The sequence below is a fragment of the Ovis canadensis genome, chromosome 3 (assembly GCF_042477335.2).
Source record: "Ovis canadensis isolate MfBH-ARS-UI-01 breed Bighorn chromosome 3, ARS-UI_OviCan_v2, whole genome shotgun sequence".
NCBI classification, from domain to species: domain Eukaryota; kingdom Metazoa; phylum Chordata; class Mammalia; order Artiodactyla; family Bovidae; genus Ovis; species Ovis canadensis.
This window is the reverse complement of record NC_091247.1, coordinates 210,530,998-210,603,086: the sequence shown is the minus strand read 5'-3', so window position 1 is coordinate 210,603,086 and position 72,089 is coordinate 210,530,998. Positions and strand designations below refer to the sequence as shown.

The 72,089-nt window shown below is 37.4% G+C and overlaps 3 protein-coding genes across 5 annotated transcripts in view; all 3 read left to right on the top strand.

Moving 5' to 3' along the window:
* Positions 1 to 11,056: 11,056 nt before the first annotated feature.
* On the top strand, positions 11,057 to 31,678 carry LOC138437797 (NKG2-A/NKG2-B type II integral membrane protein-like). 3 transcript variants are annotated; one of them, XR_011256154.1, is made up of 7 exons: positions 11,057 to 11,290; positions 11,674 to 11,772; positions 12,263 to 12,316; positions 12,867 to 13,018; positions 15,101 to 15,201; positions 22,301 to 23,107; positions 30,940 to 31,678. XR_011256154.1 is itself a non-coding variant. In XM_069585677.1 (6 exons), the coding sequence occupies exons 1-6, from the start codon at positions 11,104 to 11,106 to the stop codon at positions 19,042 to 19,044; spliced, it is 765 nt and encodes a 254-aa protein (XP_069441778.1). In that variant the 5' UTR covers positions 11,057 to 11,103; the 3' UTR covers positions 19,045 to 20,088. The 3 variants fall into 3 exon arrangements, 2 of the variants coding, with proteins under 2 accessions (XP_069441778.1, XP_069441779.1); XM_069585677.1 differs by lacking the exons at positions 22,301 to 23,107; positions 30,940 to 31,678 and adding an exon at positions 18,873 to 20,088; XM_069585678.1 differs by lacking the exons at positions 22,301 to 23,107; positions 30,940 to 31,678 and adding an exon at positions 15,524 to 17,547.
* Positions 31,679 to 36,724: 5,046 nt separating this feature from the next.
* On the top strand, positions 36,725 to 45,430 carry LOC138437804 (NKG2-A/NKG2-B type II integral membrane protein-like). Its single transcript, XM_069585699.1, has 7 exons — positions 36,725 to 36,814; positions 38,658 to 38,768; positions 39,318 to 39,416; positions 39,909 to 39,962; positions 40,486 to 40,637; positions 42,984 to 43,084; positions 43,408 to 45,430. Exons 2-7 carry the CDS (start codon positions 38,699 to 38,701, stop codon positions 43,523 to 43,525), a joined length of 594 nt encoding a protein of 197 aa, XP_069441800.1. The 5' UTR covers positions 36,725 to 36,814; positions 38,658 to 38,698; the 3' UTR covers positions 43,526 to 45,430.
* Positions 45,431 to 70,450: 25,020 nt separating this feature from the next.
* Positions 70,451 to 72,089, top strand: part of LOC138437800 (NKG2-A/NKG2-B type II integral membrane protein-like) — a 7,194-nt gene continuing 5,555 nt past the window's right edge. Inside the window, exons 1-3 of the mRNA XM_069585685.1 lie at positions 70,451 to 70,694; positions 71,086 to 71,184; positions 71,659 to 71,712. Coding sequence (XP_069441786.1) covers positions 70,508 to 70,694; positions 71,086 to 71,184; positions 71,659 to 71,712 — 340 coding nt within the window. The 5' untranslated portion in view covers positions 70,451 to 70,507. The remainder of the gene's footprint in view (positions 70,695 to 71,085; positions 71,185 to 71,658; positions 71,713 to 72,089) is intronic.

Below are 72,089 nucleotides of genomic sequence, written 5' to 3'. Positions count from 1 at the left end.
ACCTTTCTCCCTCTCCATCCAGCCCCTGTAGGTTGTCACAGAGAACCAGACTGTATGTTTCTGATTATGACTGACTTAAATTTATAGAGCAATTAAGGGAGAAAAGAAATCATCATAATGTTTAGACTTCCAGTTTAGGACTATAGTTTATTTATCAATTTGTCTTTTTCAACCTGTCTCACTAGTATTTTATAATTCAGCATACAAATGATGCAAATATTTGGTACATTTATACTATCAACTTAAAGATTTTGACCCCATGGATTGTAGCCTGCCAGTTTCCTCCATCCATGAGATTTTCCAGGCAAGAATACTGGAATGGGTTGCCATTTCCTTCTCCAGGAGATCTTCCCAAACTGTAGGCAGATGCTTTACTGTCTGAGCCACCAGGGAAGTCCATTATAAATGATACTTTTTGTTTTTCTCAATTTCTAATAATTTATATAGAAATATAACTGATTTTAATATTCTGTTCTATCTGAAACCATGTTTCAGTTCAATTCAGTTACTCAGTTGTGTCCGACTCTTTGCGACCCCATGGACTGCAGCATACCAGGCTTTCCTGTCCATCACCAACTCACAAATTGCTCAAATTCATGTCCATCAAGTCAGTGATGCTATCCAACCATCTTATCTTCTGTCGTCCCCTTCTCCATCTGGCTTCAATCTTTCCCAGTATCAGGGTCTTTTCCAATTAGTCAGTTCTTTGCCTTAAGTGGCCAAAGTATTGGACTTTCAGCTTCAGCCTTAGTCCTTCCAATGAATATTCAGGATTGATTTCCTTTAGGATCAACTGATTGGATATCCTTGCAGTCCAGGGACTCTACTTACTGATTAGTTTTAGGAGGATTTTGGAGATACTTTGGAATTTGTGCAGACAATTATGTCATTTCGCAAATAAACAGTTTTGTTCCTCTTTCCCATCTATACGACATTTTACGACAGAGAAGTAGAGTCAACAGATGTAGTAAATAAATTTATGGTTACCACCTAGACAGCAAATAAAAAGCAGAGACATTACATTGCCGACAAAGGTCCCTATAGTTAAAGCTATGGCTTTTCCAGTAGTCATGTATGGATGTGAGAGTTGGACTATAAAGAAGGCTGAGCAATGAAGAATTTATGCATTTGAACAGTGGTGCTGGGTAAGATTCCTGAGATTCCCTTGGACTACAAGGAGATCAAAACGGTCAGTCCTAAAGAAAATCAAGTCTTAATATTCATTGGAAGGACTGATGCTGAAGCTGAAGCTCTAATATTTTGGCCATCTGATGCGAAGAACTGACTCATTTGAAAAGACCCTGATGCTGGGAAAGATTGAAGGCAGGAGAAGGGGATGACAGAGGATGAGATGGTTGGATGGCATCACCGACTGAATGGACATGAGTTTGCCAAGCTCTGGGAGATGGTGATGGACAGGGAAGCCTGGTGTGCTTCAGTCCATGGGGTTGCAAATAGTCCGACATGACTGAAAACCAACAGGTTATGGGCAGGGCAGGGATACACTGGGAGATTAGCATTGACATCTACACATTACTGTATATAAAAGAGAACTGCTGTGTAGCACAGGGAATTCAACTCAATACTCTGTAATGACCTATATAGAAAAAGAATCTGAAAACAGAGTAGATACAGGTATGTGTATAACTGAATCACTCTGCTGTACACCTGAAACTATCACACATTATAAATCAGCTAGAATCCAATAAAAAAATTTTAAAGAAAAAAATATGTGTGTCTTCCTTATTCATTTGTGTGTTTCTTAAATATGTGCTTTTGCTCCTAAAACAAAACAAAACATGTCCTCCCACATATATGTTCAAGAAGTAAGGGGCTGTTTGCCTCTCAATGCCTTTTCATCACATAGTACACTTCAGAGTGCACAGTCAATATTCAGTGAAGACTGCGGAGTCAGTGATACTGCTCTATTTTTCACATGTTAAACTATGAATGTATGTGAATTACTGACCTATGAAAATATTTTAAATAAATAAATACAGAATTGATGTCAGTGAATGACATAGTCTCAACACAGAAATATTTTATAAATTTTAGGTGAGTTTGTAGATGACTAATACAAAATAAATTACCAAGAAAATTTAAAGTACTAATAAATAAAGAAATAAAAACACATCTTCTTCCTTAAAAATATTTTTATGACCTGTAAATATTGTCAGAACTTTGTTCCTCATCAGTTCAGTTCAATTCAGTTCAGTCGCTCAGTCGTGTCCAACTCTTTGAGACCCCATGAACTGCAGCATGCCAGGCCTCCCTGTCCATCACCAACTCCCAGAGTTCACCCAAACTCATGTCCATCGAGTCAGTGATGCCATCCAGCCATCTCATCCTCTGTCATCCCCTTCTCCTCCTGCCCCCAATCCCTCCCAGTTAGTCATTTCCAATGAGTCAACTCTTCACATGAGGTGGCCAAAGTATTGGAGTTTCAGCTTAAGCATCAGTCCTTCCAAAGAACAGCCAGGACTGATCTCCTTTAGAATGGATTGGTTGGATCTCCTTGCAGTCCAAGGGACTCTCAAGAGTCTTCTCCAACACCACAGTTCAAAAGCCTCAATTGTTTGGCACTCAGCTTTCTTCACAGTCCAGCTCTCACATCCATACATGACTACTGGAAAAATCATAGCCTGGACCTGACGGACCTTTGTTGGCAAAGTAATGTCTCTGCTTTTGAATATGCTATATAGGTTGGTCATAACTTTTCTTCCAAGGAGTAAGCGTCTTTTAATTTAATGGCTGCAATCACCATATGCAGTGATTTTGGAGTCCAAAAAAAAAAAAAATGTCTGACACTGTTTCCATTGTTTCCCCATCTATTTGCCATGAAGTAATGGGACCAGATGCCATGATCTTAGTTTTCTGAATGTTGAGCTTTAATCTAACTTTTTCACTCTCTTCTTTCCCTTTCATCAAGAGGCTTTTTAGGAAAAGAAATGCAAAAAAGCAAAATGGCTGTCTGGGGAGGCCTTACAAGTAGCTGTGAAAAGAAGAGAAGCAAAAAGCAAAGGAGAAAAGGAAAGATATAAGCATCTGAATGCAGAGTTCCAAAGAATAGCAAGGAGAGATAAGAAAGCCTTCCTTAGTGATCAATGCAAAGAAATAGAGGAAAACAGCAGAACGGGAAAGACTAGAGATCTCTTCAAGAAAATAAGAGATACCAAGGGAACATTGCATGCAAAGATGGGCTCGATAAAGGACAGAAATGGTCTGGACATAACAGAAGTAGAAGATATTAAGAAGAGGTGGCAAGAATACACAGAAGAACTGTACAAAAAAGATCTTCACGACCAAGATAATCACGATGGTGTGATCACTTACCTAGAGCCAGACATCCTGGAATGTGAAGGCAATTGGGCCTTAGAAAGCATCGCTATGAACAAAGCTAGTGGAGGTGATGGAATTCCAGTTGAGCTATTTCAAATCTTGAAAGACGATGCTGTGAAAATGCTGCACTCAATATGCCAGCAAATTTGGAAAACTCAGCAGTGGCCACAGGACTGGAAAAGGTCAGTATTCATTCCAATCCCAAAGAAAGGCAATGCCAAAGAATGCTCAAACTACCACACAATTGTACTCATCTCACATGCTAGTAAAGTAATGCTCAAAATTATCCAAGCCAAGCTTCAGCAGTACGTGAACCGTGAACTTCCATATGTTCAAGCTGGTTTTAGAAAAGGCAGAGGATCCAGAGATCAAATTGCCAACATCTACTGGATCATCAAAAAAGCAAGAGAGTTCCAGAAAAACATCTATTTCTGCTTTATTAACTATGCTAAAGCCTCTAACTGTATGGATCACAAGAAACTGTGGAAAATTCTGAAAGAGATAGGAACACCAGACCACCTGATTTGTCTATTGAGAAACCTGTATGCAGGTCAGGAAGCAACAGTTAGAACTGGACATGGAACAACAGACTGGTTCCAAACAGGAAAAGGAGTACATCAAGGCTGTATATTGTCACCCTACTTATTTAACTTATATGCAGAGTACATCATGAGAAACGCTGGGCTGGGAGAAGCATTAGCTGGAATCAATCACGATTGCCAGGAGAAATATCAATAACCTCAGATATGCAGATGACACCACCCTTATGGCAGAAAGTGAATAGGTTAGGATTGATTCTTGGGTTTTTAAAATGTCTTAATATTTTGCCATTTAGTTACTTTGTAAGTTGAGAAATCTGGATTTGAAAAATGATAAAACGGTGACTATACTACCATTTAATTTTCAACAAATATTCTCTGTCATACAATGCCAAATTGTAGAGTAAATCTTATAATAGGTAAACTGTATTTCATTTAGCTTTATTCACCATCAGATACTTGTACTATATTCACTGAAAGGCAAATTTATAAATACAAAAATGGATTTCTTTTGATAGAAAAATAATCATAGTACCAAGCCATTTAACTTTCAGATTACGTAGAATTTGAAGATGAGGGAATTTGAACATTGGAAAATTTATTGCTAGTAAGGCGGGTAACACCAATAGCTGTGGAGAAAACCCCACAAAATTTAACATCAAAAAATGAATTAAATATGTCCCGAAACTGGAGACAAAAAGCTTATATTCTGCATAATAAATATTTTTGACCCACTTTCATTTGATTCATTCTTGTCTTCACCTGTAGAATAACATGAACATTGCTACTGCTGCTGCTAAGTCGTTTTAGTCGTGTCTGACTCTGTGCGACCCCATAGACGGCAGCCCACCAGGCTTCCCCATCCCTGGGAGTCTCCAGGCAAGAACACTGGAGTGGTAACGTGAACATTAGATATTAATTAACATGTACCCCAAAGCAAATTATTTCCTGCAACAATCCAGAACCTCCTAAATTCTACATCACTCATCCAAAACAAGTTCCCCTGTATCCCTCTTTGTTCAACAGTGCGACAGAAGAAGCATGGATTACATCCCCACACTGACTGGTAACACCTGTGTCTGTGCCTTGAGATTTCACCAATTAAAGGACAAGCTTGGTCAGAAACACAGCTGGGACGAGCTCGCTTGACTGGCCTTTCACCTCTGCTTTTAGAGTAGGAGGTCCATGTTGTTATGTATGACTGGTTTCAGAGACGTAATATCAGAAAAAGATGGCCAATGATCAAATAGCATTCAATATTCCCACACAGAAAGTTTCCACTGGTTTCAGTATTTCATTTACTTCACACCCTTCAGAGAAGAATCATAGAGAGCTAAAATGCCAAATTTTATGAAGATTTCATAGATCAAACCATTTGTGAACTTTAGCAGCTAACATAAACTTGAAAAACAGAGGGATGTTGTGGGGAGGGAGATGGGAGGGGGGTTCATGTTTGGGATCGCATGTACACCCGTGGTGGATTCATGTCAATGTATGGCAAAACCAATACAGTATTGTAAAGTAAAATAAAGTAAAAATAAAAATTAAAAAAAATAAAATAAAAGCCATCTTTCAGACTTTCATGCAGGTGGGAAATAACTAAATTCAAAAACCCTAAAAATAAATTACCTGACATCATTTTTAGATAAAAATTAAAAATATCAAACTGTGAGTAAATATCAGCCTATATTTTTAAGAAACATCCTAAGGATATCCAACCTGATTGATACAGTACAATAAATATATCCAATATGGGTTGACTGATTTGAATAACAGCAGATTTCCATTTCTTTCTTGTGTTCTCTTTAAATTATCTGAAGAAACAGATATTAGCATTCAATAGAATATGACAGCTGTAATTGAAAATCTTAAAATGTTTAACGGTTTGAAAGTTGCCCTTTAAATGCATCAAAATCAAAATGATCTATTCCGTTAGCCATAGCAACAATTATAGAAGCATTGTTTAAAAATCATTACATGTTTAAATATAATGAGAATGTCTGAGCCCTATTTTACCCCAGAAGTAAGTGTTAGTTAGGCAGAAACAACAACAATAAAAAAGGATTGCATTTTGGCTCTTGTTTTTTGTTTATTTGTTTGTTTGTTTTTTCCTCTCATGAACTACATAGATCTGTGCACCTAAAGGGCCAACAGTGCTCCAGTGCTTTATAATTTTTCTTCAAAATGCATAGCAATAACAATTGAACAGGGAGGCCTGGCGTGCTGCGACTCACGGGGTCGCAAAGAGTCTGAGCAACACGACTGAGCAACTGCACTGAACTGAACTGAACAATTGAAACCCTTCCCTGGTGGCTCAGATGGTAAAGCGTCTGTCTACAATGTGAGAGACCTGGGTTCGATCCCTGGGTTGGGGGGATTCTCTGGAGAAAGAAATGGCAACCCACTCCAGTACTCTTGCCTTGAAAATCACATGGACGGAGGAGCTTGGTGCAGGCTACTATCCGTGGGGTCGCAAAGAGTCGGGCATGACTGAGTGACTTCACTTTCACTTTTCACTTTTTCTATGTCAGCTATACCATTTGTAGTCTTTTCAAAAGCACTTTTAAATGGCTTAGGATTCCTTTTTCTCTGAATCCCTATGCAAAACTGTCTTTCTCCTTTTAACTAAAGGTAGTGCATTTTGGGCGGCTTTCCTGATAGCTCAGCTGGTGAGCAGGTAAAGAATCCACCAGCAATGCAGAAAATCCCAGTTGGGTTCCTGGGTCAGAAAGATAACATGAAGAAGGGATCATCTACCTACTGCAGCATTCTTAGGCTGGTGGTTCAGATGGTAAAGAATCTGCCTGCAATACGGGAGACCTGGGTTTGATCCCCTGGAGGAGGTCATGGCAACTCACTCCAGTATTCCTGCATGGAGAATCCTCATGTACAGAGGAGCCTGGCAGGCTACAGTCTTTATACTTTAACCTCTTAGCCACCAGGGAAGCTTTGAGGTTGCAAAGAGTCGGAACACAATTGAGGAACTAAGCGTAGCACAATTTTTAGATCTTCTAGTGTGTGGCTCAGACAGTAAAGTGTCTGTCTACAATGCGGGAGACCTGGGTTTGAGCCCTGGGTTGGGAAGATCCCCTGGAGAAGGAAATGGCAATCCATTCCAGTACTATTGCCTGGAAAATCCCGTGGACAGAGGATCCTGGCAGGCTGCAGTCTGTGGGGTCGCAAAGAGTCAGACACGACTGGGCGGCTTCACTTCACTTCAGTGTGTCAGTTCAGATGCTCACTCGTGTCTGACTCCTTGTGATCTCATGGACTGCACGCCAGGCCTCCCTGTCCATCACAGACTCCCAGAGTTCACTCAAACTCATGTCCATTGAGTCAGTGATGCCATCCAACCATCTCATCCTCTGTCGTCCCCTTCTCCTCCCGCCTTCAATTTTTCTCAGCATCAGGGTCTTTTCAAATGAGTCAGTTCTTCGCATCAGGTGGCCAACATATTGGAGCTTCAGCTTCAGCATCAGTCCTACCAAAGAATATTCAGGACTGGTTTCCTTAAGGATGGACTAATTGGATCTCCTTGCTGTCCAAGGGACTCTCAAGAGTCTTCTCCAACAGCACAGTTCAAAAGCATCAATTCTTTGGCTCTCAGCTTTCTTTACAGTCCAAATCTCACATCCGTACAGGACTCCTGGAAAAACCATACCTTTGACTAGATGGTCCTTTGTTGGCAAAGTAATGTCTCTGCTTTTTAATATACTGTCTAGGTTGGTCATAACTTTCCTTCCAAGGAGCAACTGACTTTTAATTTCATGGCTGCAGTCACCATCTGCAGTGATTTTGGAGCCCCCCCCAAAAAAATCTGTCACTGTTTCCTTTGTTTCTCCACCTATTTCCCATGAAGTGATGGGACCAGATATCATGAGCTTCGTTTTCTGAATGTTGAGCTTTAAGCCAACTTTTTCACTCTCCTCTTTCACTTTCATCAAGAGACTCTTTAGTTCTTCGATTTCTGCCATAAGTGTGGTATCATCTACATATCTGAGGTTATTGATATTTCTCCCAGCAATCTTGATTCCAGCCTGTGCGGATATTTCTCCCAGCAATCTTGATTCCAGCTTGTGCTTCATCCAGCCCAGCATTTCTCATGATGTATTCTGTATATAAGTTAAATAAGTAGGGTGACAATATACAGCCTGACATACTCCTTTTCTGATTTGGAACCAGTGTGTTTTTCCATGTCCAGTTCTAAATGCAGCTTCTTGACCTGCATATAGATTTCTCAGGAGGCAGGTCAGGTTGTCTGGTATTCCCATCTCTTTCTGAATATTCCACAGTTTGTTGTGATCCACACAGCCAAAGGCTTTGGCATAGTCAATAAAGCAGAAGTAAATGCTTTTGTGGAGGTTTGTTGCTTTTTTGATGATCCAATGGATGTTAGAAACTTGATCTCTGCTTCCTCTGCCTTTCCTAAATCCAGCTTGAACATCCGGAAGTTCTCGGTTCACGTACCGTTGAAGCCTGGCTTGGAGAATTTTGAGCATTACTTTGCTAGCAAGTGAGATGAGTGCAATTGTGCAGTAGTTTGAACAGTCCTTGGCATTGCTTCTCTTTGGAATTAGAATGAAAAGTGACATTTTCCAGTCCTGTGGCCACTGCTGAGTTTTCCAAATTTGCTGGCATATTGAGTGCAGCACTTTCACAGCATCATCTTTTAGGATTTGAAATAGCTTAACTGGAATTCCATCACCTCCACTAGCTTTGTTCGTAGTGATGCTTCCTAAGGCCCACTTGACTTCACATTCCAAGATATCTGGCTCTAGGCAAGTGATCTGGGTTCTTATCTGGGTCATGAAGATCTTTTTTGTATAGTTCTTCTGTGTATTCTTGCCACCTCTTCTTAATATCTTCTGCTTCTGTTAGGCCCATACCAATTCTGTCCTTTATTGTGCCCATCTTTGCATGAAATTTTCCCTCAGTACCTCTAATCTTCTTGAAGAGATCTCTACTCTTTCCCATTCTATTGTTTTCCTCTATTTCTTTACACTGGTCACTGAGGAAGGCTTTCTTATCTCTCCTTGCTATTCTTTGGAACTCTGCATTTAGATGAATATATCTTTCCTTTTCTCCTTTGCCCTTATTTTTTAAATATAAATTTATTTATTTTGATTGGAGGTTAATTACTTTACAATATTGTATTGGTTTTGCCTTACATCAACGTGAATCCGCCACAGGTATACATAATTGGAACCCAAAGTCTCCTATTTTCTGGAGGTGTGTGATAAGCTAAACTCTCTTCAACTAGCCTAACTGTGAGGATTTCCTGTTCAAACCTGAAGTGACACACTGATGACAAATCAATATTTTCCATTTTAGCTTCACTCTGAGGCGTCACAGGGCAGCCTGTGAAGCTCACAGACGTTGCTTATTCTTGTCTGGGTTTTAAGTTTTTAAATTTCTCCTTTTGTTACCAGCTATACCAGGTCTCTTTTTAGAGAGTAACCTGATCTGCACACTAAAGGACACACAACTTCCTGGCCAACAGAAGGTATGTGTCCCTCCTCTCCTGTCTCTCTACTAGACCATCTCACTTAGTGGGGACTAGCAAATGTTAGAGGTGATGCAACTGAGGTATAGTAAATGTACAACAAAATCAAAGTAGAACATTGGGTTTTTTAAAATAATGTGGTATAAAAAATAACCATAAAAAAACAAATATTGGGTGATTTCTCCAAGTATTCAAATTATTGTCTGTAGAATGCTAGTCAAGTGAATACACTCATGCATATTTGGGTGTGTATACAATATTAAGTGAAATCTATTGACCTCATGATAGGGAACAATTAGTTTTGAATTTTATAATCAGTAGATGCTAAGCTTTTTGTATAATAATACGTTTATACATATTTTGCTCAACATCTATAAACATTCTTGGAAAGAAATTCATTATATAGCAAAAGGCCAAACATAATTCCTTCTATATGTATTGGATTGAATAAAACAACCCTAATTTTTTTAATAAAATTAAAGATGAAGTAACTTCTTAAAGGCTAATTTAAACTTAATTGTCATAATTAAATTATTTTTTTAAAATCAAACATTGCATAAATTATATGTTATATTAATTAAAGGCTGATATAAATCAGAAATAGTACCATAGAAATGATGACTAAGATAATAATTAAAACTGATAATTACTGAGAACTTATAAATTCCAGCTTGAGTGCTCAGTGTTACACACATTATATATTGCATAAACTAATTTCCATTTTACATTAATAATATAGGTTACCAGATAGTAAATAACTTTTTGAAGGTCACATTTTATAAATTTCAGTCATAATTAATTTCCAGATATTTCTGACTACTGCATCAATTGTCTGAATTATTAAATTATGTTATCTGGATTTTTTATAAGTAATTACCATCACTTATGCAGCTATAATGACCTTTACTAACTTTGACATCTATCTGATCTTTCTGGAAGTTTGAACCAACAGTGTTCTTTCATAAATGACCTATACATGTTTATCATTTTGTGGGTTCAGATATTAGCCATTAAATCAATTATCACTTTTGTAAAATAAGTATTTTTTAGTATTTCCTATTGTCTTATTTTTCATATTACTTTGTTACATATGTTTAATGGGTCATGTAACATTTTCCAATATATGAAGCATTTCCTCAGTTTTTAATGCTTTCTTAGAACTCCTCAACCATTTGAAATAAAGACCATTTGTTATCCCTTTTCATCAATAAATGTAAGTCACCAAATAATGTAGTTTAGTGTAGGAAATTATTGTATATGTCAACATTACTCTCTCCTCATCTTTAAAGAACTGTTTTTAACCATTATTAAATTTCAAAATTATCACAAATATGGGTGAATCTCTCTTGTTAACAGAACATTTTAATTTTAACACATGCACTATGATGGTTTTAAAATATTTCCATGGAATCTGACTTAATAAGGATATTATTGTTCATGAACTTCTTTATACCTCCCTAATTTATTGCTTTTCATTGTTTCAATCAATAATATATGTGTCAAATATAGAATATCTTTTTCAAAAAAGCATTCTATCATAAAAAAAAAAACTTGTTTAAAGTTCTAAGGAATTTAGAACCAGGCTTTAAGTTTGTTCAGCTGCAAAGTGAGCGCTAAGCTCTTTGCCCCGCCTGTGTCACTATACCAGGGTTCTTATCTCACATACACCACTCAACCTCAGTTCACTTAAAGCAGAGTCCTTGGTCTCACTCAGCTGCAGAGATGAATAACCAAGGAGTAACCTATGCAGAACTGAAGGGAGTCAAGAACTCAAAGAGGCAGAAAATAAAATCTAAGGTTTCTAAAAGTTCCATTTCAATGACTGAGCAGGAATTAACATATGTAGAATTAAATCTTCAAAATGCTTCTCAGAATCTTCATGGGAACGACAAGAATTACCACTCCAAAGGTAAACGCATACTAGACACACAATGGAACTGTTCTAGGATGTGCAGTGGGGGTGCAGAGGTGTGGAGAAAGAGTAGGGGATAAGCTCACATGTTTTTCACTTCAAGGAACAGAACTTAAAGCTGGATATGGGATTCTGATGTGAAATCGGAGGACTACTTTTATTCTGGCATTACTATCATTTGAAATCTTTGATCAACAACTCATGTAGTCTTATATTTGCTGAAAATGCAATGGTATATTCTAGAAAGACTACAGTGGTCAAAATGGGCTGGGGTCCAAGTTTATATCCATAACTCTGTGTGCGTGTGGGTTCTTGTGTATGTAAACGCTAAGCAACTGTCCCCATCACTCCTTTCTCAGTTTCCTTTTCTGTCCCTGCAGGTTCACCATCACCTCCAGAGAAGTTCATTGCTGGGATCCTGGGAATCATCTGCTTTGTCTTGATGTCCACTGTGTTGACAGTGATCATTGTTACTCCCTGTAAGTACATTTTTGAAAAACTGTAAGGGAACTTATCACTTTACTGATGGTCAGTGCTGCTAAACATTTCATAATATTATAGAATGTGTCTATCATTAAAATACATGCATTTAGAATAAATGCAGTATGTTATATCTAATTTGTCAGAAATATACAACACAGGAGAATTACAGACAGCATGTATATGTATATTCTGATTTCATAACTCAAAAGCATGCTTTAGGAGATTTAAAGATCTTAATGAGAAATACAAATTAATTCTTGAGATTGGTTAAAGCAAATACTGTAAGACGTGGTGAAGTTTGTTCCGTTAGGTTTTTGAAATATTTTTTCCATCATGTCTTCATTACCTAATTAATTTTTCTTGCTAAATCAGTTTTATTTCAGATTACTCTAATTTTAAACAATAAACTGAATTCCCAAGCTTATAAACTAAAATCATTATAATTTATTTAAAGCAATATTAACTTTTTAATGATTAATTTTGTAGCTACTGTAATACAGGAACAGAATTACTCCTCTCTCATAACAAGGCTCCAGAAAGGTACATAATGATTTTCAAAGTTCTGATATGAATACAGTCCATTTTTGTCTCTATCTTAGGCTAGTGAAAATAAGAATAGACTTGGGGATAGAACATCATTTATAAAATCAGGCAATAAACATTCATAAATGAATGATTATAGGAGAGTGCTTCTCCCTATGCAATAATATGCTCACCATATCCATTGTTGGCAATTGGCTCTAATTTTCTCCTGCTATAATATGATAAGAGACAAATAATTTTGCTATTCTAAAACAGAAGTTTCATTTCTTGATTTTCAGGACATGTAAAGAGGAGATATTTCTATGTGTTTGCTTTATATGGGGACATATATTAAAGACAGACCCTCTCTATGAATGCATGAATGAGATCTGTTTTATATGTACCAGCCTTGAGGTTGCATAGATATGTTATTTTATATATATGTGTGTATGCATACATATGTCTACCTCTATGCATACATATGTCTACCTCTATGCATATGTGTAAGTTAATTTTTATTTTTCAAATTCAAACTGTTTTTGAATAGTAATTCATAATCTTTCCTCAGAATATCGTTGTGGTCATTGCCCAAAAGACTGGCTTACATATTCCAACAATTGCTATTCTACTAGTCTGGAAAAAAAACCATGGAATGAGAGTTTGATATCCTGTGCTGCTAAGAATTCTACTCTGCTTTATATAGATAATGAAGAGGAAATGGTAAGATATTCAATGTTTCCAACACTTTGCTGAAGGCTTGATTTAGTCAACATTTTATTTGTTGGGATTCACTTGTGCTTTTGTACATATTTGTAGCTTGTTTATTTTAAGGTCTGCTAGTATTCCATTAAACAATGGAATGCAACTTTATGATACTTTATTTACATTTTTATACCGTTCATGCCTGTGTGGTAATTTCTGGTTCTTGCTTCTCATAGAAAACCATGCTTCTACAAATGCTATTAAATTCTAAATTACACTGTGCTATCTAATTTTACCATACATAAAGGAAAATAAACATATGATTTTGCCTATAGAATTATGTAATTGCACATCAGATCATGGAATAGAAGTTTCTACTTCCCAGCAGCCCCACCCCTCTGTAATATCTTATCACTTCTCCACCTCCTAATTTACTCATTGTCCTGACTTTTGATATTATAGAATCTCTTTGATTGCTTTTGAATCATATCCATGGAATCCCGTGTTCGTGCTTAGTCGTTCAATCCTGTCTGACTCTTTGCAACCTCATTAACTTCAGCCTGTCAGGCTCCTGTGTCCACAGAATTTTCCAGGCAAGAATACTGAAGTGGGTTGCCATTTTCTACTCCAGGACATGGAATCATACAGGTTGTCCCTGTCTCATCACTGCCACGTGATATTTTGCAGTTCCTCCAAATTCTTGCATTTATGTGACATTTGTAAATTTCCACAGCTCATTGTGTGAATTCAACATTTAAGATCCGTTCTTTCCAATGCCTCTGGGTGGAGATGGAGTCTTACACCCTCAGGGATAGAGAGGCTTCCTAGCTTCAGTAGTTTTAGTCAAGACATCTTGCTTTGCTGGTCCCACCCCCACCCCTATCACCCAACACTAGTGCCTCTCAGTGGAGGAAACAGAGGCAATTTCTCTGACTGCTCCTTGTTAGTTAAGTGTCCTGAGAGATCACCTTATAAGGCTTGCGTGGTGTTGCCCACACAATTCTCTCAACACACAGGAGGAATGACTTACCTGTGCCACCCTCAACAGCTAGGTTAGGTATTGGGTGTTTGGGAAGTAAGAGGCCGAGGTCACTTTCACCTGGTTGGTGGGGAGCTACAAGATGCCCCTAATTATCATTCCCTCACCTCCCACCTTGTTCTCTCATCACAGAGAAGTGATTAGCGATTACAGAGGAGTGGGGCTGCTGGGAAGTCTCAGGCCACATCACCCTTCTATTTCCACCTTTCAGAGTTCTCCTTTCTCGTGTCTTTCATTAGTTCCCATGTTTACAGTTGACCTTAGCAGAGAGGAGCAGGGAGAAATGAGTCTCTGACCCCTTGTCTGGTCCACTGGATTCCACCAATACAGAAACAGATGGCTTTGGGGTTTATCTAGTCAAAGAATGGTGTCAGGCTCAGAAAACCAAATCTTCGGCTCTCCTATCACTTATTTTCTCAATTTCATTTCCTCAATTTCCCTCTAAAACTGAAATTCTGAGAAACATATAATAGTAGAGAAATCCACTGATATTGTCACAATATCCAGAAAAATGAATGTCATGGAATCTATAGACTTATTTAAAGCCTTGCTATGTTAGTTTTGACATGAGGAAAAATGAAATTTTATGAATCAGAATTTTCTTCATTGCATGTATTCAATTACTCCACCTTCTTATCCCTGAGGCTTTAATGTTAGATGTAGTTCACAGCTGTAAGGATCCCCAAGTTGTTATGCCAGGTGTATTCTTTTGTGTGACCTCTACAACTAATTCATGTCTTTGTAAATACTCCCTTTATTAAATGGCTGTCAAAAAAAAGCAATTTTCCTTATTAACATTAGAACACAGTGAAACTGATAAGTATAAATGCTAAGTTGATTTTGAATCAAAAGTACAGATATTGGTTAATATTTATGGCACTATTAAAACTTCAAACTTTCAACTCTTATGTTTTTTAGTGTTAGATTAGAATCTAACATGCTCAATTTGTTCAAAGAATGAAAAATGCTATGATAGAACACATCCTTTGACTTGCATTTTAAAAATTAACAAAAACATTTCATAATGACTATTTAAGTGAAAATTCTTTATTTGGGGCTAGGAATTTCTGATGTCCCTATCAATTATATCGTGGATTCAAGTCTCTCGTGAAGGCCGCGGTCGTCCTTGGATGTGGCTAAATGGTTCAACTTGCAAACTACAGTAAGTTTGTAAAAAGAATGCTATATAGAGGAGGAAAAATACCAACAAAGAAATATTTTTAAAATAATACAAATACATTTGTTTTAGTCAAATTATAGGAAGCTGAAGGAAGATGTTGAAAGTTAATAAAATGTTAATACCAATGTTGAAAAATAAGTTACTCTGTAGCCCAATTTCCAAGTGACAAGCTCTTACTGAAATTTTATTAAAGACTATATTACCCATTTTCAAACTATCTTGTATTACAGTTACATGGAAAATGCTATTGTTTCCTGAGTTGTCTTCATAGAATATAACAGAATTATGCATTTTTCCATAACAGGATAACAGACTATTTACCTGGTGAACATAACTGTGCTGTACAATCTAAATGGGGCATAAAAGCAGAAGACTGTCAGTTTCCAAATCTATATCATTGCAAGCACAAGCTTGAGAATTAAAACATGAGTTTGGATGCTGTTGGGTAACTTGACCTTTTATGAAATGGAAATAATACTCTGATTGCATAAATTTTAAAATGAATTATATTATTTTTTCTGATAATGAAAGTTTTTCAAAAACAGTTGAAATATAATTGTGTGTGCTCATTCGTTCAGTTGTGTCTGACACTTTGAGACCCCATGGACTATAGGCTGTCAGGCTTCTCTGTCCAAGGAATTCTCCAGTCAAGAATACTGGAGTGGTTCTATTCCCAGATTTTTAAGGAATTTCCACACTGTTCTCCATAGTGGCTGTACCAGTTTGCATTCCCATCAACAGTGTAAGAGGGTTTCCTTTTTCTCCACACCCTCTCCAGCTACTGTTGTTTGTCGACTTTTTTATGGTGGCCATTCTGACCAGCAGAGAAGATACCTCATTGTATTTTTAATTTGCATTTCTCTAGTAACGAGTGATGTTGTGATATGAGAAAGCTACATATCTTTTCGTGTGTCTTATTAGCCTTCTGTATATCTTCTTTGGAGAAATGTCTGTTTAGTTCTTTGGCCCACTTTTTGATTGGGTTGTTCATTTTTCTGGTATTGAGCTGCATGAAGTGCTTGTATATTTTGGAGCTTGATTTTTTGTCAGTTGTTCCATTTGCTGTTATTATCCTCCATTCTGAAGGCTGCCTTTCCACCTGGCTTATAGTTTCCTTCGTTGTGCAAAAGCTTTTAAGTTTAACCAGGTTCCATTTGTATTTTTGTTTTTATTTCCATTACTCTGCAAGGTGAGTCATAGAGAATCTCGCTGTGATTTATGTCAGAGGGTGTTATGCCTCTGTTTTCCTCTAAGAGTTGTAATAGTCTCTGGTGGTGTTACATTTAGATCTTTAATCCATTTTGAGTTTATTTTTGTTTATGGTGTTAGAAAGTGTTCTAGTTTCGTTCTTTTGCATATGGTTGACTGGTTTTCCCAGTATTTGAATCAGTTCTAATGAGGTGCATGAAACTGGAGCCTATTACACACAGGGAACTAAGTCAGAAAGAGAACCATCAATACACTATATTAATGCATATATGGACTTTAGAAAGAAGGTAACAACGATCCTATATGCAAGGCAACAAAAGAGACACAGATGTAAAGAACAGACTTTTGGAGTATGAGGGAGAAGGCAAGGGTGGGATGATTTGAGAGAATAGCATTGAAACGTGTATATTACCATACATAAAAGAGATGACCAGTGCAAGTTGGATGCATGAAGCAGGACACTCAGAGCTGGTGGTCTGAAACAACCCAAGGGATGGAGGAGGGAGGAAGGTGAGTGCAGGGTTCTGAATGGGGGAACACATGCGCACCCATGGCTGATTCATGTCGATGTATGAGAAAAATACCACAATATTTTAAAGTAATTATCCTCCAATTAAAATAAATTAATTTTTAAAAAAGACTACTGGAGCAGACTATCATTTCATATTCCCTGGAGGATCTTCCTGACCCAGGGATCAAACCCTCATCTCCTGCACTGGCAGGCAATTTCTTCACCACTAGTGCCACCTGGAAAACCCCATTGAAATATCATATACACATCCAAAAATATAGGTATCATTCTTTTGTGTCTCACTTTTTTTGCTCAACAGTATGTTTATGGCATTCAAACTTCTAAGAGATTGCATATTGTGTGAGACCATTTCCATGTAATATCAAATATAGGAGTAGAGAGACCAAAAGTAGATTAGTGATTACTAAGGGTTGTGAAGAGATGGAATAGGAAAAGACAGCAAATTGATTAGTGATGAATGCTCTCTAGAGATGATAGTAGTGATGGTCGTAAACTGTGAATAATTTTAAAATCATGGATCTATACATTTTAAATAGATAAATTTTATGCTCTGTAAATTACACTCAATAAAGTTTAAAAAAAACTGCTTTGGGACTACATTTAATCTTTACAATAATTTCTGACGATAATCGTCTTACAATATTGACTCTTCCAGGCAATATCATGCTTTATCCTTTCAATCAACTGGGTTTTCTTTAAATTCTCCCTATTTTATTGATCAATTTTTATTTATTATTTATTTGCGTGACACTGTTCAGCATTTGGTACCTTGATTCAGTGACCAGGGATCGAATGCCCACTCCCTGCACCGGGAAGCAAGTAATCCAAACCACTGGACCACCAGCGAAATCCCCCTATAATATTTAATAGTTTCCAACATTGAAATTTCACACAAATATGGACATTTCATAGCCATGCTTTTGTAAATAGCATTTTTGTTTTTAAATTTGTAGTAATTTCTTGCTGCTGCAAATAGAATTGTGCCCAATGGCTTCTCTGATTATGTGTATTAATTTTATAATTTCAAATATATATTCCTCTGGATTGTTTATGTAAATAGATATTGCATCTCTGAATAATCATGTTTTATTTCTTCCCTCCAGGTGCAATAACTTTTTCATGTATTTCTTTTCTTTTTTTTTTTTTCCTTGTTTTTGACTTATTTTTACCCAATTGGCTTTTATTTCCAATGTTGAACAGATGATACAGAAAAGGTCTTATAAGTATCTTTCCTATACTGGGGGAAAATATTTCAATATTTCATGCTCAAATATGAGGTGTTTCTAAGGTTTTTTCATATACCTTTCTAACATGAAAGCAATTCCATAGTATTCATAATTTTCTTAGGTTTTGTATGCAATCAGTCATGTTACCATTTTACTATTTTTCTTTCAATGGAGTGAGAAAATTTTTAAATGCTTTTGAAATATCTCTTTCCTTCAAATGTTGACCAATTATGCATTCCTGAAATGAAACCACAAAAATCATTCTGCATTTTCTTCCTTTGAAAAATCACTGCATATATCATATCTAGATTAAGATGATTTTCTTCATCCATTATCACAAAGAGTTTGGACTGAGTCCATTAATATTATATAACTTGACAGGTTTTGTTATCAAGGCTCTATGGAAGCCTCTGTTTTATGGTGAAAGACCTGGCATAGTTTTAAGTGTTATTATTCACTACTGTTACCATTAGGGCTCCTAGAATTTTTTGTAGGAACGTTTATACAGTGAACTTAATATATTTAATATATGTTAAGCTTATACAGGTTTATAGTTGTTGTACTACACTTGGTAATTTGCATTTTCTAGACATTCTATTTCCTATGGACTGTAAAAAGTTTTTATAATACAGCTTTATTGTCTGTTTAACATCCGTTAAAAACATAATGGTTTTGTCATGTTTCAGTTCAGTTCAGTCACTCAGTCATGTCCGACTCTGCAACCCCATAGACTGCAAGACAGAGCTTGCTCACACTCATGTCCATCGACTCGGTGACACCATCCAACCATCTCATCTTCTGTTGTGCCCTTCTCCTCCTGCCTTCAATCTTTCCCAGCATCAGAGTCTTTTCCAATGAGTCAGTTCCTCCCATCAGGTGGCCAAAGTATTGGAGTTTCAGCTGCAGCATCAGTCCTTCCAATGAATATTCAGGACTGATTTTCCCCAGGATGGACAGGTTTGATCTCCTCCCAGTCCAAGGGACTCTCAAGAGTCTTCTCTATCACCACAGTTCAAAAGCATCAATTCTTCAGTGCTCAGCTTGCTATATGGTCCAACTCTCACATCCATACATGACTACTGAAAAACCAAGCTTTGACTAGACGGACCTTAAAGTAATGTCTCTGATTTTAATATGCTGTCTAGTTTGGTCATAGCTTTCCTTCCAAGGAACAATCATCTTCCAATCTCATGGCTGCAGTCAAATCTGCAATTTTGGAGTCCCCAAAAATAAAGTCTCTCACTGTTTCCATTGTTTCCCTATTTTTTTGCCATAAACTAATGGGACTGGATACCATGATCTTCGCTTTTTGAATGTTAAGTTTTAAGCCAGCTTTATCACTCTCCTCTTTCATTTTCATCAAGAGGCTCTTTAGTTCTTCACTTTCTGCCATAAGGGTGGTATCATCTGCATATCTGAGGTTATTGATATTTCCTCCAGCAATCTTGATTCCAGCTGTGCTTCATCCAGCCTGTCATTTCGCATGATGTGCTCTGCATGGAAGTTAAATAGTGTGACAATATACAGCCTTGACATAGTCCTTTCCTGCCGGGGTCTAGCCCCCGCAAGATCCAGGGGAACCTGAAGGAAAAACGGCATCGGCAGATGATTTAGAGAGAGAGAGATAAGGAAAGAATATTATAGATGAGAAAATAGAGGAGAGAAAGAGGCTGATATTGCTTGGTTTACATAGAAAGCCAATAAAACTTCGAGACAAGAAGTTTGCCCTGTTCACGGAGGCCACAGGTGCCTTCCTGGTCTCCTGAGGGAGTGAAGACGCAGAACATCCTTCCGTTTAGGTCTTAGAAACCTGGGCAAATAAGTGAATGCAGGGAGCCTCCATGCTTCAAGAGATCAGCCTGAAAAAGAAAGTAAGAGAGAAAAAAAGAGAAAAAAGAAAAACATGGGGTGACCAAGCTTCTTCAAGAGAGGCCCATTGTTTTTATTTTCAAAAGGGTCTTTTATACCTTTACTTGTACATAGAGGGAAATGAAAGATGCAAAGTCATACAGAGTCAGCCCAAACATTACATCTGTTTTGTCTTTATCGAAATCAGGATTTTTTTCTGCAAACCTTCCCCATAAACAAACATTATCTTCTGGCCTTGGAAGCCTGTGAACATTTTATGACCCTCTTTTGATAAAAGCTTCTCAACCAGAAAACTTATTTTCCCTTGAAACGTTTTTTCTTCTATTTCTAATCTACGTCAGCCTCCAGTCTATACGTCAGTGTTAAACAGAGTTACATTCTCACGAAGCAAAGGTGCAGTGAGTTACAAGAAAGAACCAATTAGCTCAAAAGTCTGATGTGGTTAATTCTAAGGCTACACTTGTTTTTCTTACTTTCTATGTTAACTAATGCACTCCCAGGTGCAGAGTGGATAAGAGATATGGGAACTTAGCAACAAGCATTGGCCTAATAATGAAATCCTATGCCTAGCACTACAAAAATAACTTTTAACTCTTTGAAAGGCTCTATGTTTTAGGCTTTCTGTGCCTCTCACAGTTGGGAGGCTGTAAATAATCACATGTGTAGCTGCAAGAGTCTGGATATATCTGCCAAGCAAGCTAAAATGCTAACAGAGGGGTTTTGATTGGAAATATTCTTCTCATGTCCAGGAGACTTATTAGCTATAGCCCTAAGTTGATTTTCTCCAGAGAAATGTGGTCAGGAATAGCCCCCTGTTAATGTCAGAGGAGTTGGTGAAAGTCATGAAATAGTAAAACAGACAGATTCTGGTTTTGGGGTAGATGTTGGAGAAAGCCTAGGGAGCCCATTGAGTTCTGAAGCCTTGCTTAACAGTTCTCTTTCACATGACTTTTGTCATGGGTGGCATCTCCCGTGGTGGCTCCCGGCACCTTTCCCAATTTGGAACCTGTCCACTCTTCCATGTCGGCTTTTAACAGTTGCTTCTTGACCTACATACAGATTTCTTAAGAGGCAGGTCAGGTGGTCTGGTAATCCTATCTCTTGAATAATTTTCCAGTTTGTTGTGATCCACACAGTCAAAGGCTTTGGCATACTCAACAAAGCAGAAGGTGTTTTTCTGGAAGTCCTTTTCTTTTCCGATGATCCAACAGATGTTGGCAATTTTATCAACAACAAAGAATCAAATTGCCAACATCTATTGGATTGTCACAGAGAAGGCACTGGTGACCCACTCCAGTGCTCTTGCCTGGAAAATCCCATGGACGGAGGATCCTGGTCTGCATTTCATGGGGTCGCTAAGAGTCGGACACGACTAAGCGACTTCACTTTCATTTTTCACTTTCATGCACTGGAGAAGGAAATGGCAACCCTCTCCAGTGTTCTTGCCTGGAGAATTCCAGGGACGGAGGAGCTTGGTGGGGTGCTGTCTATGGGGTCGCACAGAGTCGGACATAACTGAAGCGACTCAGCAGCAGTTCTATTAAGTACCCTACATTTTACAGCATGTGTTCTTTACTCAATAGTCTAGTCAGTTCAAAATTTTGTACTTTTCTGAAACAACAAAAAGACATAATTTCTCTCCACTGTTTTTACTGCTCATGCCATTTTTGCTTCCTTGAATTCTAATACAAACATATATTCACAATTTGATACTTCATCATTACTATTTTACCTGTCAATATCTGTTTGGATATATCCACATAAGTTCTTTTCTTCAATTCTTCTTTACCCTCTGCATATCCAAATTTTCAACTAGAATAAGAGTTTTTTTCATTATAAGACCTTAAAATGTTTCCTTTACACAGAGTTATTTCATAATTTTGGCAAGTTTGCTCCATTTAAAAAACTTCCTTGAAATGAATCCATCTAGCCATCTTGTTAAAAGGATACTTGGACTTACTATGGACATCTAATTTATCTATATCTCTTAGGTCACTAGGTACTGCCATTTTAGATTTAGTCACAAACACATTTTATATAATAAAGAGTAAATTCAAAATACTCAGTATTTTGAGTATTTATCTTGGCTCTAGGTGGACTAACCATAGATTTTATTAAAGTTAAATGCCAGTAGAGTCAACATATTTGGGCGTGTAACCAAGGACATGATGTGTACAAAATTATTTAATTGAAACCAGCAAAGTGTGTGTTAACATGAATAATACATTTAACACTTACCTTGTAGTTCAGCTGGTAAAGAATCCGCCTGCAATACAAGAGACTTCAGTTCAATCCATGAATTGGGCAGATCCCCTGAAGAAGGGAATGGCTACCCACTCCAGAATTCTTACCTGGAGAATTTTATAGACAGAGGAGCCTGGAAGGCTACTGTTCATGCATTTGCAAAGAGCTGGACACAACTGAGTGACTTTCACTGCCAGGAGCCAGCGCGAGGAACTCCGCCCATGACAGAGGTCATGAGGAAGGAGGCTTCGGCATATACAAAGGCGATATCGAGCCTCAGGAAACCCCCTTTTCCCAAGCATCTACCCACAAAACCAGAGTCTACCTGCTTTACTGTTTCATGCTCTCACCTATACCTCTGACTTTACGGGGGGCTGACCCCCATTACCTCTCTCGGAGAAGGCGTTAACTTACAGCTCCAAGTCAATAAAAATTCCTGGGCATGACAAGAGTGTTTCAACTTACAAACTCCTCTGAAGTTTATCTAGCCTGCCTGTACAAGGTCGTCTGGCCACATGTGATTGTTTACAGCCTCCCAACCATGAGAGGCATGAGGTGTTTTAGACTTACTAAGGGCAGATTCTTTTGGGAAGTTAGAAATTATTAGTATAGTGGGTTGGTTAGGAATTATATTGGTGAAGGGTTTTTCATTTGTTGTGCCAATAATTGCTGCTAATTCCCTGCTCTGGGTGTAACAAGGGTGTCTCAGGTCAAACCTCTCTGCTAACAGACTAGCTTGTGTGACAACCTCTCAACCATGAACAGCACAGAGAGTTTGAAGTATTTTGAAAGTCTTAATTAGCATAGGGCTTTTCTCTTTTTTTTTTTTTTTTTTTTTTTTTTTTTTTTTTTTTTTTTTTTTTTTTATTACAACATATTTTTATTGAATGGAAAAGAATCAAACATTCTTTTTTTTTTTTTTTTTTTTTTTTTTTTTTTAAATTTTAAAATCTTTAATTCTTACATGCATTCCCAAACATGAACCCCCCTCCCACCTCCCTCCCCAGAACATCTTTCTGGGTCATCCCCATGCACCAGCCCCAAGCATGCTGCATCCTGCGTCAGACATCGACTGGCGATTCAATTCACATGATAGTATACATGTTAGAATGTCATTCTCCCAAATCATCCCACCCTCTCCCTCTCCCTCTGAGTCCAAAAGTCCGTTATACACATCTGTGTCTCTTTCCCTGTCTTGCATACAGGGTCGTCATTGCCATCTTCCTAAATTCCATATATATGTGTTAGTATACTGTATTGGTGTTTTTCTTTCTGGCTTACTTCACTCTGTATAATCGGCTCCAGTTTCATCCATCTCATCAGAACTGATTCAAATGAATTCTTTTTAACGGCTGAGTAATACTCCATTGTGTATATGTACCACAGCTTTCTTATCCATTCATCTGCTGATGGACATCTAGGTTGTTTCCATGTCCTGGCTATTATAAACAGTGCTGCAATGAACATTGGGGTACATGTGTCTCTTTCAATTCTGGTTTCCTCGGTGTGTATGCCCAGAAGTGGGATTGCTGGGTCATAAGGTAGTTCTATTTGCAATTTTTTAAGGAATCTCCACACTGTTCTCCATAGTGGCTGTACTAGTTTGCATTCCCACCAACAGTGTAGGAGGGTTCCCTTTTCTCCACACCCTCTCCAGCATTTATTGCTTGCAGATTTTTGGATCGCAGCCATTCTGACTGGTGTGAAGTGGTACCTCATTGTGGTTTTGATTTGCATTTCTCTAATAATGAGTGATGTTGAGCATCTTTTCATGTGTTTGTTAGCCATCCGTATGTCTTCTTTGGAGAAATGTCTATTTAGTTCTTTGGCCCATTTTTTGATTGGGTCGTTTATTTTTCTGGAGTTGAGCTGCATAAGTTGCTTGTATATTTTTGAGATTAGTTGTTTGTCAGTTGCTTCATTTGCTATTATTTTCTCCCATTCAGATGGCTGTCTTTTCACCTTGCTTATATTTTCCTTTGTTGTGCAGAAGCTTTTAATTTTAATTAGATCCCATTTGTTTATTTTTGCTTTTATTTCCAGCATTCTGGGAGGTGGATCATAGAGGATCCTGCTGTGATTTATGTCTGAGAGTGTTTTGCCTATGTTCTCCTCTAGGAGTTTTATAGTTTCTGATCTTACATTTAGATCTTTAATCCATTTTGAGTTTATTTTTGTGTGCGGTGTTAGAAAGTGATCTAGTTTCATTCTTTTACAAGTGGTTGACCAGTTTTCCCAGCACCACTTGTTAAAGAGATTGTCTTTACTCCATTGTATATTCTTGCCTCCTTTGTCAAAGATAAGGTGTCCATATGTGTGTGGATTTATCTCTGGGCTTTCTATTTTGTTCCATTGATCTATATGTCTGTCTTTGTGCCAGTACCATACTGTCTTGATGACTGTGGCTTTGTAGTAGAGCCTGAAGTCAGGCAAGTTGATTCCTCCAGTTCCATTCTTCTTTCTCAAGATTGCTTTGGCTATTCGAGGTTTTTTGTATTTCCATACAAAGCTTGAAATTATTTGTTCTAGTTCTGTGAAAAATGTGGCTGGTAGCTTGATAGGGATTGCATTGAATTTGTAAATTGCTTTGGGTAGTATACTCATTTTCACTATATTGATTCTTCCAATCCATGAACATGGTATATTTCTCCATCTATTAGTGTCCTCTTTGATTTCTTTGATCAGTGTTTTATAGTTTTCTATATATAGGTCTTTAGTTTCTTTAGGTAGATATATTCCTAAGTATTTTATTCTTTTCGTTGCAATGGTGAATGGAATTGTTTCCTTAATTTCTTTTTCTACTTTCTCATTATTCGTGTATAGGAATGCAAGGGATTTCTGTGTGTTGATTTTATATCCTGCAACTTTACTATATTCATTGATTAGCTCTAGTAATTTTCTGGTGGAGTCTTTAGGGTTTTCCATGTAGAGGATCATGTCATCTGCAAACAGTGAGAGTTTTACTTCTTCTTTTCCAATTTGGATTCCTTTTATTTCTTTTTCTGCTCTGATTGCTGTGGCCAAAACTTCCAGAACTATGTTGAATAGTAGCGGTGAAAGTGGACACCCTTGTCTTGTTCCTGACTTTAGGGGAAATGCTTTCAATTTTTCACCATTGAGGATAATGTTTGCTGTGGGTTTGTCATAAATAGCTTTTATTATGTTGAGATATGTTCCTTCTATTCCTGCTTTCTGGAGAGTTTTTATCATAAATGGATGTTGAATTTTGTCAAAGGCCTTCTCTGCATCTATTGAGATAATCATATGGTTTTTATTTTTCAATTTGTTAATGTGGTGAATTACATTGATTGATTTGCGGATATTGAAGAATCCTTGCATCCCTGGGATAAAGCCCACTTGGTCATGATGTATGATCTTTTTAATGTGTTGTTGGATTCTGATTGCTAGAATTTTGTTGAGGATTTTTGCATCTATGTTCATCAGAGATATTGGCCTGTAGTTTTCTTTTTTTGTGACATCTTTGTCAGGTTTTGGTATTAGGGTGATGGTGGCCTCATAGAATGAGTTTGGAAGTTTACCTTCCTCTGCAATTTTCTGGAAGAGTTTGAGGAGGATAGGTGTTAGCTCTTCTCGAAATTTTTGGTAGAATTCAGCTGTGAAGCCATCTGGACCTGGGCTTTTGTTTGCTGGAAGATTTCTGATTACAGTATCAATTTCCGTGCTTGTGATGGGTCTGTTAAGATTTTCGATTTCTTCCTGGTTCAGTTTTGGAAAATTGTACTTTTCTAAGAATTTGTCCATTTCTTCCACGTTGTCCATTTTATTGGCATACAACTGCTGATAGTAGTCTCTTATGATCCTTTGTATTTCTGTGTTGTCTGTTGTGATCTCTCCATTTTCATTTCTAATTTTATTGATTTGATTTTTCTCTCTTTGCTTCTTGATGAGTCTGGCTAATGGTTTGTCAATTTTATTTATCCTTTCAAAGAACCAGCTTTTGGCTTTGTTGATTTTTGCTATGGTCTCTTTTGTTTCTTTTGCATTTATTTCTGCCCTAATTTTTAAGATTTCTTTCCTTCTACTAACTCTGGGGTTCTCCAACTCTTCCTTTTCTAGTTGATTTAGTTGTAGAGTTAGGTTATTTATTTGACTTTTTTCTTGTTTCTTGAGGTATGCCTGTATTGCTATGAACTTTCCTCTTAGCACTGCTTTTATAGTGTCCCACAGGTTTTGGGTTGTTGTGTTTTCATTTTCATTATTTTCTATGCATATTTTGATTTCTTTTTTGATTTCTTCTGTGATTTGTTGGTTATTCAGAAGTGTGTTGTTCAACCTCCATATGTTAGAATTTTTAATAGTTTTTCTCCTGTAATTGAGATCTAATCTTAATGCATTATGGTCAGAAAAGATGCTTGGAATGATTTCGATTTTTTTGAATTTATCAAGTTTAGATTTATGGCCCAGGATGTGATCTATCCTGGAGAAGGTTCCATGAGCCCTTGAAAAAAAGGTGAAATTCGTTGTTTTGGGGTGAAATGTCCTATAGATATCAATTAGGTCTAACTGATCTAATGTATCATTTAAAGTTTGCGTTTCTTTGTTAATTTTCTGTTTAGTTGATCTGTCCATAGGTGTGAGTGGGGTATTAAAGTCTCCCACTATTATTGTGTTATTGTTGATTTCCCCTTTCATACTTGTTAGCATTTGTCTTACATATTGCGGTGCTCCTATATTGGGTGCATATATATTTATAATTGTTATATCTTCTTCTTGGATTGTTCCTTTGATCATTATGTAGTGGCCTTCTTTGTCTCTTTTCACAGCCTTTGTTTTAAAGTCTATTTTATCGGATATGAGTATTGCCACTCCTGCTTTCTTTTGGTCTCTATTCGCGTGGTATATCTTTTTCCAGCCCTTCACTTTCAGTCTGTATGTGTCCCTTGTTTTGAGGTGGGTCTCTTGTAAGCAGCATATAGAGGGGTCTTGTTTTTGTATCCATTCGGCCAGTCTTTGTCTTTTGGTTGGGGCGTTCAACCCATTTACGTTTAAGGTAATTATTGATAAGTATGCTCCCGTTGCCATTTACTTTATTGTTTTGGGTTCAGGTTTATACACCCTTTTCGTGTTTCCTGTCTAGAGGATATCCTTTAGAATTTGTTGGAGAGCTGGTTTGGTGGTGCTGAATTCTCTCAGCTTTTGCTTGTCTGTAAAGCTTTTGATTTCTCCTTCGTATTTGAATGAGATCCTTGCTGGGTACAGTAATCTGGGCTGTAGGTTATTGTCTTTCATCACTTTAAGTATGTCTTGCCATTCCCTCCTGGCCTGAAGAGTTTCTATTGACAGATCAGCTGTTATCCTTATGGGAATCCCCTTGTGTGTTATTTGTTGTTTTTCCCTTGCTGCTTTTAATATTTGTTCTTTGTGTTTGATCTTTGTTAATTTGATTAATATGTGTCTTGGGGTGTTTCGCCTTGGGTTTATCCTATTTGGGACTCTCTGTGTTTCTTGGACTTGGGTGATTATTTCCTTCCCCATTTTAGGGAAGTTTTCAACTATTATCTCCTCAAGGATTTTCTCATGATCTTTCTTTCTGTCTTCTTCTTCTGGGACTCCTATAATTCGAATGTTGGAGCGTTTCATATTGTCCTGGAGGTCTCTGAGATTGTCCTCGTTTCTTTTAATTCGTTTTTCTTGTTTCCTCTCTGATTCATTTATTTCTACCATTCTATCTTCTATTTCACTAATCCTATCTTCTGCCTCCGTTATTCTACTATTTGTTGCCTCCAGAGTGTTTCTGATCTCATTTATTGTGTTATTCATTATATTTTGACTCTTTTTTATTTCTTCTAGGTCCTTGTTAAACCTTTCTTGCATCTTCTCAATCCTTGTCTCTAGGCTATTTATCTGTGTTTCCATTTTGATTTCAAGATTTTGGATCATTTTCACTATCAATATTCGGAATTCCTTCTCCGGTAGATTCCCTACTTCTTCCTCTTTTGTTTGGTTTGGTGGGCAACTCTCCTGTTCCTTTACCTGCTGAGTATTCCTCTGTCTCTTCATCTTGGTTATATTGCTGCGTTTGGGGTGGCCTTTTTATATTCTGATAATTTGTGGAGTTCTCTTTATTATGGAGCTTCCTCACTTTGGGTGGGGTTCTATCAGTGGCTTGTCAAGGTTTCCTGGTTAGGGAGGCTTGTGTTGGAGTTTTGGTGGGTGGAGCTGGGTTTCTTCTCTCTGGAGTGCAATGGAGTGACCCGTAATGGGTTATGAGACATCAAAGGTTTTGGGATAATTTTGAGCTGCCTGTATATTGAGGCTCAGGGGAGTGTTCCTGTGTTGCTGGAGAATTTGCGTGGTATGTCTTGTTTTGGAACTTGTTGGCCCTTGGGTGGAGCTTGGTTTCAGTGTAGGTATGAAGGCATTTGATGAGCTCCTATTGCTTAATGTTCCCTGAATTCAAGAGTTCTCTAATGTTTTCAGGCTTTGGGTTTAAGCTTCCTGCTTCTGGTTTTCAGTTTTATTTTCACAGTAGCCTCTAGACTTCTCCATCTATACAGCACCGATGATAAAACATCTAGGTTAAAGATGAAAAGTTTCTCCACCTTGAGGGACACTCAGAGAGGTTCACTGAGTTACAAGGAGAAGAGAAGATGGAGGGGGTAGTTAGAGGTAACTGGAATGAGATGCGGTGAGGTCAAGAGAGGAGAGAGCAAGCTAGCCAGTAGTCACTTCCTTATGTGCGCTCTATAGTCTGGACCGCTCAGAGGTATTAACAGAGTTATACGGGGAAGAGGAGAGGGAGGAAGTAGATAGAGGTGACCAGGAGGATAAGAGAGAGGAATGAGTAGGAGAGAGACAAATCCTGCCAGTAACCAGTTCCTTAGGTGTTCTCTACCGTCTGGAACACACAGAGATTCACAGAGTTGGATAGAGAAGAGATGGGGGAGAAAAGAGACAGAGGCCACCTGGTGGAGAAAGAGGAGAGGCCAGAGGAGGAGAGAGTGGACAAGTCAGTAATCTCGCTCTCAGGTAAACTTGGGTAGTGAAGTTTGGGTTTTTAAATGTACAAAATTGACAACAAAGATTAAAAATCTGGAGTAGAGGTTGGATTTTCAAAGATACAATATTAAAGAAAAGCAGAAGGAAAAAGGAAGAAAGAAAAAAAAAGAATTATTAAAAAACAAACAAACAAACAAAAAAACAAAACACCAACAACCATCCAAAGAGTATATATGGTGTTTGCCTTAAAAAAAAAAAAAAAAGTCTTTTTTTTTAAAAAATAGTAATACTAGGTTATAGAAATAAAAATTAGAGGAGAAATAGAAGACTTAACAATTAAAAAAAAGCTCGGAAAAAAAAGAAAAAAAAAGCAAAAGGCAAAAAAAAAAAAAAGAATGATTTTAAAAATATTTAAAAATTAAAAATATATCTGGCTCTTCTCTGATGTTATGGGCCGTGTGGGCTCACTTCCAAGGTGGTTCCCTCTGTTTAACTTCTTCTGTTTGCTGGTTTTTAGGCTCACTAGTTCAGTCGCGCTGTGGGGAGGGGGGATGCTGCAAACAAATAGCACTGCCGTGTGTACACAGTATCTCTGCCCCGCTTGACCTGTCCTTTCTCGCGGCGCACAAACCGCTCCGGCTCTACGATGCTCAGCCGGGAACCGTCTGGGGCCGGCCCTAGGCTGCGTGCACTTCCCCGGTCCAAGCCGCTCAGGTTCGGCCCTCAGGCAGCCCTCAGAGGCACAAATGCGGCTGGGACTGCGCTTTGTGCCCTTCCCAGGTCCGAGTAGCTCAGGAGTTTGGTGAGCGCGATCGCCGCGGCTTGTCACCTTTTCCGCCGCTGCCGCTCAGCTCTCTGGGTGGACCGCTGGCGCCCCCCGTGAGGCAGACTGTGACTGTCCAGCACCCCCAGAAGTCTTAGCAAAGGAGCCTGCTTGCAGTTAGGTAAGTAAAGTCTCTCCGGGTCTGCAATTGCCCCTTTCCAGTCCTTACGGCTCTGGCTGCCTGTCCCTGGCGGGGAATGGTCTGCAGCCGGCTTTTTCCGCTCCGTCCTTTGTTCTGTGCTCAGTCCTGGCGGTGTCTTATGTTCGAGCTTTTCGCGTGGTAGCTATCCCACAGTCTGGTTTGCTAGCCCAAGTTAGATCGTTCTGGTTGCGCGTCAGGCGTTCCTGCCCGATTCTTGCAAAGCTCTGCAGCCCGCGCCTCCCGCGCGTCCCTGCCCTGCCCCCACTTCCCAATGGCGGATGCAGGCGCCTGTGCTGCTTTTCCGCTGGGGGAGTTACTGGTGGGCTTGTAATCTCTTGGTTTTAATTATTTATCTATTTTTCTTTCCTGTTATGTTGCCCTCTGTGTTTCCAAGGCTCGCCACAGACTCGGCAGGGAGAGTGTTTCCTGGTGTTTGGAAACCTCTCTTCTTAAAATTCCCTTCCCGGGACGGGCTTCCCTTCCCGGGACGGAGCTCCCTCCCCACCTCCTTTGTCTCCTTTTTCGTCTTTTATATTTTTTCCTACCTGTTTTTGAAGACAATGGTCTGCTTTTCTGGTTGCCTGATGTCTTCTGCCAGCCTACAGAAGTTGTTTTGTAGAGTTTGCTCGGCGTTGAAATGTTCTTTTGAGGAATTTGTGAGGGAGAACGTGATCTTCCCGTCCTATTCCTCCGCCATCTTTTTCTGTCTCTCCAGGGCTTTTCTCATTGTTGAGTCAATGATTGCCACCAGGCTTCCATATCCTTAGGCACCTGGGAATATATTAATCAATGTATTTGGAATATAGAAAAGGAAATATAGTAGTTTTGATGTTAGCAATACTAGACTTTTTGAGTTAATGAATTTTCTCTTTTGTTATAGATCACTGTACTTTGTTATGAGTCACTGTGTCCTTGCTATGTAAAAATGTAACTTTACCACTATCTTAAGACTAAATAGATCTTAAGGTGAACATTGGTGAAGGGTTTTCATTTGTTGAGCTGATGTTTACTGCTAAATCTACATATTCCCTGCCCTTATAATGAATATAACTAGCATATAGGAGAAATAAGTATTAACCTTTTGGATTAATCATGTTAACCTTAGGTTAAATAAATTCCTTTCTTAGTTGTAACCCACTATACCCTCACCCTATAGGAATGCAACTTTATCTGCTACCTTCAGAGGGTGGCACCGGGTTTAAGAAAAAACACCCTTGGAAAAAATAAGTTTTTTGGTTATCAGAAAGAAAAAGATCATAAAATGTCATCAGGCCTCATGGCCAGAAGATGATGTAAAACCCCTAAGACTTTTTTTTATACATTTATGTGAAGCACCTGATTTTGATAAAGGTCAGGACTGCTGACCCCCACGTGACTCTGTATTCATCCCTATGTATAACAAAAGGTATATAAGCAAACCTAAAAAATAAAGAAATCAGATCAGTTTCTGGAAAGACTGATTCCCCCATGTCGTTTCTTTCTTGCTCCCCGTTTTTCTGGCTGAATTCCCATCTGGAGCATGCGTGCTCGCCATGTCTACTTACTTGCCCCCGCTTTTAAGTTCCACGCAAGAAGGAGCCCAAGAAGGGGCACCTTCCAATATTTAAGTGGTGCCAGTGGCCCAACGTAGATGGTGCAAATTCCTTGTCTTGGAATTTTATTGGTATCCCACATAAACCAAGTTATTCAGCCTCTTTTTCTCCACTAATATTTCCTACTACACTATCCGTTTCCAATCTCTATATATATCTGTAATTAAATAAGTTTTTTCCTAGGATGCTGATTCTGTCTCCCCTTCAAATTACCCTGGATCCACCAGAGTTGAACCCCATCATTTCACTTTTCACTTCAAATTTTAAAAGTGAATGTTACTGAATTTTACATTATTTGGCATCACTAATGAATGCTTCACTTGCTATAATTCAATGAAGTGGGTAATCACTTCAGTTCAGTTGCTCAGTCGTGTCCGATCTTTGCGACCCCATGAATCGCAGCACGCCAGGCCTCCCTGTCCATCACCATCTCCTGGAGTTCACTCAGACTCACGTCCATCAAGTCCGTGATGCCATCCAGCCATCTCATCCTCGGTCGTCCCCTTCTCCTCCTGCTCCCAATCCCTCCCAGCATCAGTCGTTTCCAGTGAGTTAACTCTTCTCATAAGGTGGCCAAAGTACTGGAGTTTCAGCTTTAGCATCGTTCCTTCCAAAGAAATCCTAGGGTTGATCTCCTTCAGAATGGACTGATTGGATCTCCTTGCAGTCCAAGGGACTCTCAAGAGTTTTCTTCAACACCACACTTCAAAAGCATCAATTCTTCGGTGTTTAGCCTTCTTCACAGTCCAACTCTAACATCCATACACGACCACAGGAAAAAACCATAGCCTTGACTAGATGGACCTTAGTCGGCAAAGTAGTGTCTCTGCTTTTGAATATGCTATGTAGGTTGGTCATAACTTTTCTTCCAAGGAGTAAGTGTCTTTTAATTTCGTGGCTGCAGTCACCATCTGCAGTGATTTTGGAGCCCCAAAAAATAAAGTCTGACACTGTTTCCACTGTTTCCCCATCTATTTCCCATGAAGTGATGGGACCGGATGCCATGATCTTCGTTTTCTGAATGTTGAGCTTTAAGCCAACTTTTTCACTCTCCTCTTTCATCAAGAGGCTTTTTAGCTCCTCTTCACTTTATTATTTATTTAGTATATTAATATAAAATATAATAAAGAAAATCACCATATAGGTAGTCATTAGCAATTGCTATAGGAAGTTCAAAGTCTATATTATTAGGACATAATAGAGTTTGCAAATAGCTTACAAATACCTGAGAAAAGAAGAGAAGTGAAAGGCAGAGGAACAGGAAAATATACCCAAATGAATGCAGAGTTCCATAGATTAGCAAGGAGAGATAAAGTCTTCTGAAGTGAACAATACAACAAAATAGAGGAAAACAATAGAATGGGAAAGACTAGTGATCGCTTCAAGAAAACTGGAGATACCAAGGGAATATTTCATGCAAACATAAGAACAAGGGAGGACAAAAATGGCAAGAACCTAACAGAAGCAGAGGAGATTAAGGAGAGGTGGCAAAAATACCCAGAATACCTGTACAGAAAAGCTCTTAATGACCCAGATAGCCACAATGGTGTGGTCACTCACCTAGAGCCAGACATCCTGAAGTGTGTAGTCAAGTGGTCCTTAGGAAGCCTTACTAGAAACAAAGCTAGTGGATGTGGTGTAATTCCAGCTGAGGTATTCCAAATCCTAAAGAATGATGCTGTTAAAGTGCTGCACTCAATATGCCAGCAAACTGGAAGACTCAGGAGTGGCCACAAGTCTGGCAAAGGGCAGTTTTCATTCCAATCCCAAAGAAAGGCAATGCTGAATAATGTTCAAATTATCCTACAATTGCACTCATTTCACATGCTATTAAGATTATGCTCAAAATCCTTGAAGCTAAGCTTCAGCAGTACATGAACAGAGAACTTCCAGATATTCAGACTGGATTCAGAGAAGGCAGATGATCAAACTGCCAGTATCCATTGAATCATAGAGAAAGCCAGGGAATTCCAGAAAAAAATCTACTTTTGCCTCATCGACTCTGCTAAAGCCTTTGACTGTGTGGATCACAACCACCTGTGGAATATTCTTAAAGAGATGGGAACACCAGACCAATTTAGCTGCCTCCAGAGAAATCTGCACGCAGGTCAAGAAGCAACAGTAGGACAGGACATGGAACAATGCAATGGTGGGTTGGTTCAAAATTGGGAAAGAATACTTCAAGGCTGGATATTGTGACCCTGCTTATTTAAATTATATGCAGAGTACATCATGTGAAATGCTGGCTGGATGACTCACAAACTGGAATTAAGATTGCAGCAAGAGATATCAACAACCTCAGATAGCAGATGATACCACTTCAATGGCAGAGTGAAGAGGAACTAAAGAGCCTCTTGATGCAAGTGAAACAGGAGAATGAAAAAGATGGCTTAAAGTTCAACAATCAAAAAACAGAGATCTTGGCATCCAGTCCCATCACTTCATAGCAAATAGACGGAGAAAAAGTGGAAACAGCGTCAAATTTCATTTTCTTGGGCTCCAAAATCACTGTGTACAATGACTGCAGCCATGAAATTTAAAAATGCTTGCTCCTTAGAAGTAAAGCTATGACATAATTAGATGCATATTAAAAAGCAGAGACATCATTTTGCTGACAAAGGTCCATATAATCAAAGCTAGAGTTCCAGAAAAACAACTATTTCTGCTTTATTGACTATGCCAAAGCCTTTGACTCTGTGGATCACAAAAAACTGTGGAAAATTCTGAGAGAGATGGGAATACCAGACCACCTAACCTGCCTCTTGAGAAATCTGTATGCAGGTCAGGAAGCAACAGTTCAAACTGGACATGGAACAACAGACTGATTCCAAATAGGAAAAGGAGTACGTCAGGCTGTATATTGTCACCATGCTTATTTAACTTATATGCAGAGTACATCATGAGAAATACTGGACTGGAAGAAACACAAGCTGGAATCAAGATTGCTGGGAGAAATATCAATAACCTCAGTATCAATAACCTCAGATATGCAGATGACACCACCCTTATGGCAGAAAGGGAAGAGAAACTAAACAGCCTCTTGATGAAAGTGAAAGAGGAGAGTGAAAAAGTTGGCCTAAAGCTCAACATTCAGCAAACAAAGATCATGGCATCCGGTCCCATCACTTCATGGGAAATAGATGGGGAAACAGCAGAAACAGTGTCAGACTTTTTTGGGGGGACTCCAAAATCACTGCAGATGGTGACTGTAGCCACAAAATTAAAAGATGCTTACTTTTTGGAAAAAAAGTTACGACCAACCTAGATAGTATATTCAAAAGCAGAGACATTACTTTGCCGACTAAGGTCCATCTAGTCAAGGCTATGGTTTATCCAGTAGTCATGTATGGATGTGAGAGTTGGACTGTGAAGAAGGCTGAGCACCGAAGAATTGATGCTTTTGAACTGTGGTGTTGGAGAAGACTCTTGAGAGTCCCTTGGACTGCAAGGAGATCCAATCAGTCCATTCTGAAGGAGATCAACCCTGGGATTTCTTTGGAAGAAATGATGCTGAAGCTGAAGCTCCAGTACTTTGGCCACCTCATGCGAAGAGTTGACTCATTGGAAAAGACTCTGATGGTGGGAGGGATTGGGGGCAGGAGGAGAAAGGGATGACCGAGGATGAGATGGCTGGATGGCATCACGGACTCGATGGACGTGGGTCTGAGTGAACTCCGGGAAATGGTGATGGACAGGGAGGCCTGGCGTGCTGTGATTCATGGGGTCGCGAAGAGTCAGACACGACTGAGCGACTGAACTGAACTGAACTGATGGTTTTCCCAGTAGTCATGTATGGATGTGAGTTTGGACCATAAGGGTGAGAGCCAAAGAATTGATGTTTTCCAGCTATGGTGCTGGAGAGAGTCCCTTGGACAGCAAGGAGATCAAGCCTGTCAACCCTAAAGGAAATAAACCCTGAGTATTCACGTGAAGGACTGATGCTGAAACCGAAGCTCCAATACTTTGGCCACCTGATGCAAAGAGCTGACTCATTGGAAAAGACCCTGATGCTGGAAAAGATTCAATGCAAGAGAAGAGGGCCACAGAGGACTCAATGGACATGTAGTCGTGGGTGTGCTCAATCTCTTCAGTCATGTCCACCTCTGTGACCCCATGGACGGTAGCCCGCTAGGCTCCTCTCTCCATGGAATTTTCCAGGCAAGAATACTGGAGCTTGTTGCCATTTTTTTTTTCCAGTGCATCTTCCTGAGCCAGGGACTGAACCTGGGTCTGTTGCATCACAGGCAGATTCCTTACCATCTGAGCCACCAGGGAAGCCCATCATTAATGTGAATTTGAGCAAACTTGGAGATAGTAAAAGGGAAGCTTTGCCTGCTGCAGTCCACAGGGTCACAAAGAGTCAGACTCAGACATGGCTTCATGACTGAACAACAACAATAAATTGGTATATAACTACAGATTTGTATTCCATTTTTCTAGATTTTAGAAAGCTAAAAATTAGATGACAGTTAAAATAAAGTTTAAAATGTAGTAACTCTTCTGAATTAGGGACAAGTTTCCTCCATTATAATAGAAATGACACAATGAGATTATAAGGAAAAGAAATAAATAATGCCTAGATTTAGTAAACTTATCTAAAACTTAAACATTGAAGTTACTCTTAACAAGGCATAAATGTTCAGCATTGATGAATGAAGTGAAAGCAAGTTAACAGCAGGGTGATCATGTCCTTTGTCCCCCTATATCTTTTAGAAAGTGAAATCAATTCTCAGAGGAACTCACCAAAGAACAAACTAACTGATACACTACATGTCCAAAGTCTCCTATATTCTGGAGGTGTGTGATGAGATGAACTTCTTCAAAATACCCAAGTGTAAGAATTTCCTGTTTCAGTGACATGGTGATGAGAAATGTACTTTCTCCACTATTGCTTCACTCTGAGCCTTCACAGGGCAGTCTGTGAAGACCACAGACATTGTTTGATTTTCACAGTAACCTGGCCACTCAGAGAAGAGGCAGGACTCTGGGCTGTAGAAGGTATGTGTTTCCCTCTCCTTCCTAATCCCTCATCTCACTTATCAGGAGATTACAAATGCCAATGTGGTTCGACTTAGGGACAATTGCTAAGCAAACAAATTAAGGAGATATTGGTATCTGTATTTGATATTTTGGTATTTTAATTTTGGGAGAAAGTAAGAATAAAATATGAAGTATTTGGGAAGATTTCTGAAAATGTTCAGATTCTTGCCTGCAGACATTATTCAAGTGAATAATGTATAACTGATTTTGTTAATCAATACCATTTAAGATGAAGTATCAGGAGCATCAGGACAAGGGACAGTTAACAGTGTATTTTGTTATCAATAGATACATAATTAGATATAGTATTAAATATTTAACTCAGCCCTTAAAAAATAGGTTCTTAAAATGGATTCATAGAATTGTGAATGGCCAATATAATTCTTCACAGATCTAGGTAAAGTAAAAATCACAATATGGTACCTCCAGTAAAATGCTGGATTAACTCAATTATATACAATCAAATGCTTTATAAAAACTTGATCATAATATTGAAAAAAGATAAATCACACTAACACAGAGATTTCTGTCTAACAAATTATATTGCCTGATATGAATAATACCATGGCAATTGTATTAAAATAAGAAATAAAAGAAGAGTCAAATTTAATATTAGGTGTTTTACATGCTTTATAGCATATATATTTTTATTCTCATTTTAGATTAGTAAACTGATTTGCTAAATACTAAATAATTTTTAAAGGTCATACATTGTAAATTTCAAAGCCAGAATTAATTATAGATTGCACTGACTACAGAATCCATTGACTGAATTATTAAGGCACATTACTGACTTATAATTGCTGATACAACTAAAGCTACCCTCATTGACTTAGCAGCCTCAGGATCTTCCTGGAAGTTTGTACCAACATTGCTCTTCCATAAATGATGTATGCTTTTCCTTATTATTTTATAATTTCATATCTTAGCCATTGTCAATTGTCAATTACTCATGTAAAAGAAGTATTTATTTAATGACATTTTAACATTGTTTTGTCTTTATATGATAAAAAGGTTTGGAGAATTTAATATGTCATGTACCATTTTTACCATGTAAAATATTTCTTTAATTTTTTAATGATTTCTTAGAGCTCCACAATCACTCAAAATAGAAGAATTATTTGATAACATCTCATTCTCTTTTCATTAATGAATGTCCCAGTTAAAGCAATGTAATGCAGTGTACCATATATGCCAATACTGTTATTCCCTCATCATGGAAAGCTGCCTTTAACTTTTAACGGATTTTAAACTTACCTATATAATTGGTGCATTTTTTTTCCAATATGGACTTTAATTTGAACCAAGATATTATAACAATTTTAAAGTATTTCTGTGAATTTTGACTTTCAACTCATCAGGATATTACTATTCATGAACTTTTTCAGTAATCTACTAATTTTCATTGTTCCAATAAACAAGTAACATTATGTCAAACAACGAATTTTTTTTAAATATTCATTTGTTTTTAACTGATTGATGACTGGTTTACAATATTGGTTTGATTTCTGTCATACATCAGCATAAATTAACCATAGGTGTACATATGTCCCCTCCTTTGAGTTTCCCTCTCACCTCCCGCCCATTCCCACCACTCTTGGTTATTAAATACCAAATACTATTTTTAAAACTACTTACTCTACCATGAAACAGTTGTCTAAAGGTCTACTGAAATGAGAACCAAACTTGGATTTGCTCAGCTGCTCAATGAGTGCTGTTAACTGACCTCACACATCACTCAGTTTAACCTTTCAAGGTTTCTTGTGATTTTATACACCATTTATTAACTACTTATGTACAGTTTCCATAGAGCAACATCCTTGGCATTAAACAGACACAGAGATGAAGAACCAAAAGGAAAACTACTCAGAACCGAGTCTGGTTAATGATACCAGGAGACAGCATATGAGAGGTAAGATGGTGAAAAGATCAATTTTAGCAGCTGAGCAGGAGAAAACCTATGTGGAATTAAACTTTCAAAATGCCTTTTGTTATGTCAATGGAATGACAGTAACTACTGCTGCAAGTGTAGAGCATTTACCCGCTTCCGTGTTTTTATTAATGAGGCTTAGAGCTGGAGTTTGCAATACAATATTCTAATATGACATACGTGCTGCGCTGTGCTTAGTCGCTCAGCTGTGTCCGTCTATTTGCAACCGCGTGGACTGCAGCCCGCCAGGCTCCTCTGTCCATGGGGATTCTCCAGTATTCATGCCATGCTCTCCTCTAGGACTGCCTACCCAGGCATTGCTGTAATTTGTAGTCTTTGATCTACAACTCGTGAAGCCTTATATTCACTGAAAAAGGAATGGTATATTCTGAGAAGAGGATTGCAATGGTAGATATTGTTTTGGGGTCCAAGTTGGTGTCTTTGAATTCTCACGGATGTGGGATCTTTTGTTCTTCTAAAATAACTGTCTCCATCACTCCTTTCTCAGTGTTTCCTTTTCTCTCCCTGCAGATTCACCATCAGCTCGAGAGAAGGTCATTGTTGTGATCCTGGGAATCATCTGTTTTGTCTTGATGTATACGATAGTGAGAGTGATAACTTTTATTCCACGTAAGTCAAGTTTTGAAAGATTATAATTGAACCTTTCATTTTAATGATCATCAGTGCCTCTAAAATTTCATATTATTATGGAATAGAAGTCTTATTTTAATGCGTGCATTTAGCCTAAGTATTGAACAGTTATTCTGAGTTGAGCAAAGTATAAATTACAGAATGATTGCAGGGAAAATTAAACATGTACATAGATATTTTCTGATTTCATAACTCAAAGATATACTTTAAGAAACTGAAACACCTTATTGAGAAAAATTAATTCTTGAGATTGCTTGAACCAAGTATTGTAAGAGGTGGTGGAGTCTTTTCTCTAAGATTTTCGAAATATACACCTGCCAGTCTTCGTTACCTCATTAATTATTCTTAAAGCAATATTTTCCAGATCATCCTAAATCCTAAAAACATCATGTTTAAACTAAAAACTACAATTATTATGATTTATTTATATCAATGTAAATATTTTAAAATATTACTTCCATTTTTTTCTAGGTACCCAAATATCAGAACAGAATAAGTCCTCTCTGGTAACAAAGCTCCATAAAGGTACATAATGATTTCAAACTTCTATTATAAATATGGTTTGTATTTTGCCTCTCTCTTAAGCTGGTGAAGATAGAAATAGATTTGAGGATAAAACATAAATTATAAAATCAGGCAACAATATTCCTAAATAATGATTATGAGAGTCTTTCTTCCTATGCAACAATATGATCACCATGTCCATTGTTGGCAATTGGCTGTAATTTCCTCCTGCTATAATATGATAAGAGACAAAAATTTTGCTATTCTAAAATAGGAGTTTCATTTCTTGATTTTCAGGATGTGTAAATAGTAGATATTTCTATGTGTTTGCTTTATATGGGGACATATATTAAAGACAGACCCTCTCTATGAATGCATGAATGAGATTTGTTTTACATGTACCAGCCTTGAGGTTGCATAGATATGTTATTTTATATATATGTGTGTATGCATACATATGTCTACCTCTATGCATATGTGTAAGTTAATTTTTATTTTTCAAATTCAAACTGTTTTTGCATAGTAATTCATAATCTTTCCTCAGAATGTCATTGTGGTCATTGCCCAAAAGACTGGCTTACATATTCCAACAATTGCTATTCTACTAGTCTGGAAAAAAAGTCATGGAATGAGAGTTTGATATCCTGTGCTACTGAGAATTCTACTCTGCTTTATATAGATAATGAAGAGGAAATGGTAAGATATTCAATGTTTCCAACACTTTGCTGAAGGCTTGATTTAGTCAACATTTTATTTGTTAGGATTCACTTGTGCTTTTGTACATATTTGTAGCTTGTTTATTTTAAGGTCTGCTAGTATTCCATTAAACAATGGAATGTAACTTTATGATACTTTATTTACATTTTTATACCATTCATGCATGTGTATTAACTTCTGGTTCTTGCTTTTCATAAAAAACCGTGCTTCTACAAATGCTATTAAATTCTAAATTACATTGTGCTAATTTTACCAACATCAAGGAAAATAAATATGATTTTGCCTATAGAATTATGTAATTGCACATCAGATCATGGAATACAAGTTTCAACTTCACAGCAGCCCCCAACCCCTCTGTAATACCTTATCACTTCTCCACCTCCTAATTTACTCACTGTCCTGACTTTTGATATTATAGAATCTCTTTGATTGCTTTTGAATCATATCCATGGAATCCCGTGTTCGTGCTTAGTCGTTCAATCGTGTCTGACTCTTTGCAACCTCATTAACTTCAGCCTGTCAGGCTCCTGTGTCCACAGAATTTTCCAGGCAAGAATACTGAAGTGGGTTGCCATTTTCTACTCCAGGACATGGAATCATACAGGTTGTCCCTGTCTCATCACTGCCACGTGATATTTTGCAGTTCCTCCAAATTCTTGCATTTATGTGACGTTTGTAAATTTCCGCAGCTCATTGTGTGAATTCAACATTTACGACCCATTCTTTCCAATGCCTCTGGGTGGAGATGGAGTCTTACACCCTCAGGGATAAAGAGGCTTCCTGGCTTCAGTAGCTTTAGTCAAGACATCCCATTTGCTGGTCCCACCCCTACCTATCACCCAACCTTAGTGTCTCTCAGTGGAGGAAACAGAGGCAATTTCTCTGACTGCTCCTTGTTAGTAAGTGTCCTGAGGGATCACCTTGTAAGACTTACCTGGTGTTGCCTACACGATTCTCTCAACACACAGAAGGAATGGCTTACCTGTGCTACCCTCAACAGCTAGCTTAGGTATTGGGTGTTTGGGAAGTAAGAGGCCAAGGTCACTTTCACCTGGTTGTGGGGAGCTACAAGATGCCCCTAATTATCATTCCCTCACCTCCCACCTTGTTCTCTCATCACAGAGAAGTGATTAACGATTACAGAGGAGTGGGGCTGCTGGGAAGTCTCAGGCCACATCACCCTTCTATTTCCACCTTTCAGAGTTCTCCTTTCTCGTGTCTTTCATTAGTTCCCATGTTTACAGTTGACCTTAGCAGGGAGGAGCAGAGAGAAATGAGTCTCTGGCCCCTTGTCTGGTCCACTGGATTCCACCAATACAGAAACAGATGGCTTTGGGGTTTATCTAGTCAAAGAACGGTGTCAAGCTCAGAAAACCAATTCTTCGGCTCTCCTGTCACTTATTTTCTCAATTTCATTTCCTTAATTTCCCTCTGAAACTGAAATTCTGAGAAACATATAATAGTAGAGAAATCCATTGATATTGTCACAATATCCAGAAAAATGAATGTCATGGAATCTATAAGCTTATTTAAAGCCTTGCTATGTTAGTTTTGATGGCACCCCACTCCAGTACTCTTGCCTAGAAAATCCCATGGACGGAGGAGCCTGGAAGGCTGCAGTTCATGGGGTCGCTGAGGGTTGGAAACAACTGAGCGACCTCACTTTCACTTTTCATGCATTGGAGAAGGAAATGGCAACCCACTCCAGTGTTCCTGCCTGGAGAATCCCAGGGACGGGGGAGCCTGGTGGGCTGCCATCTACTGAGTCGCATGGAGTCGGACACGACTGAAGCGACTTAGCAGCAGCAGCAGCAGCAGCATGTTAGTCTTGACATGAGGAAAAATGAAATTTTATGAATCAGAATCTTCTTCGTTACACATATTCAATTACTCCACCTTCTTACCCCTGAGGCTTAATGTTAGATGTAGTTCACAGCTGTAAGGATCCCCAAGTTGTTATGCCAGGTGTTTTCTTTTGTACGATCTCTACAACTAATTCATGTCTTTGTAAATATTCCCTTTATTAACTGGCTGTCGAAAAAAAGCAATGTTCCTTATTAACATTAGAACACAGTGAAACTGATAAGTATAAATGTTGAGTTGATGTTCAATCAAAAGTACAGATATTTCTTAATATTTATGGCACTATTAAAACTTCAAACTTTCAACTCATGTTTTTTAGTGTTAGATTAGAATCTAACATGTTCAATTTGTTCAAAGAAAGAAAGATGCTATGAAGGAACACATCTTTTGACTTGCATTTTAAAAAGTAACAAAAATGTTTCATAATGACTATTTAAGTGAAAATTCTTTATTTTGGGCTAGGAATTTCTGACGTCCCTATCAATTATATCGTGGATTCAAGTCTCTCGTGCCGGCCGCGGTCATCCTTGGATGTGGCTAAATGGTTCAACTTGCAAACTACAGTAAGTTTGTAAAAAGAATGCTATATAGAGGAGGAAAAATATAAAAAAAAGAAATATTTTAAAAATAATACAAATACATTTGTTTTAGTCAAATTATAGAAAGCTGAAGGGAGATATTGAAAGTTAATAAAATGTTAATACCAATGTTGAAAAATAAGCTACTCTGTAGCCCAATTTCCAAGTGACAAGCTCTTACTGAAATTTTATTAAAGACTTCATTACCCATTTTCAAACTATCTTGTATTACAGTTACATGGAAAATGCTATTGTTTCCTGAGTTGTCTTCATAGAATATAACAGAATTATGCATTTTTCCATAACAGGATAACAGACTATTTACCTGGTGAACATAACTGTGCTGTACAATCTGTACAAGGCATAACAGCAGAAGACTGTCAGTTTCCAAATGCATATCATTGCAAGCACAAGCTTGAGAATTAAAACATGAGTTTGGATGCTGTTGGGTAACTTGACCTTTTACAAAATGGAAATAATATTCTGACTGCATACATTTTAAAATGAATTATATTATTTTTTCTGATTAAGGAAAGTTTTTCAAAAACAGTTGAAATATAATTGTGTGTGCTCATTCGTTCAGTTGTGTCTGACTCTTTGAGACCTCATGGACTGTCAGGGTGTCAGGCTTCTCTGTCCAAGGAATTCTCCAGTCAAGAATACTGGAGTGGTTCTATTCCCAGATTTTTAAGGAATTTCCACACTGTTCTCCATAGTGGCTGTACCAGTTTGCATTCCCATCAACAGTGTAAGAGGGTTTCCTTTTTCTCCATACCCTCTTCAGCTATTGTTGTCTGTCGACTTTTTTATGGTGGCCATTCTGACCGGCAGAGACGATACCTCATTGTGTTTTTAATTTGCATTTCTCTAGTAACGAGTGATGTTGTGATATGAGAAAGCTACATATCTTTCGTGGGTCTTATTAGCCCTCTGTATATCTTCTTTGGAGAAATGTCTGTTCAGTTCTTTGGCTCACTTTTTGATTGGGTTGTTCATTTTTCTGGTATTGAGCTGCATGAAGTGCTTGTATATTTTGGAGCTGGATTCTTTGCCAGTTGTTTCATTTGCTGTTATTGTCTTCCATTCTGAAGGCTGCCTTTCCACCTGGCTTATAGTTTCCTTCGTTGTGCAAAAGATTTTAAGTTTAACCAGGTTCCATTTGTATTTTTGTTTTTATTTCCATTACTCTGCAAGGTGGGTCATAGAGAATCTCGCTGTGATTTATGTCAGAGGGTGTTATGCCTCGGTTTTCCTCTAAGAGTTGTAATAGTCTCTGGTGTTACATTTAGATCTGTCATCCATTTTGAGTTTATTTTTGTTTATGGTGTTAGAAAGTGTTCTAGTTTCATTCTTTTGCATATGGTTGACTGGTTTTCCCAGTATTTGAATCAGTTCTAATGAGGTGCATGAAACTGGAGCCTATTACACACAGGGAACTAAGTCAGAAAGAGAACCATCAATACACTATATTAATGCATATATGGACTTTAGAAAGAAGGTAACAACGATCCTATATGCAAGGCAACAAAAGAGACACAGATGTAAAGAACAGACTTTTGGAGTATGAGGGAGAAGGCAAGGGTGGGATGATTTGAGAGAATAGCATTGAAACGTGTATATTACCATACATAAAAGAGATGACCAGTGCAAGTTGGATGCATGAAGCAGGACACTCAGAGCTGGTGCTCTGAAACAACAGAAGGGATGGAGGAGGGAGGAAGGTGAGTGTGGGGTTCTGAATGGGGGAACACATGCGCACCCATGGCTGATTCATGTTGATGTATGAGAAAAATACCACAATATTTTAAAGTAATTATCCTCCAATTAAAATAAATTATTAATTTATAAAAAAGACACTGGAGCGGACTATCATTTCATATTCCCTGGAGGATCTTCCTGACCCAGGGATCAAACCCTCATCTCCTGCACTGGCAGGCAGTTTCTTCACCACTAGTGCCACCTGGAAAACCCCATTGAAATATCATATACACATCCAAAAATATAGGTATCATTCTTTTGTGTCTCACTTTTTTTGCTCAACAGTATGTTTATGGCATTCAGACTTCTAAAAGATTGCATACTGTGTGAGCCCATTTCCATGTAATATCAAAAATAGGAGTAGACAGACCAGAAGTAGATTAGTGATTACTAACGGTTGTGAAGAGACGGAATAGGAAAAGACTGCAAATTGATTAGTGATGAATGCTCTCTAGAGTTTGATAGTAGTGATGGTCATAAACTGTGAATAATTTTAAAATCATGGATCTATATATTTTAAATGGATAAATTTTATGCTCTGTAAATACACCTCATTAAAGTTTTTTAAAAAAACTGCTTTGGGACTGCATTTAATCTTTACAATAATTTATGAGATAATCGTCGCACTGTTCAGCATGTGGTATCTTGATTCAGTGACCAGGGATCGAACGCCCACTCCCTGCACCGGGAAGCAAGTAATCCGAACCACTGGAGCACCAGCAAAATTCCCCTATAATATTTAATAGTTTCCAACATTGAAATTTCACACAAATATGGACATTTCATAGCCATACTTTTGTAAATGGCAATTTTGTTTTTAAATTTGTAGTAATTGTTGCTGCTGCAAATAGAATTGTGCCCAATGACTTCTCTGATTGTATGTATTAATTTTATCATTTCAAATATATATTCCTCTGGATTTTTAATGTATCTAAATAGTGCAACTCTGAATAATCACGTTCTATTTCTTCCCTCCAGGTGCGATAACTTTTTCTTATTTTTCTTTTCTGTTATTTTTTTTCTTGTTTTTGACTTATTTTTACCTAATTGGCTTTTATTTCCAATGTTGAACAGATGGTACAGTAAAGATCTTATAAGTATCCTTTCTATACTGGGGGAAAATATTTCAATATTTCATGCTCAAATATGAGGTGTTTTTTAAGGTTTTTTCATATACCTTTCTAACATGAAAGCAATTCCATAGTATTCATAATTTTCTTAGGTTTTGTATGCAATCAGTCATGTTACCATTTTACTATTTTTCTTTCAATGGAATGAGAAAATTTTTAAATGCTTTTGAAATATCTCTTTCCTTCAAATGTTGACCAATTATGCATTCCTGAAATGAAACCACAAAAATCGTTCTGTATTTGCTTCCTTTGAAAAATCATTGCATATATCACATTTAGATTAAGATGATTTTCTTCACCCATTATCACAAAGAGTTTGGACTGAATCCATTAATATTATGTAACTTGACAGGTTTTGTTATCAAGGCTCTATGGAAGCCTCTGTTTTATAGTGAAAGACCTGGCATAGTTTTAAGTGTTATTATTCACTACTGTTACCATTAAAGCTCCTAGAATTTTTTGTAAGGTTTATCAGTTCAGTTCAGTTCAGTCTCTCAGTTGTGTCTGACTCTTTGCAACCCCAAGAACTGCAGCACACCAGGCCTCCCTGTCCATCACCAACTCCCAGAGTTCACTCAAACTCATGCCCATTGAGTCAGTGATGCCATCCAGCCATCTCATCCTCTCGTCCCCTTCTCCTCCTGCCCCCAATCCCTCCCAGCATCAGAGTCTTTTCCAATGAGTCAACTCTTTGCAAGAGGTGCCCAAAGTACTGGAGTTTCAGCTTTAGCATCATTCCTTCCAAAGAACACCCAGGACTGATCTCCTTTAGGATGGACTGATTGGATCTCCTTGCAGTCCAAGGGGCTCTCAAGAGTCTTCTCCAACACCACAGTTCAAAAGCATCAATTCTTCGGCGCTCAGCTTTTTTCACAGTCCCACTCTCACATCCATACATGACTACTGGAAAAACCATAGCCTTGACTAGATGGACCTTTGTTGGCAAAGTAATGTCTCAGTGAACTGAATAAATTTAACACATGTTAAAGTTATACAGGTTTATAGTTATTGTACTTCATTAGGTAATTTCCATTTTCTAGACATTCTATTTCATATAGATAGTAAAATGGTTTCATAACACAGCTTTATTGTCTATTTAACATCCGTAAAAACCATAGTGGTTTTGTCAGGTTTCAGTTCAGTTCAGTCACTCAGTCATGTCCGACTCTTTGTGACCCCATGGACTGCAGCATGCCAGGCTTCCCTGTCCATCACCAACTCCCAGAGCTTGCTCAAACTCATGTCCATCGACTCAGTGATGCCATCCAACCATCTCATCCTCTGTTGTCCCTTTCTCCTCCTGCCTTCAATCTTTCCCAGCATCAGGGTCTTTTCCAATGAGTCAGTTCCTCCCATCACATGGCCAAAGTATTGGAGTTTCAGCTGCAGCATCAGTCCTTCCAATGAATATTCAGGACTGATTTTCCCCAGGATGGACTTGTTTGATCTCCTCCCAGTCCTAGGGACTCTCAAGAGTCTTCTACAACACCATAGTTCAAAAGCATCAGTTCTTCAGTGCTCAGCTTTCTATATGGTCCAACTCTCACATCCATACATGACTACTGAGAAATCAAGCTTTGACTAGATGGATCTTTGTCGGCAAAGTAATGTCTCTGATTTTAATATGCTGTCTAGGTTGGTCATAGGTTTCCTTCCAAGTAGCAATCGTCTTTCAATTTCATGGCTGCAGTCAAATCTGGAATGATTTTGGAGTCCAAAAAAATAAAGTCTCTTACTGTTTCCATTGTTTCTCCATCTTTTTGCCATGAAGTAATGGGACTGGATACCATGATCTTCACTTTTTGAATGTTAAGTTTTAAGCCAGCTTTTTCACTCTCCTATTTCATTTTCATCAAGAGGCTCTTTAGGTCTTTGCTTTCTACCATAAGGGTGGTGTCATCTGCATGTCCAAGGTTATTGATATTTCTCCCAGCAATCATGATTCCAGATTGTGCTTCATCCAGCCCAGTATTTCTCATGATGTACTCTGCATATAAGTAAAATAAGCAGGGTGACTATATACAGCCTTGATGTACTCCTTTCCCAATTTGAAACTAGTCTGTTGTTCCTTGTCCAGTTCTAACTATTGCTTCTTGATTTGCATACAGATTTCTCAGGAGGAGGCCAGGTGGTCTGGTATTCCTATCTTAAAGAATTTTCCACAGTTTGTTGTCATCTATAGTCAAAGGCTTTGGTGCAGTCAACAGAGCAGAAGATGTTTTTCTGAAAGTCTCTTGCTTTTCCGATGATCCAACAGACGTTGGCAATTTTATCAACAAAGAATCAAATTGCTTACATCTATTGGATTGTCGTGTTTATACAGATATAAAAGATTCATGTTTTCTCTATTCTCCAAGTGTCATTTATTGATTTTATTGTCTTTCAAATGAAAACAGCTTTGACCCTTTTATTCCGCTCTATTATAATTATTTCCTTTTCATGATTTTTCATATTTGTTATTCTCTTCCTTCGTCTTTATGTCAATTACCTTAATTTCACCAAAATTGCTTTTTCGTTTCAAGTTTCTTTTCAAGCATACTCAGATTTCTTCTTTGTTTTTTTGTTTAAAATGTATGCATTTAAGGCAATTAATATGTCACAAGACAGAATCTTGCTGTTACATTTTTCTTTTAATTCATACACAATTATGAAATTTGACTTTGGATTTTTCCTTGGTTCATATGTTATTTAGAAATAGATTACTGAATATAAAACCCAATAAAGATTTTCAAAATTTTGGTTATTTACTTTTATTTTAGGCAAACTGGTTAGAAAATTTTCATGAATCTGGAAATATTCTGTATGCCTATTACATATGGCTGATGTAACTATGAAATGAATCTGAAATGTTTATTTCTTCTAATTAGGTTAAAAATTAACTTTGAATATTCACATTTCAAGTGCCCATTTGCCAAACTTGGCTGGGGGCTAGTGCAATGACACTATAGTTCTGTAGTTTTTTTAGTAATGTAACTGGACATAGGAGTATATAGCAAATTTTTGGAAAATGTTCATGTGAACTTAAAAGATAAGAATATTCTATCTTAGTGTATGTGTATGTGTTCATATATGTACTGGTTAATTGCCTAACAGATATTTCTATTGCCTACTGCTATATCTGCTTGCTTGATAAGCAGTGGTGATAAATTGTTTAAATCTCCATTTATGACTGTTTATGACATATGACTCTTTATGACATTATGATTCCATTTATGACATTTACTTATGCATGATTTTCAAATCTGTGTTGAACTTGTACTATTCAGTATATACATTTTTAAATTGCTAATAGCTTAGATACTCAGTACATAATTATTAAACATGTTCCATCTTTTGTAACGTGGTTCTTGCTTTATACTGTGAGAGTACATTAACTAAAGCAGTTTGTGTTCTTTTTCTTTACTTTCTATTCATGGCTTTTGATAAAATAATATGACTCTTAAGTTAGCAGTTATTAAAATAACTGTTTTACTTACATAGCTGTGTTAAACAAAATATTTTAAGATATAAACATTCTTAGAATTTAAATGGAAAGCTAGTCCATATATATTTAATATAAATTTAAGATTATCATATGCTCTATTTACATATATTATTTATATGCAAGTACATATAGTTAATATTTAAGTATAATATATTTTTACTTGGAATTCTACATTATCTTGCTTTCTTATCTTTCACAATAAATATTTTTAACTTTATACAAATTTATAAATTTAATCTGTCTTAGTTCTATCAGTGCCCTACATTTTACAGCATGCATTCTTTACTTAATAGTCTAGTAAGTTCATATTTTTGTACTTTTCTCAAACAACAAAAAGATATAATTTCTCTCTACTCTTTTCACTGCTCATGCCATTTTTGCTCCCTTTAATTCTAATACAAGCATATATGCACAATCTGATACTTTATCGTTATTATTTTACCTGTCAATATCTATTTGGATACATCCACATAAGTTCTTTTCTTCAATTCTTCTTTCCTTTCTGCATATCCAAATTTTCAGCTAGAATAAGAGTTTCTTCTTAATAAGACCTTAAAATGTTTCCTTTACATAGAGTCATTTGGTAATTTTGGCAATCTCCCTCCATTTAAAAAACTTCCTTGGAAACGAATCCATCTAGCCATCATGTTAAAAGGGTATTTGCACTTACTATGTCCCATCACTTCATGGGAAATAGATGGGGAAAGAGAAGAAACAGTGTCAGACTTTATTTTGTGGGACTCCAAAATCACTGCAGATGGTGATTGCAGCCATGAAATTAAAAGACGCTTACTCCTTGGAAGGAAAGTTATGACCAACCCAGATAGCACATTCAAAGCAGAGACATTACTTTGCCAACAAAAGTCCATCTAGTCAAGGCTATGGTTTTTCCAGTGGTCATGTATGGAGGTGAGAGTTGGACTGTGAAGAAAACTGAGCGCTGAAGAATTGATGCTTTTGAACTGTGGTGTTGGAGAAGACTCTTGAGAGTCCCTTGGACTGCAAGGAGATCCAACCAGTCCATCCTAAAGGAGATCAGTCCTGGGTGTTCTTTGGAAGGAATGATGCTAAAGCTGAAACTCCAGTACTTTGGCCACCTCATGTGAAGAGTTGACTCATTGGAAAAGACTCTGATGCTGGGAGGGATTAGGGGCAGGAGGAGAAGGGGACGACAGAGGATGAGATGGCTGGGTGGCATCAGCGACTCGATGGACATGAGTTTGAGTGAACTCGGGGAGTTGGTGATGGACAGGGAGGCCTCGTGTGCTGCAATTCATGGGATTGCAAAGAGTCAGACATGACTGAGTGACTGAACTGAACTGATGGATATCCAATTTATCTATCTCTCTTAGGTCACTAGGTACTGTCATTTTAGATATAGTCACAAATGTATTTATGCAGTAAATTCAAAATACTCTTAGATTCTGAGTATTTATCTTGGCTGTATGTGGATTAACCATAGATTTTATTAAAGTTAAATGCCAGAAGAATCAACATATTTGGGCATGTAACCAATGACATGATGTGTACAAAATTATGTAACTGTAACCAGCAAAGTGTATGATAACATGATGTTTAAGGCTTACCTCGTAGCTCAGCTGGTAAAGAATCTGCCTACATTACAGGAGACTTCGGTTCAATCCCTGGGTTGGGCAGATCTCCTGAAGAAGGGAATAGCTACCCACTCCAGAATTCTTGCCTGGAAAATTCCGTGGACAGAGGAGCCTGAAGGGCTACTTTTCATGGATTCACAAAGAGTTGGACACAACTGAGTGACTTTCACTTTTCACTTCAAATTTTAAAAGTGAATATTACTGAATTTTATGTTTTTTGGCATCACTAATGGATGCTTCACTTGCTATAATTCAATGAAGTGGGTAATAGAATATTATTTATTTAGTTTATTAATATAAAATATAATAAAGATAATCACCATATAGGTAGCCATTAGAAATTGCTATAGAAAGTTCAAATATTAATCTATATTATTAGGACATAATACAGTTTGCAAATAGCTTACAAATACCTGAGAAAAGAAGAGAAGTGAAAGGCAGAGGAGCAGGAAAAGATATACCCAACTGAATGCAGAGTTCCATAAATTAGCAAGGAGAAAGTCTTCTTAAGTGAACAATACAAAGAAATAGAGGAAAACAATAGAATGGGAAAGACTAGAGATCTTTTCAAGAAAATTGGAGATACCAGGGAATATTTCATGCAAAGATAGGCACAAGGGAGGACAAAAATGGCAAAGACCTAACAGAAGCAGAAGAGATTAAGAAGAGGTGGCAAGAATACCCAGAATACCTGTACAGAAAAGCTCTTAATGACCCAGATAACCACAGTGGTGTGGTCACTCACCTAGAGCCAGACATCCTGAAGTGTGAAGTCAAGTGGGCCTTAGGAAGACTTTCTAAAAACAAAGCTAGTGGATGTGGTGTAATTCCAGCTGCGCTATTTCAAATCCTAAAGAATGATGCTGTTAAAGTGCTGCACTCAATATGCCAGCAAACTGGAAGACTCAGCAGTGGCCACAGGACTGGAAAAAGTCAGTTTTCATTCCAATCCCAAAGAAAGGCAACACTGAATAACGTTCAAATTATCCTATTACATTCATTTCACATGCTCTCAAGATTATGCTCAAAATCCTTGAAGCTAAGCTTCAGCAGTACATGAACAGAGAACTTCCAGATATTCAGACTGGATTCAGAGAAGGCAGACAATCAAATTTTCAACATCCATTGGATCATAAAGAAAATAAAGGAATTCCAGAAAAACATCTACTTTTGCCTCATTGACTCTGCTAAAGGCTTTGATTGTATGGATCACAACCAGTGTGGAATATTCTTAAAGAGATGGGAATACCTGACAACCTTACCTGCCTCCTGAGAAACCTATATACAGATCAAGAAGCAACAGTTAGAACTGGACATGAAACAACGGACTGGTTTCAAATTGGGAAAAGAGTACATCAAAGCTGTATATTGTCACCCTGTTTATTTAACTCATATGCAGAGTACATCATATGAAATGCTGGACTGGATGACTCACAAACTGGAATTAAGATTGCAGCAAGAGATATCAACAACCTCAGATAGGAGATGATACCACTTTAATGACAGAAAGTGAAGAGGAACTAAAGAGCTTCTTGATGCAGGTGAAACAGGAGAATGAAAAAGATGGCTTAAAATTCAACAATCAAAAAACAGAAATCATGGCATCCAGTCCCATCACTTCATAGTAAATAGACGGAGAAAAAGTGGCTGCTGCTGCTAAGTCGCTTCAGTCATGTCCGACTCTGTGACCCCATGGACGGTAGCCCTCTAGGCTCCTCTCTCCATGGAATTTTCCAGGCAAGAATACTGGAGCGTGTTGCCATTTCTTTCTCCAAGGAATCTTCCTCAGCCAGGGACTGAACCTGGGTCTGTTGCATCACAGGCAGATTCTTTACCATCTGAGCCAAGGAAGCCCCTCGATGGACATGAACCTCAGCAAACTCAGGGAGATAGTGAAGGACAAGGAAGTTTTGCCTGCTGCAGTCCACAGGGTCACAAAGAGTCAGACACAGCATCATGACTGAACAACAATAATAAACTGGTAAATAACTACAGATTTACATTCCATTTTTCTAGATTTTAGAAAGCTAAAAATTAGACGACAGTTAAAATAAATTTTAAAATGTAGTAATATCAATAACATCAGATATGCTGATGACACCACCCTGATGGCAGAAAGTGAAGAACTAAAGAGCCTCTTGATGAAAATGAAAGAAGAGAATGAATAGGTTGACTTAAGGCTGAACATTCAGAAAACTAAGATTGTGGCATCTGGTCCCATCACTTCATGGCAAATAGATGGGGAAAAAGTGGAAACAGTGGCAGAGTTTATTTTGGGGAGCTGTGGCTCAGAGGTTAAAGTGTCTGCCTCCAATGCAGGAAGCCCGGGTTCAATCCCTGGGTCAGGAAGATCCCCTGGAGAAGGAAATGGCAACCCAGTCCAGTATTTTTGCCTGGAGAATCCCACGGACAGAGGAGCTTGGTAGGCTACAGTCCACGGGGTCACAAAGAGTTGGACATGACTGAGTGACTTCACTTTCACTTTCAAAATCACTGAAGATGGTGATTGCAACCATGAAATTAAAAGATGCTTACTCCTTGGAAGAAAAGTTATGACCAACCTAGACAGCATATTAAAAAGCAGAGACATTACTTGTTAACAAAAGCTCTTCTAGTCAAGGCTATGGTTTTTCCAGTAGTCATGTATGGATGTGAGAGTTGGACTGTGAAGAAAGCTGAGTGCTGAAAAACTGATACTTTTGAACTGTGGTGTTGGAGAAGACTCTTGAGAGTCCCTTGGACTGCAAGGAGATCCAACCAGTCCATCATAAAGGAGGTCAATCATGAGTGTTCATTGGTAGGACTGATATTGAAGCTGAAACTCATTTGAAAAGACCCTAATGCTAGGAAAGATTGAGGGCAAGAGGAGAAAGGGACAATAGAGGATAAGATCATTGGATGGCATCCCTGACTCAATAGACATGAGTTTGTGCAAGCTTCAAGTGTTGGCAATGGCAGGGAAGCCCAGCGTGCTGCAGTCCATGGGGTCACAAAGAGTCAGACATGACTGAATGACTGAACTGAACAAGCAAGGAGAATGGGGAGCTCATGTTCAAAAGACCCAAACTCCTTGGTGGATTTGGGGGAAGGGTTATTAAAGACTCAGGGAGATAGTGAAGGCCAGGGAAGCTTGGTGTGCTACAGTCCATGGGATCACAAACAGTAAGACATGACTTCGTTACTGAACAACAATGATAAATTAGGGTATAACTACAGATTTACATTTCATTTTTCTAGATTTTAGAGAGCTCAAATTTAGATGACAGTTAAAAGTTAAAATATAGTAACTCTTTTGAAGGCTTCCCTTGTGGCTTAGCTGGTGAAGAATCCGCCTGCAATGTGGGAGACCTGGGTTTGATCCCTGGGTTGGGAAGATCCCCTGGAGAAGGGAAAGGATACCCTGTCCAGTATTCTGGCTTAGAGAATTCCAGGGACTGTGCAGTCCATGGGGTTGCAGAGTCAGACACGACTGAGAAACTTTCACTTTCATTTTCAACTCTTCTGAATTAGGGACTGCTGCTGCTGCTGCTAAGTCGCTTCAGTCATGTCTGACTCTGTGCGACCCCAGAGACGGCAGCCCACCAGGCTCCCCATCCCTGGGATTCTCCAGGAAAGAACACTGGAGTGGGTTGCCATTTCCTTCTCCAATGCATGAAAGTGAAAATTGAAAGTGAAGTTGCTCAGTCGTGTCTGACTCCTAGCGACCCCATGGACTGCAGCCTATCAGGCTGCTCTGTCCATGGGATTTTCCAGGCAAGAGTACTGGAGTGGGTTGCCATTGCCTTCTCCAGAATTAGGGACAAGTATCCTTAAATATAAACTGTTAATGGAATTATGGTTTCCTCCGTTACAATAGAAATGACACAATGAGATTATAAGGAAATAAATAATGCCTTGATTTACCAAACTTATCTAAAAGTAAAACTCAAACATTGAAGGTACTCTTGACAAGGCCTAAGTGTTCAGCCAGCATTGATGAATGAAATGAAAGCTAGTTAACAACATGGTGATCACGTCCTTTGTCCCCCATTATCTTTCAGAAAGTGAAAACAATTCTCAGAGGTACTTGCCAAACGACAAATTAACTGACACTACATATCCAAAGTCTCCTGTATTCTGGAGTTGTGTGATGAGATAAACAATCTTCAAAATACCCAAGTGTAAGGATTTCCTGTTTCAGTGACATGGTGATGAGAAGTGTATTTTTTCCACTATTGCTTCATTCTGAGCCTTCACAGGGCAGTTTGTGAAGACCATAGTTTGTTTTTTTGTTGTTGTTGTTTTTAATCACAATAACCTGGCCACCCATGAGAGGAGGCAGGACTTTGGCCTGTAGAAGGTACGTGTCTCCCTCTCCTTCCTAATTCCTCATCTCATTTAGCAGGAGATTACAAATGCCAGTGTGGTTCAATTTAGGGATAATTGCTATGCAACCAAATTAAAGAGATATTGGTATCTGTATTTGATATTTTGGTATTTTAATTTGGGGGGAAAGTAAGAAGAAAATATGAAGTATTTGGGAAGATTTCTGAAAATGTTCAAATTCTTGCCTTCAGACATTATACAAATGCATCCACACATGCGTAACTGAGTTTGTAAATCAATGCAATTAAAGTGAAGTCTCACATGAGCATCAGAAAAGGACCAGTTAAACATTGTATTCAGAGAAGGCAATGGCACCCCACTCCAGCACTCTTGCCTGGAAAATCCCATGGACGGAGGAGCTTGGTGGGCTGCAATCCATGGGGTCGTTAAGAGTCGGACACAACTGAGCGACTTCACTTTCACTTTTCACTTTCGTGCATTGGAGAAGAAAATGGAAAGCCGCTCCAGTGTTCTTGCCTGGAGAATCCCAGGGATGGTGGAGCCTGGTGGGCTGCCGTCTCTGGGGTTGCACAGAGTTGGACACGACTGAAGCGACTTAGCAGCAAACATTGTATTATGTCATCAATAGACATATAATTAGATATATTATTAAATATTCTTAAACTGGATTCATTAAATTGTGAAGGACCAATGTAATTCTTTACAGATTTAGTTGAAATAAAAACCAGAACATGGTTTACCTTCAGTAAAATGCTGGCTTAAGCTCAGTTATATACCATCAAATGCTTTAGAAAAACATGAACATAATATTGGAAAAAAAAGATAAACCACACTGACACAGAGATTTCTAATAAATTATGTTGCTGAATATGAATAATATCATGGCAATCATATTAAAATAAGAAATATAATAAAAAGTCATATGTAATATTAAATGTTTTACACACTTTATATCCTACATATTTTTATTCTCATTTTAGATTAGTAAACTTGCTTGCTAAATACTAAATAATTTTTAAAGATCATACATTGTAAATTTCATAGCCAGATTTAATCTAGATTTCACTGACTACAGAATCCATTGACTGAATTATTAAAGTACATTATCTAACATTATAATTGATGATACACCTAAAGCTATCCTCATTGAATTACAGCCTAAGAATCTTCCTGGAAGTTTGTACCAACATTGTTCTTCCATAAATGAAGTACGCTTTTCCTTATCATTTTGTGATCTCATATCTTAGCCATTATCAATTGCCAATTACTTATGTAAAATAAGTATTTATTTAATAATATTTTTAGCATTGTTTTGTCTTTTTATCATACAACGTTTTGAAGAGGTTAATATGTCATGTAACATTTTTAGCATGTAAAATATTTCTTTAAAATTTTAATGATTTCTTAGAGCTCCACAATCAGTCAAAAGAGAAGAGTTATTTGATAGTATCTCATTCCCCTTTCATAAATGAATGTCCTGATTAAGGAAGTTTAGTGCAGAAAGTACTATATATGCCAATACTGCAATTCCCTCATCCTTAGAAAGCTGTCTTTAACTTTTAATGGATTTTAAAATTATCAATATAACTGGTGCATCATTTTTTGCAATATGGCATTTTAATTTAACACTGTTATTATAACAGTTTTAAAATGTAACTGTGAAAGATGACTTCAGATTGATCAGGATATTGCTATTCATGAACTTTTTCATTAATCTACTAATTTTCATTGTTCCAATAATGAAGTAACATTATGTCAAACAGGAATATTATTTTTCTAATATTTTTTTATTTTTAATTGATTGACAATTGGTTTACAATATTGGCTTGATTTATGTCATTCACCAACATGAATTAGCCATAGGTGTTCATACGCTCCCTCCCTCTTAAATCTCCCTCTCACCTCCTGCCCATTCCCACTCCTCCAGGTTATTAAAAATGGAATACAATTTTTAAAATGACTTACTCTATCATGAAACAGTTGTCTAAAGGTTTATGGAAATGAGAACTAAACTTGGACTTTTTCAGCTGCAGAATGAGTGCTATTATGGTCTCACACATCACCCAGATTAACCCTTCAAGGCTTCTTGTGATTTTTTACACCATTTATTAACCACTTATGTAAAGTTTCCATAGATCACAATTCTTGGCATTAAACAGCCAAGGAGATGAAGAACCAAAAGGAAAGCTACTCAGAACCGAGTCTGGTTAAGGACACCAGGAGACAGCAAATGAGAGCTAACTCAAAGATATACTTTAGGAAACTGAAACACCTTATTGAGAAAACTAAATTAATTATTGAGATTGCTTAAACCAAATACTGTAAGAGGTGATGGAGTCTCTTCTCTAAGGCTTTTGAAATATACACACCCTGGTTTTCATTATCTCACTAATTATTCTTAGAGCAATTTTTTCCAGATCATCCTAAATCCTATAAACACCACGTTTAAACTAAGAAACTAAAATTATTATGAATTATTTAGATCAATGCTAGTCGTTTAAAAGATTACTTCTATTTTTTTCTAGGTACCCAAATACCAGAACAGAGTAAGCGCTCTCCAATAACAAAGTTCCAGAAAGGCACATAATGATTTCAAACTTCTAATACAAATATAGCTTATATTTTGTGTCTCTCTTAGCCTAGTGAAAATAGGAATAGATTTTGGGGTAGAATACAAATTATAAAATCAGCCATATATAAAATAGATAGCCAACAGGAATTTGCTGTGTGGCTCAGGAAACTCAAACAGAGGCTCTGTATCAACCTAGAGAGGATGGAGAAGGAGATGGGAGGGAGGTTCAAACAGAGGGTTCAATCTAGATTGCATATTCAAAAGCAGAGACATTACTTTGGTGACTATGGTCTTCTAGTCAAGGGTATGGTTTTTCCAGTAGTCATGTATGGATGTGAGAGTTGGACTGTGAAGAAGGCTGAGAGCCAAAAAATTGATGCTTTTGAACTGTGGTGTTGGAGAAGATTCTTGAGAGTCCCTTGGACTGCAAGGAGATCCAACCAGTCCATTCTGAAGATCAATCCTGGGATTTCTTTGGTAGGAATGATGCTAAAGCTGAAACTCCAATACTTTGGCCACCTCATGCGAAGAGTTGACTTGTTGGAAAAGACTCTGATGCTGGGAGGGATTGGGGGCAGGAGGACAAGGGGACGACAGAGGATGAGATGGCTGGATGGCATCACCGACTCGATGGACATGAGTCTGAATGAACTCCAGGAGTTGGTGATGGACAGGGAGGCCTGGCGTGCTGCGATTCATGGGGTTGCAAAGAGTCGGACACGACTGAGCAACTGAACTGAACTGACGGCTGATTCATGTTGAGGTTTGACAGAAAACAACAAAATTCTGTAAAGCAATTATCCATCAATAAATTTTTTTTTAAAAAATCAGACAACAAATATTCCTAAATAATGATTATAGGAGAGTCTTTCTCTCTATGCAACAATATGCTCACCATATGAATTTTAGGCAATTGACTCTAATTTTATACTGCTATAATAGAAGAGATAAATAAATATTGCTATTCTAAAACAGGGGCTTTTGGCATCATATCTAAGAAACCATTGCCTAATTCAGGATCATAGCTTTCACCTATGTTATCTATATCATAGTTTTAACTTATTCATGTGTGTGCTTGATCCATTTTAAGTTAATTTTCATATGTGACATAAGGGATATGTCACATATGAAATATGAGATATGAGATATCGTTCCATTTATTTAGGTCTTTAATTTTTATGATTTTGGTGGTTTTTTTTGAAATTTTTTCTCCTATGCCTTCTTCTAGAAGGTCTAAGTTAACAGAGAATTCTATATTCCATTTCAAGTTAATATTTGTATATAGTGCAAAGTATGGATTAAATTCTTTTTAATTTTTCTATTGGCAAAGAGATGTCTAGTTATTTCAGCACCACTTTAAAAAAAATTTTACTCTCCTGTTGAATTATCATGACATGTTTGTCAAAAATCAATTGACCCCTTGTGCATGGATCTATTTCTAGAATCTTTACCCTATTTCATTGATCTGAATATCTGCCTTCTTTCACCAATATCTTAATTATGTGAATTTATAGAAAGTCTTGAAGTAATGTGAGTTCTCCTACTTTGTCTTTTTCAAAATTGCTTTGACTTTTGTTTTGCAAAGAAAAAAAATTTACTTAGTGGCCATTTTTTATTATAATTTCATTATCCAGTAAATAAAATCTTAGCTACTTGAAAAAAATGACTGATTCTCAGATCAGTTCAATTCAGTCACTCAGTCATGTCCAACTCTTTGTGACCTCATGGACTGCAGCATGCCAGGCTTCCCTGTCCATCACCAACTACTGGAGCCTACTCAAACTCACGTCCATCGAGATGGTGATGCCATCCAATCATTTCATCCTTTGTTGTCCCCTTCTCCGCCTGCCCTCAATCTTTCCCAGCATCAGGGTCTTTTCCAGTGAGTCAGTTCTTTGCCTCAGGTGGCCAAAGTATTAGAGTTTCAGCTTCAGCATCAGGCCTTCCAATGAATATTCAGGACTGATTTCCTTTAGGATTGACAGGTTGGATCTCCTTGCAGTCCAAGGGACTCTCAAGGGTCTTCTCCAACACCACAGTTCAAAAGCATCAATTCTTCAGCACTCAGCTTTCTTTATAGTCCAACTCTCACATCCATACATGACTACTGGAAGATAGAGGTAGGAAATACATAAGAAGAGCCTGGAGATTTTTGTAGTTCTAGAAAATGGAGAAGTACTTAAAACGGTAGGGGTATGCAACGAGATTGAAGAACTAGATAAAGGAATTACCAGTGACCAAAGATGGAACAATGTTAAGCAGCAAAAATCAAAATAAGAAATAGTATTGAATTATAACCCCAATATAAAATATCCATGAGTCCATAGTAGTCTAAAATGATTAAATACTTAAGTGAATGAGGGAGATGAAACAAATCTTTTGTGCAAATACAATATTGTAAAGTAAAAAAAAAAAAAATAATTAATTAATTTAAAAATAAATAAATAAAAGTTAAAATAATTCTAAACAAATAATGTAGATGATCTTGCCTAAAGGTGATGGGACTCCTTATTCCTTAAGTACTTACTGCACATAATGATTTCCTTCCAAAGAAATTATTATACAGTCAAATGGAAGGGGGAAATAAGAGTAACTTTAGAGTGGAAAATTTGACAAATACCACCCCAGTGAGCAAAGGTAACATCAACAGTGATAAGTCATGCTCACAGTTTGTTCTCTTGATGTGATGTGATAAAATTTGCCCTCTGTGGTCCTCCCCCAAACTTACACCTCAATTTATTCATGAGAAAAATGTCAGACAAATCCCAGTGAGGGGTATTCTAAAATATATCTATCTAGTGGCTTCCCTGGTGGCTCAGAGGTTAAAGCGTCTGCCTCCAATGAGGGGGACCTGGGTTCGATCCCTGGGTCGGGAAGATCCCTTGGAGAAGGAAATGGCAACCCACTCCAATATTCTTGCCTGGAGAATCCCATGGACTGAGGAGCCTGGTGGGCTTCAGTCCATGGGGTCACAAAGAGTCGGACACGACTGAGTGACTTTACTTACTTAGTACTTTTGCCTGGAAAATCCCCTGGATGGAGGAGCCTGTTAGGCTGCAGTCCATGGGGTTGCTAAGAGTCGGACCTGACTGAGCGACTTCACTTTCACTTTTCACTTTCATGCATTGGAGAAGGAAATGGCAACCCACTCCAGTGTTCTTACCTGGAGAATCCCAGGGACAGAGGAGCCTGGTGGGCTGCCATCTGTGGGGTCGCAGAGTCGGACATGACTGAAGTGACTTAGCAGCAGCAGCAGCATTTTTCAAAACTATCAAGATCATTAAAGACAAGGAAAGTCTGAAATAGCCAAAGGGAGCCTAAGGAGACATGACATTTGGTATGTCATGTGGTAACCTGGTGGGATCCTGGAATATAAAAAGGACATAGGAAAAAAATTTGCAGAAGCATGGATAAACTATGGATTTAGTTACTAAAAGTATATTAATGTTAGTTTATTAATTATAACTAATGTGCAATACTAATATAAAATTCATTGAAAAGGAACTGAGTGCAGAGTGTATAGAAGGAGAAGGCGAAGTCGCTCAGTCGTGTCCGACTCTTTGCGACCCCGTGGACTGTAGCCCACCAGGCTCCTCAGTCCATGGGATTCTCCAGGCAAGAATACTGGAGTGGGTTGACATTTCCTTCTCCAGGGGATCTTCCCGACCCAGGGATAGAACCCAGGTCTCCCGCATTGCAGGCAGCCACTTTAACCTCTGAGCTATACTATTGTGAAACTTTTTCTGTAAATGTATATTGTTCTAAAAAATAAAATACATTAAAAAAATTAAAATTCGTGTGTAAAAGTCTACAAAATAAATGTTTAATATGTTTCTGATTTGTTAACTTCTTTTTGAAATAGGAGGAAAATTGATTTACAGTGTTTTATTGGTTTCTATCATACAACAACATGAATCAGTCTTAAGTGTACATATGTCCCCTCCCTCTTTAACTTTCCACTCACCCTATCCCACCCCTCTAGGTTGTCACAGAGAACCTAGTTGTGTGCCTCTGATTTTGATTGACTTAAATTCATAGAGCAATTAAGGGAGAAAAGAAATCATCATAATATTTAGATTTTCAGTTTAGGAACACAGTTTATTTATCAAGTAGTCTTTTTCAAATTTTCTCACTAGTATTTTATAATTTTCAGCATATAAATAGTGCACATGCTTTGGTACATTTATACTATCAACTTAATGTTTTTGATACTACTGCAAATGGTACTTTTTGTTTATCTCAATTTTCAATAATTTAATTTTAGTATATGGAAATATAACTGATTTTGATATGCCATTCTATCTGAAACCATGTTTAACTTACTGATTAGTTTTAGAGGATTTTGGAGACACGTTGGAATTTTCTATGCAGACAATTATGTCATTTTGTAAATAAACATAGTTTTGTTTTCTCTTTCCAATCTATATGACTTTTTACAATAGAGAAGAAGAGTCAACAGATGTAGCAAACAAATTTATGGTTATCATGTAGAAGCAAATTAAAAGCAGAGACATTGCCTTGCTGACAAAGATCCCTATATCAAAATTATGGTTTTTCCAATAGTCATGTATGGATGTGAGAGTTGGACTATAAAGAAGGCTGAGCATCGAAGAATTTATGCTTTTGAACTGTGGTGTTGGAGAAGACTCTTGAGAGTCCCTTGGGCTGCAAGGAGATCCAACCAGTCCATCCAAAAGGAGATCAGTCCTGGGTGTTCATTGGAAGGACTGATGTTGAAGCTGAAGCTCCAGTACTTTGGCCACCTGATGCAAAGAACTGACTCATTTGAAAAGACCCTGATGTTGAGAAAGATTAAAGGCAGAAGAAGAAGGGGATATCACAGGATGAGATGGTTGGATGGCATCACTGATTTGATGGGCATGAGTTTAAACAAGCTCCAGGAGATGGTGAGAAATCTCCTGGGAGATTTGGTGTGCTACAGTCCATGGGGTCTCAAAGAGTCGGACACAACTGAGCAACTGAACAACAGCAACAACAGAGGATGAGGGGGAGGGATAAACTAGGAGATTAGCATTGATGTATACACACTATATATAAAACAGATAATTAATGAGAATCTGCTGTAGAGCACAGGGAACTCTACTCAATATTCTGTAACGGCCCATATGGGAAAAGAAACTGAAAACAGAGTAGACAGAGGTATGTGTATAACTGAATCACTTTGCTGTAAACCTGAATCTAACACATGTTGTAAATCAACTAGAATCCAATTTAGAAAAAAAATTTTTAAGAAAAAAATATATGTGTCTTTCTTTTTCAATATGTGTCTTTCTTAAATATTTGCTTTTGCTCCTAAAACAAAACAAAACAAAATATGTCCTGCCAAATATATGTTAATGAAGTAAGGGTCTGTTTACCTCACAGTGCATTTTCATATCATGAAGTGAAGTCTGAAGGGTTAATAGGGTAGCAGAGATGTGCCTACAAATGGGTCTCTCTGCTCAGGCTGAGCGTCCTTGCATACAAGGCGTTCTGCCAAAGAGTCTGGACACAGCCTTGAGTTTAATGGTCCCTTGCAAACGAGGGAGCATTCCCTTCTTGAGATAAGAAGGAAATGAGGGCTTTGGGCAGACTTCTGTAGACAGAGATTTCACTCCCCTTTGCTGTACGATAACATGCATGCACCTGCACTGTACTGAAAGGCTTATTCTTACAGTCTGGAATTCTGCCTAAGGAGGGCTTTATAATAATAAATGGCAATTAGTTTGCCCAGTTGTTCCTCTGGCCAGAGTGGTGTCCTGTCTGTCTTTTGTATGTCTTGTATGTTTTATGTCATTTCACTTGTAATCTCCAAAAATCTCCTACAGAAGTCACTCAGTCGTGTCCAACTCTTTGCGACCCCATAGACTGCAGCCTGCCAGGCTTCTCTGTCCATGGGATTTTCCAGGCAATAGTACTGGAGTGGATTGCCATTTCCTTCTCCAGGGGATCTTCCCAACCCAGGGCTTGAACCCGGGTTTCCCGCACTGTAGACAGACGCTTTACCGTCTGAGCCACCAGGGAACTTAAGTGCACTGTTGGTGTTCAGTGAAGACTGTGAAGTCAGTGACATCTGTCTATCTTCCACATGATATACTATGAATATATGTTAATTTCTGATTTATGAGAATATTTTAAATAAACAAATACAAAATTGATATTACTGAATCTCATAGTCTCAATACACAAATATTTAAAAAATTTTAGATGAATTTGAAGATGACTAATACTAAATATGGGATGACTATGGGCTTCCCTCATAGTTCAGTTGGTAAAGAACCCACATGCAGTGCAGAATACACTGATTCAATTCCTGGGTTGGTAAGATCCAATGGAGAAAGGATAGGCTACCCACTCCTGTGTTCTTGTGCTTCCCTTGTGGCTCAGCTGGTAAAGAATCTGCCTGCAATGCAGGAGACCTGCGTTCAATCCTTGGGTTGGGAAGATCTCCTGCAAAAGTGAATTCTCCAGTGTTCTGGCCTGGAGAATTCCATGGCCTGTATAGTCCATGGATCCCAAAGAGTCGGACATGACTAAGCAACTTTCACTTTCACTCACTTTCACTTTCAATACAAAATAAATTACTGAGGAAATTGAAAGTACTAGTAAATAAAGGAATAAAACCCCGTATTTTTCCTGAAAAATATCTTTATGACCTGTAAAAATTGCCAGAACTTTGTTTCTCATAGGTTATTATTGATTCTTGGGTTAAAATGTCTTAATATTTTGCCATTTAGTTACTTTGTAATTTGAGAAACTTGGATTTGAACAATCATTAAATAATGATAAAATTGATAAATATACAACCATTTAATTTTCAATAAACATTCTCCCTCATAAAATGCCAAATTATAGAGTAAATCCTGTAATAGATAAAATAACTTCCAGGCAAACTATTTTCATTTAGCCTTATTCACCATCGATTACTTGTATTATATGTACAAAAACAAAAATTTATGAATGCAAAACTGGATTTATTTTGATAGAAAGATAGTCATAATACCAAACCATTTAAACTTTCATATTGCATTGAACTCGAGGATGAGGGAATTTGAACACTGGAAATTTTATTGCTAACCAGGCTGGTAATACCAACAGCTGTGGAGAAACCACACACACACACACACAAAATTTAACATCAAAAAATGAATTAAATATTTCCCAAAACATCTGGAGACATAAAGATTATATTCTGCATTATATACTTTGACTGACTTTCATTTTGATTCATTCTTGTCTTCGTCTGTAGTTAACATTAATATTAGATAATTAACATGTACCCCAAGGTAAATTATTTCCTGCAACAATCCAGAGACCTCCAAAATTTCTACATAGCTTACCTATAGCAAGTTCTCCTGTATCTGTCTTTGTTCAACAATGTGACAGCAGAATTACATACCCACACTGCCTGATAACACCTGTGTCTGTGCCTTGAGATTTCACCAACTGGAGGATAAGCTTGATCAGAACACAGCTGGGACGAGCTCTCTCAGCTGGCCTTTCACCTCTGCTTTTAGACTGGGAGGTCCGTGTTGATATTTATGACTGGCTTCGGAGACATGATGTCAGAAAAAGATAAGCGAAAAGCGAAATCGCTCAGTCGTGTCTGACTCTTTGAGACCCCATGGACTGTAGACTACAAGGTTCCTCTCTCCATGGGATTCTCCAGGCAAGAATACTGGAGTGGGTTGTCATTTCCTTCTCCAGGGGATCTTCCCAACCCAGGAATCGAACCGGGTCTCCAGCGTTGCAAGCAGATGATTTTACCATCTGAGCCACCAGGGAAGCTAAGAGAAAGAAAGCCAATGATCAAATAACATTCAATATTCCCACTCAGAAAGTTCCTGCTGGTTTCAGTATCTCACTTACTTCAGACTCTGTCAGACAAAAATCATAGAGAGCTAAAATGCCAAATTTTATCATCTCATAGATCAAACCAAACATGAACTTTAGCGGCCAACATGAACTTGAAAAATCAAAGCCTCTTCAGACTCATGAGGGTGCGAAATGGTTAATAATTAAATCCCAAAATTCTAAAAATAGATTAGTTAATGATTTATAGATAAAAATTAAAAAATATCAAACTGTACATAAATATCACCCTATATGTTTAAGCACATACTGAGAATAGCCAAACTGATTGATGCAATATAGTAAATATACACAATATGGGGTTGACTGATTTGAATAATGGCAGATTTCTATGTCTTTTTTGTGTTCTCTTTAAATTTTCAGAAGAAACAGACATTGGCTTCCAATAAAAAAAATGGCAGCTATAATTGAAAAGCTTAAAATGTTGAATGGTTTTGAAAGTTTCCCATTAAAAGCATCAGAATCAAAATGATCTGTTCCACTAGATACCCTTGACTGAAGACCGGTCCTCCTCTATCAGGGATGGCTGTCCTCTTCAACCAAGTGTGCAGCTTTGAGAGGGACACACATGGAATGATGAGGGAGGAAAGAGACACCCACATAGTCAGCCAGATCAGCTGAATCATCCTCAGAGATCAATGGGGTGACAGATGTCAAAACCAGATCACCCTCACATCCTTCACGTATTTTCTGACTTTCTCTTTCAAGTCATCATTTACTGATTGATTCATAGTATCATGTTTGTAGTATCCATGTAATTATCTTTTTTTTTTCTTTTTCTTTCTGTGGTTGATTTCTACTTACATACAGTTGTGGTCAGAAAAGATGTTTGAAATAATTTCTGTCCATTACATTTCTTGAGCCTGGTTGTGTGTCCTGGAATGTGATCTATCCTTGAGAATTTTTCACGTGCACTTAAAAAGAATGTGTGTTCTGGGGTTGTTGTATGCAAAAAGTCCTGCTGACTTCAATTAAGTTCAACTGTTCTATTGTGTCGTTAAGAATCTTGGTTACCTTATTGATTTTATACTGGGAGATCTGTCCAGTGATGTCAATGGGATATTAAGATCTCCTACTATTATTGTATTCCATTTAATTTGTCTTTCTTTATCATTATTGTTTGTTTTATGTATTTAGGTGTTGTCATTTCCTATACCAGGGGAACTTCCAGACCCAGGGATTGAATTCATGCCTCTTGTGTCTCTTGCATTGATAGGCAGATTCTTTAGACCAGTACCACCTCAGTTCAGTTTAGTTCAGTCGCTCATTCATGTCCGACTCTTTGCGACCCCATGAATCACGGCACACCAGGCTTCCCTGTCCATCACCAACTCCCAGAGTTCACTCAGACTCATGTCCATCAAGTTGGTGATGCCATCCAGCCATCTCATCCTCTGTTGTCCCCTTCTCCTCTTGCCCCGAATCCCTCCCAGCATCAGAGTCTTTTCCAATGAGTCAACTCTTTGCATGAGGTGGCCAAAGTACTGGAGTTTCAGGTTTAGCATCATTCCTTCCAAAGAAATCCCAGAGCTGATCTTCAAAATGGACTGGTTGGATCTCCTTGCAGTCCAAGGGACTCTCAAGAGTCTTCTCCAACACCACATTTCAAAAGCATCAATTCTTTGGCGCTCAGCTTTCTTCACAGTCCAACTCTCACATCCGTACATGACCACTGGAAAAACCATAGCCTTGACTAGACAGACCTAGGAAGTCATTAATATATTGGGGTCATATATTAGCAAGTGTAATATCTTCTTTGTGTATTGACCCCTTTATCATTACACAATATTCTTCTTTATGTTTCATTATGAACTTTCCTTTAAAGACTATTTTGTCTTATAAGAGCATTGTTACATGTCCTTTCTTGTAATTTTCCTTTGAATTTTCTATTTATCTTGTGGTTTAAGTCTTCTCTTCATCTCCTTGCCATTGTTTGATTAGGTGATATTTTAAAAATTTATCTTTTCTTGAACTGTATCATAGTACTTGAATCTATGTTGTTACATCAAATATTCCTAGTAAAATCCAACTAGCCATGATTAGAGGATGAATTCATGAATGACATAATGACTATTTATTTAATACTTCAACCTTTGTCATGGAGGTATATTTTATTAATATGATGTTCTTATTTTGTTATTTCAAGGGCATGTGTTTTTGTCACAGAAAGTCTGAAGATTAAATTTTTTATTTAATAAGAATAAAACTGAATATAAGAACTAGGGCAGAGAAAAGAAATGGTATTCTGAAAATGATGGTCTTTGTTCCAGATACAGTATGGTTGGAAATGTAGTGATTTTAAGAATAATTAGTGAAAAATATCCTTAAATACCTGTTGAAAATGGGATTATGATTTTTAGAACTTTTTCTATGACAATAGAAATGAAATAACTATGGATGTGAAGGCAAGGTATATTCACTGCCAAGATTTAGCAATCTAGTTTTAAAAGTAAAACTGGAGGTATTCTAAGTTTGTGGTGTATGTGACTAAGATGGAAACAAGATACCTGCATAGGTGATTAAACTTCCACTTTCTCAGATCTTTTAGAATATGATAACAATTTTTCAGAGGCGTTTAAAAATGGAAAGTATAAATAACACACTTAGAGATCCGTTTGTGCTTTTAAATGCAGCCCAAAGTCTCCTATTTTCTGGAGGTGTGTGATAAGCTAAATTCTCCTCAAATAGCCTAAGTGTGAGAATTTCCTGTTCAACTTGAGGTGACACATTGATGACAAATGAACTTTTTCCATTCTTGCTTCACTCTGAGCCTTCACAGGGCACTCTGTGAAAGTCACAGACGTTGCTTATTCTTGTCCCGGATTTATGTTTTCAAATTTCTCCGTTTATTACCCAGCTATAGCAGGCCTCTTTTATGAGAGTATCCTGACCTCCCTACTAGAGAATGCAAGACTTTCTGGCCAACAGAAGGTATGTGTCTCTCCTCTCCTGTCTCTCTATTAGACCATCTCACTTAGTGGGAACTAACAAATATTAAATGTGATACAACTGAAGTACAGTTTATATATGGTAAAATCAAAGTAGAACATTATTTTTTTAAAATAATTTGGGGTAAAAAGCAATCATAAAATATCAAATATGATGGACCATTTCTCCAAGCATTCAAATTATTGTCTGTAGAATGTTACTCAAGTGCATACACACGGCATGAATGGGTTTGTATATAATATTAAGTAAAACCCAAAGACCTCATGACAGGGAACGATTAGTTTGAGATTTTATGATCAGTAGAAGGTAAGTGTTTTGTATAATAATATGTTAATATATTTTTGCTCAAACTTTATAAATATATTCTTGGAAAGGAATTCATTATATAGCAAAGGACAAACATAATTCCTCATACATGCATTAGATTGAATACAACAATTCAAATTTTTAATAAAAATCAGGTTGAGGTAACTTCCTAAAGGCTAATTTAAACTTAATTGTAAGCAATGGAAGTATTTTTTTTAATCAAACAGCATAAATGATATGCTAAACTAATTAAAGACACTGATATAAATCAGAAATAATATCATAGAAATGATGACCAAAATAATAATTAAAACTGATAATTATTGAGAACTTGTAAGTGCCCAGTTGAGTGCTCAGTGTTACATGCATTATATATTACATAACCTTATTTCCATTTTAGATTATAATATGATACTAGATACTAAATAACTTTTTGAAGATGACATTTTATAAATGTAAAAGCTATAATTCATTTCCAGATATTTTTGACTACTGCATCAACTGTCTGAATTATTGTTATGTTATCTGGATTTTTCATAAGTAATCACCATCACTTATACAACTAAAATGACTTTTACTAACTTTAACATCTATAGGATCTTTCTGGGAGTTTGAACCAACAGTGTCTTCCGTAAATGATATATACCTGTTTTTCATTTTGTAAGTTCAAATAATAGCCATTAAATCACTTATCAACAACTTTTGTAAAATAAGTATGTTTTAGTCTTTTTCTGTTGTTTTATTTTTCATATTGTTTAGTTTATATATGATTAGTGTGTCATGTGACATTTTACAATATATGAAACATTTCCTCAGTTTTCAATGATTTCTCAGAACTCCTCAACCATTCCAAATAAAGACCATTTGGTACCCCTTCTCACTGATCAAAGTAAGTCACCAAATAATGTAATATAGTGCAGGAGATTGTTGTGTATGCCAACATTACTCTCTCCTCATCTTTAAAGAACTTAGTCTTTAAATCATTACTAAATTTCAAGATTATTATAAATATAGGTGAATCTCTCTTGTTAATAAAACATTTTAATTTTAAATACAAGCACTATGATGATTTTAAAATATTTCTGTGGAATCTGACTTCAGTGAGGATATTATTAGCCACAAACTTCTTTATTGCTCCCTAATTTATTGCTTTTCATTGTTTCAACCAATAATATATTGTCAAATACAGAATATCTTTTTTAAAAAAAGTATTCTTTCATGAAAGGCTTGTTTAAAGTACTGAGGAATTTAGAAGCAGGCTTTACATTGTTCAGCTGCAAAGTGAACACTAAACTCTTTGCCCCACCCATCTTATTATACTAAGGTTCTTATCTCACTTACGCCACTTATTCATCAGTTCACTTAGAGCATGGTCCTTGACTTCACTCAGCTGCAAAGATGAATAACCAAGGAGCAACCTATGTAGAAATGAAGGCAGTCAAGAGCTCAAAGAGACAACAAAGGAAACCTAAGATTTCTAAAAGTTCCAGTTCAATAACTGAGCAGGAATTAACATATGCAGAACTAAGTTTTGAAAATGCTCCTCAGAATCTTCATGAGAATGACAAGAACTACCATTCCAAAGGTGAAACACTTACTAGTCACACAATGAAACTGTTCTAGGATGTGCAGTTGGGGTGCAGAGGTGTGGAGGAAGAGCAGGGGAAAAGCTCGCATATTTTTCATTTTGAGAAAGGGAGCTTAAAGTTGGTTAGGGTATTCTAACGTGAAATTGGAAGGCTACTTTTATTCTGGCATTGCTATAATTTGAAGTCTTTCATCAACAACTCATTCACCATGATGTTCGCTGAAAATGAAACATACTAGAGAAAGACTACAGTGGTAGAAATGGGTTGGGGTCCAAGTTTATATCCATAAATCCCTGTTCGTATCGATTCTCGTGTATGGAAAATCTAACCAGCTGTCCCCATCACTCCTTCACTCCTTTCTCACTGTTTCCTTTTCTCTCCCTGCAGGTTCACCATCACCTTCAGAAAAGTTCATTGCTGGGATCCTGGGAATCATCTGCCTTGCCTTGATGTCCACTGTTGTGACAATGCTCGTTGTTACTCCCTGTAAGTACATTTTTTAAAAACTATAAGGGAACTTTTCACTTTAACGATGGTCAGTCCTCTAAATATTTTCACAATGTTATAGAATGTGCCTATCATTAAAAATACATGCAAGTAGACTAAACACAGAATGTTATTGGAATTTGTGAAATACATACAATACAAGATAATTACAGAGAGTATGTATATGGATATTCTGATTTCATCATTCAAAAACATGCTTTAGGAGACTGAAAGATCTTATTGAGAAACACAAATTAATTTTTGAGATTGGTAAGAGGTGGTAAAATCTGCTCCTTTAGGTTTTTAAAATATTTTTCCACCAAATCTTCATTACCCGATTAATTTTTCTTGGTAAAATCAGCTTTATTCCAGACTACTCTAATCCTAAACAATAAACTGAATTTCAAACTCACAAAATGAAATGATTATGATTATTTAGAGCAATGTTAATTTTTATAATGATTAATTTTGTAGCTACTGTAATACGGGAGCACAATAACTCCTCTCCGATAGCAAGACACCAGAAAGGTACATAATGATTTTAAAGCTCTGATATAAATACAACTTGAATTTTGTCTCTATCTTACGCTAGTGAAAATAAGAAAAGATTTAGGGGTAGAAGATAAATTATAAAATCGGGCAACAAACATGGGTAAATAATGATTATGGGAGAGTGTTTTTCCCTATGCAACAATATGATTACCATATCCATTGTTGGCAATTGATTCCAATTTTTGCCTGCTGTAATATGATAAAAGACAAATAATTTTGCTACTCTAAAATAGACATTTCATTTCTTGATTTTTAGGACATGTAAAGAGGAGATTTTTTGTATGTTTGCTTTATACAGAGACATAAATTGCGGTATGAGAGACTGACGCTGTGAATGTATGAGTGAGATTTGT

Excerpts from the sequence above, each read along its gene's own strand:
- LOC138437797 (XM_069585677.1), top strand. The coding sequence starts at position 11,104 with ATGAATAACCAAGGAGTAACCTATGCAGAACTGAAGGGAGTCAAGAAC. Across the intron at positions 11,291-11,673 it reads CAAGAATTACCACTCCAAAG|GTTCACCATCACCTCCAGAG; the intron begins GTAAACGCATAC and ends CTGTCCCTGCAG. Across the intron at positions 12,317-12,866 it reads CATAACAAGGCTCCAGAAAG|AATATCGTTGTGGTCATTGC; the intron begins GTACATAATGAT and ends ATCTTTCCTCAG.
- LOC138437804 (XM_069585699.1), top strand. The coding sequence starts at position 38,699 with ATGAAGAACCAAAAGGAAAACTACTCAGAACCGAGTCTGGTTAATGAT. Across the intron at positions 39,417-39,908 it reads AGTGATAACTTTTATTCCAC|GTACCCAAATATCAGAACAG; the intron begins GTAAGTCAAGTT and ends ATTTTTTTCTAG. Across the intron at positions 40,638-42,983 it reads TAGATAATGAAGAGGAAATG|GAATTTCTGACGTCCCTATC; the intron begins GTAAGATATTCA and ends ATTTTGGGCTAG.